General features: G+C 29.2%; 3 protein-coding genes and 1 long non-coding RNA gene across 8 annotated transcripts in view; all 4 read left to right on the top strand.

Annotated features, from left to right (window-relative positions):
- LOC111041267 (cyclic nucleotide-gated cation channel subunit A) overlaps positions 1-24,645 on the top strand; it is a 182,039-nt gene extending 157,394 nt beyond the window's left edge. Inside the window, exons 8-13 of one of the 3 annotated variants that reach the window (XM_022325506.1) lie at positions 7,247-7,402; positions 7,484-7,627; positions 12,072-12,327; positions 14,366-14,530; positions 17,891-18,020; positions 21,258-24,645. In XM_022325506.1, the coding sequence (XP_022181198.1) occupies positions 7,247-7,402; positions 7,484-7,627; positions 12,072-12,327; positions 14,366-14,530; positions 17,891-18,020; positions 21,258-21,420 (1,014 nt within the window). In that variant the 3' untranslated portion in view covers positions 21,421-24,645. Of the gene's footprint in view, positions 1-7,246; positions 7,403-7,483; positions 7,628-12,071; positions 12,328-14,365; positions 14,531-17,890; positions 18,021-21,257 lie in introns of those variants that run through there. The other 2 variants (XM_022325513.1, XM_022325515.1) reach the window with 2 other exon arrangements.
- A 5,358-nt stretch (positions 24,646-30,003) lies between these two features.
- Positions 30,004-34,714, top strand: LOC111042084 (COP9 signalosome complex subunit 1b). The gene is made up of 10 exons (XM_022326574.1): positions 30,004-30,317; positions 30,388-30,501; positions 30,588-30,769; positions 30,838-31,138; positions 31,991-32,068; positions 32,149-32,378; positions 32,942-33,047; positions 33,126-33,214; positions 33,279-33,408; positions 34,458-34,714. Exons 1-10 carry the CDS (start codon positions 30,294-30,296, stop codon positions 34,662-34,664), a joined length of 1,461 nt encoding a protein of 486 aa, XP_022182266.1. The 5' UTR covers positions 30,004-30,293; the 3' UTR covers positions 34,665-34,714.
- Positions 34,715-38,099: 3,385 nt separating this feature from the next.
- Positions 38,100-68,297, top strand: LOC111041988 (UDP-N-acetylglucosamine--peptide N-acetylglucosaminyltransferase 110 kDa subunit). 3 transcript variants are annotated; one of them, XM_022326479.1, is made up of 15 exons: positions 38,100-38,229; positions 39,118-39,204; positions 49,533-49,683; positions 49,754-49,997; positions 50,070-50,138; positions 53,528-53,724; positions 65,306-65,395; positions 65,466-65,571; positions 65,633-66,556; positions 66,646-66,771; positions 66,881-67,255; positions 67,320-67,550; positions 67,619-67,871; positions 67,931-68,054; positions 68,128-68,297. In XM_022326479.1, the coding sequence occupies exons 1-15, from the start codon at positions 38,115-38,117 to the stop codon at positions 68,288-68,290; spliced, it is 3,255 nt and encodes a 1,084-aa protein (XP_022182171.1). In that variant the 5' UTR covers positions 38,100-38,114; the 3' UTR covers positions 68,291-68,297. The 3 variants fall into 3 exon arrangements, with proteins under 3 accessions (XP_022182171.1, XP_022182163.1, XP_022182180.1); XM_022326471.1 differs by having other exon boundaries at positions 38,148-38,229; positions 39,088-39,204; XM_022326488.1 differs by lacking the exons at positions 38,100-38,229; positions 39,118-39,204 and adding an exon at positions 46,690-47,053.
- On the top strand, positions 50,145-53,504 carry LOC111042007. The gene is made up of 2 exons (XR_002605388.1): positions 50,145-51,968; positions 52,513-53,504. It is a non-coding gene; the product is annotated as an uncharacterized LOC111042007 (long non-coding RNA).
- Positions 68,298-72,089: the final 3,792 nt, after the last annotated feature.

Raw genomic sequence — 72,089 nt, 5'->3', positions numbered from 1 at the left:
CACTTCTGTGAACTGCAATTTTTACCTAAATGTCTGAACTTAAGATATGAATATTAAAAATCGTATGAATATTTAACAACAAAACAATTTGTAATAATGTAATGTTTAGCGATTTTTACGAATTTCGTCAAAATTCTAACACCAAACAATCATAACAATTATAGTGAATTCATTCCCAACTTTTTTTTCTTTTTTTAATTCCAGTACTATACACTTATGATTTATGAAGAACCGTGTATTAAATGTTCAACCTTTTTGACCGAGCTTCCTAACACTTTTGATAGATATCATTTTATAGAAAAAAAATTGAAAATTTCCAATGCCAATAAATAGCTCCAAAGTATCAATATACATACTTTAAAAATTATACCATGAATATAAAATACTTGTATAAATATTGGTGAAAAAATCAAGTATTTAAGGTTGTATGTTTTTAAATTTCAGCAACACAACAAAATCAAGTAGGTACCTAGGTAAACATTTTATATGGACTTATACTGTTAAATATAAATAAATATCCACTTTCAAATTTTGAAATACTCGTTGATTTTGTAAAAAAAAATATTTATTAAAAATTGAAATAGTCAAAAAAACAACTAAAAGTAAAAATCAAAATTTAGCATGGAAAAGACACAAAATAAAATGTCGGGTATTTTATTCAACGCTTTTAGTGATTCGAATTTTTAGCTGGCATAGATTCGTTTTCGACAGATGAAAAAAAATCAGTTGTCTGTACAAAACTCGAACTCTATTTAAAATGTTCATACTTCATACATTATATCATTATTAAAAATAGACCATATGCGTTCGGAAATCCATTCCTAGCAGCTGCAGTCGTTAAACTCCGGTGGGGTTTTTCTATTTTCTCTCGCGTTTTTCGGAATTCACCCTCTCTGTGTAGCAGACGCGGATAAACTACATGAACAAAGAAACAGTGTCGAAGTGTCGGCTGTGGACTGCGGTTGCCGCTAATTGTGAGCACTGCCGTTTCGGGCCCGAACGATTTTCTTCTCGGGAAACGCTACATTGGGTTCAACTCGCCTGTCCGTGACCGCTGAGCCTCCGGGTCGTAAGAGTCGTATATCACTCCACGTGGCCATACAGAACTACTACAATAATATGCGCATTATACTTACACGGTGTCCGTATTGTGTGTATGTACCGGTTGGCCCGAAACGAGCCTAGGAAGTTGTATTGTCGTATAAATGGGCCCGGTTAACCCCCCCCCCATCTCCTCCCCTCACTGATATACTGCAACGACGTGTAGGTCCCGTGCCCCTCAAGCCTAACCAACTTCTCCTTGGAAACGGCGTGGTGGTGGTAATTAATGTTACGGTTTTTTTGGACGCCCTCCAAAGTGAATTTTTCCCCGTCCGCGAGTGTTTTGTACTTGGCAGGGGAGACTCCAAAGACGAGAGAATAGTTGGTAAAATACACTCGCGTGGGACCGGAATACCAGGATCCGAACTTCCGCATTTGAATCGCTTATAAACAAAGTAAGAGTATTACAGTTTTCAAAAACAACTAAAAAAAAAATTTATTGAGTACTAACAATAAATCATAAAAGCAAAAAAAAGAACTAGGTTAAAATTATTTTTTTTGAAAAATCCTAAGAAAAAATCAATAATACATACATCTTGCTTAAATTTGTTTTATTTTTTGAGTTTTATATATCACACATGGTCTATAACTATGCAGTAAAATATGCGGGTAAAATATTTTGAATTATATAATGCTTGCATTAGTATTGTAAAAAAAAATATTTATATAGCAATACTATCATAAAATACTTTTTTAATAGGCTGATAGTCCCCTTCATTTAGAATAGTTTTATATAATTTTCAAATCAAATTGAATGCATCAAATATAGTGAGTAGTGACCACTCTCACCTTTTTTTTTATACTCAAAAAAAATCTTTAAGTAGAAATACTTAATGCTAGTTGATTACAACGAGTACCTACTAACACTAGCATTTGAAAATTTAATACAAGTTTCCTTCTAAAGTTTTCTACCTTGAACAAAAAAAAGTTTACCAGAAAATTTGATAAGTCAAGATTTTCAGAAAAAATATCTACCAAATAATTTACAGTAGAATAGGAGAGTCTTCATTTAAAAAAACAGAAGTTTGTATCTCCACAAAACACTTCACACTTACAAATATTTCGAGAATTTCAAAATAATGGTAATTATTAGTATATATATTTTGTAATTCCTAAAATTAGATTTTGAATAATTGCATTATTGACGAAAAATGGGAGTGGACATACTTGGTGATGTACCATGAGTCATGACAATACGTACGTATATTGTATATTATAGCAGATCTTCGAACCATAAATCCACGATAGTTATGTTTAGAACCTCTCCGTTTGATATGCTTTTCGGGAATAGCAGAAAAAACCCCAATTAAAAAGGCTAGAAAAAAATCTTTTTTTCCTTGGGCTTTTTTCCCTTGGACATTTTTCTGCTTACCACTTTTTAGTGCAACATACTATAATTATTCTCAAATGTGGCAACGACACTCTTCCTCATGTCTGTGTAGTACACAGCGATTTTCAGGCTAACAGCTTCGCGTCATCAGCTATTCGGAACGTAAATCTGTGCGGGTGGACGTTTTTTTCTGGGTACATATTTTAGTGTTTTTCCAAATAATATTCGTTTTAATTTTTCCATTGGTGTGGCAGCCAAGCCCAAAGCGTTAGTAATATTCACCGACACGTATTAATGTATTATACTGTGGGTGACATAATTGTGGTATTGTTTTCCATGCGGAGTACCAAATCACTAACTCCTCAGTCCGTTGTAGATGTAGTCTGATTTGACTACGAAAGTGTGTGAAAAAAAAATTCTGTATTGCCCTGCAGTTTTGGTATTATTAGCAGTAAATTATTCCTCAGTCCTACCTCTTTCCTCCATTCACACTCACTCAAGCCACAAATATTATGTATTTATTACCTCACCTAAATATTATCCGCAGCTGTTCCAGAGAATTCCAAAAAAAAAGCCTAAAAAGATAGTGGTGTCATAATAAAAAATCTAATAAAGATGTAAATTACTATTAGCCATACATCGAATATAACAATTGTCTATTACAACTATGGTTATTGTTTTCATTATTATTATTATTATAACTATAATATATCATAACTCATAACTCATAACTCATAAGTCACTATCTATGAACATACATTGCGAGGCACTCTTTTATTTTCTTGTCATTATTTATTATTATTGAATTGTTTCAATTAAGCCTAGATATTATTGTTCAGCTATGTGACATATAACCCGATAAAAAAAATTACAAATTCCGTTAATAAAAGATTAAAAATTCTTAATAAAATTATAAATGTTTTGTGATTACAGATCTATGGCCCAATTTCGCTTTTGATATCATTAGGTAGTTTGTATGACAGTGCTGTTGTTCTAATCGAATCTGACATTATAGTGTTGCAGCAACTGCTGAAAAATAAGCTAATATTGCGATTCATATCAGTAGTTTCGCTCAAAGTCCCATCACTATATTGACTTCATACACAATTCGGTACAACATCGATTTGGTGATCGTTTAGTAATTTCATTCAAAACTATGTATAATAATCATCTGTAAAATAATACACACGGTTCAGAGGCGGCGTGATTTATACCCCGCCGAGAGGGGTTCGTTATTTTAATACTACTATATGTAAATACATGATTTCGATGAAATATTTATTTAAATAAGTCGACATAGATTTGTTTAACGTATTGAATTTTCAACGTTTTGTCGCATTACAGCAGATTTACATGGCATCAACTCTTCGCGTCGGCCGGCGAGTGCAATCATTAATTTAAGTCATTAAACGTATTTTTGCGTACAATATGAGTTGTACTCTGCAAATAAGCCGCCGCGACGATGCATAATCATTTGCATAATAAATTATAGCGCTCTGCCTCCGGATGATTATTGTATAAAAATCACGTCAAACGCAGCATACACGAGCAGAGTGTGATGAATTATATATTATATACGTTCTTAATTAACATCTATAGAATCAGAGTTGTTATAAACGAATCGTTTTGTTCTCGCCGTAACACCTACATAAAGGCACGCGTGACATATTGCAGGACTTCGCCATGATTTATTATTTTTAACAATATTTCAAATTTCGGCTGTAAAGCTTAAAAATTGTCACCATAGCTGCAGCTATGTGCCAGCGCACGTTGGCATTAATTTTATTAATTTCGTATTTTTTGTTTTTGGGCACACTACGTTATATTATTCACTGTAAATAAGTCTTAGTGGTGCCGATCGCTTTATAACAAAGTAAATTATCGTAAGTTTCTGTAAGAATCACGTCGCAGTCGGTGTAATAAAACATTTAAAAGCCTACATTCAAGTTTAATAATACTTTCTTAAATAATATTTGCAAAACCCCCTTTTTACAAGAATTCGTTGAGTGTATCACCGTAGTGGATAACATATAATACATTATTATAATTTATAATGTGTTTTTTGTATTTTTTGCATCGAATGAATAATTTTGTTTTCTGATATTTCACATAATATATACAGGTACCCACCACACTATTGTTAACACATGCAAGATAATATATCAATAATACATTTATAATACAACCCTAACCATTATGATTGTAATATATTTACACTGCCATTATATAGAAACGTATATAATAATAATAACAGTAATAACAATAATGTATACAGGCATAATATCTCCTTTTCAAAATTGAATAACACATTTGGCAGTTATACCGTGTTAATAAATCACCCCATGTCCATTCTTACATTCTAAACTATTTATGCGTTAACTAGCTATACACATAGATACCTGCAATAGGTGACTGTGTTTGAATCTTAATGTATAAGAGTACTAAAGAGTACCAAATTGGAAAAAAAATAATTGTCCATGATGCTGAATAGAAACGAATACAATATGTTTAAATTTCCAGAATAATAATGTAATAAATAATGACATTGACAGATTATACGTCATTATACCGTCATATCACTAAGGAACTATACCAAATAACAAGATATCTATACATCAAATAAATATTGATATTCCAGGGTATAGGATAAAACTTTGCAGGTATTTTAATTTACACCACTGACCACCACTATGGTGATATATTTAGTATTCCATCACATATTCGTATTGCCTGTGGTTTTCAATTTATGCTTTAATATATAAAATATTATTATTACGTATTGTATAATGTCTGAAAAGTTTTGTATTGGTCCCCTAAAAAAAAAAAAGAAATAATAAAAGAAGTGATCGAAAAACTTTTGAAAATAACACTGGTGTTATAATACAGATCCGAGAAAAAACTAAAAAGGTTTAAAATAAAAATGTAATAAAAATATATTACACCATGGTGAATAATAATTTACGACCGTTGTTTTTATATAATAACAATAATTAAAATATTGATTTTTGAAATTATTAAGAACCGATTGAAAACTAAAATTGCCATTAAAATATTCGTAATGAACAAACAAAAGGCTGTTTATAATTCAGAATGCTCAGATTGGAAGTTGAGAACTCGTATCACTTCAATCATCTCGGTGTAGTAGAAAATAAAGTGTTTTATTACATGGTTTACATTTTAAACCAATAATAGATCATCGCATTCAAAATTCCATTCTTCTCGGATATCTGTTTAGACCTCGTGTATATTCAATGTATTTCACCAGTTGTCGATAATTTTTCCTTGCGCACTCAACAACTATTGAATAAAAATGGACATCTTCAAAGCCCTGATTACAATTGATTTCCAATCAACAAATAACACTATACTTGGAACTTTTGTAGCACTTATTTTAGCTTCTACAGTGGTTGAAAAAAAAAATAGTTTCACTCAGAATCTAAAATTTCAGATACTGCAGTAGGCGTTAGAAAAATAAATAAAGATGAACGTACCGACTCTGTTGAAAAGCGATAAAGAGAAAATTCAATTTTAGTTTGTGAAATATCTCAAACGGCGTAAATCAATTTTTTGCTTATAGCTAAGGGCTAAGATATAGCAGTTATAGAATTTGCATATGTTTTAATCCGATATTTAGATAACCAAGATACAAATTCGAATCATTCTCTTGCGAATTTAAACACGATCTCCTATTTGCATGTTTCGATTATTCTCCACCTTTCAGTAAAAGTGTATAAATTGAGATATAGGTATTATGTATTTTCTGAGCACATTTTTGCAGTTGAGAAAATCATATTTTGTGTAATATTATTTTCCTTACAGGACCACCTACATGGGATTAAAATTAAATTTCCGTATAATATTATACTCTGTTAGGTATAAAAAATAAATATATTTCACAATATCAATCAATTAAATTATTTATTATACATTTTAAAGTAAACGAACATTTATTTTTTGTTTTTATTTTTGGAATAATTAATTACCCAACTTGAATGTTTATATCAAATACAATTTGATCATTATAAATAGCTTTAAAGTTCTTTTGCGTTCATGTTTTAAATTTGAAGTGGGAAATATTTTGAGTAATGCCACTGATATTGACCGATGTTTAAAGTTTAGACAGCGTGACAGAGTACAATGGACAGAACGCAGAGGTAAAAAATAATATGTTGTATCATACAACGGCTGCGGCTAAATATAAATTACAAAAACTTTTACAGATAACGTCTGGGTCTTTCCCAACTGATTATTTTATGTATATTATACAACATATAAATACGTCATATTATGTATAAATAAATAATATTTTTCTTTTAAAAATTAATTAAACAAAAAATATTAGGTAATAGGTATACATAATAGCTTTGAGAATTTATAGTGCACGAACAATTTTAAAAACTCTAATTTTAAAATTATACTATACTTGTATAAATACTAATCTAACAGCTAATTTATGTAATATTAAGCTATGAAATATAACTAATTTGATACATGAATAAGCTAACGACAAACGTGTTTATATAGTGTTAGATAATTTAACACGTTTTAATTTGGGTATAATGAACTATAAATGATTTCAAATAAAATCACATAAAACTTCCAATATTTATCTTTTTGTGAAACCTGAATTCAAATAAATAATGAATTCTGATGTGAGACAGTTTTTAAAAAACTAATAACTTAATTTCTTTACATATCAATAGTCAATTTTTATAAACACGGTATGCATTTTTAAATTATATCATGTTTGTACCATTATTTTATATTCTAATTTTACAATAACACAAGTAATAACATCACACTTTATAATATTAGGCTCTTGATGAAGAACGTGTGTTGGCAGCTTTACCAGATAAACTAAAAGCTGAGATAGCTATACACGTACATCTCGACACATTAAAGAAGGTCGAGATATTTCAGGACTGCGAACCTGGCCTATTAGAAGAACTCGTGCTCAAGCTCAGACTCCAAGTGCGTACCACCAGTACCATACAACCTGTACATTTTTTTTTTTATAATTTCTATCGTTTTTTATTTTCCTATAATAATTAGGTGTTCAGCCCTGGAGACTACATATGTCGTAAAGGAGATGTGGGCAAAGAGATGTATATAGTAAAGCGAGGCATTCTCAGTGTCGTTGCTGACGACCAAAAAACCGAAATCGCCACTTTAAGCGCTGGAAGCGTTTTTGGAGAGGTCAGTAATAAAACAAACGAGTTTTTTTATGTACCCATAGGTTCTATACAGTACAACTATTTAATCCATATTGATTTTTCTTATATTATAGTACTTCAATTTTGATCTTCGACAATTTATTACTCATAAAGTCATAAAAAATCTATGGTTTCAACATCTAGATTTCATTTTTAATTAAGACTTAAATACTTGTTAAACTATAGAATGTCGCACTTAAAATTATAATTAGTTGTCACTGCCTCATATACAAGCTATAAATTCTAGATCTTAATTCATATTTTAAATATGGTGTATTGGTGTGTCACTGGTATAAGTTTGCATGCATAATCATTAATTTTAAAACATTGATAAAATTATATTAGATTCGGTATTATTTTTGATAACTTATTTTTAAATAAATTATGTAAAATCACTAAAATGTTATAATCATTTAATAAAAACAAAAGTAATTAACATACAATTTAATTGATTTAAATATCTCGCTAAAAATCGTGGTCATTACAATCCTCATTAGTCATTACATTTAATTGTAACCACATGTCAGTCAGACAATTTAAAAAAAATCAATATTTTAATATTTCATTATTGTGAGATAAAGGCAATCGAAATTTACCATAGGTATTTGTGAATACATCACAGTACCTATCCTAAAATAAGCGAGTAATTAAAATATAACAAACATTTATTATATAGTATTTGGTACAACATTTTAAAAATATGTTTGTGACAATATGTAATAATAATAATTTTCCTTAGCAGTGGCACTCTCATTAAATCTGTTTGAAATTAAAGTTTCATATACATTTAATTAGTTTGTTTAATTTGATTTTCATAATACAAACTGTTTATACCTAAACACATATTACATACCATTAAAGTTGCCATTTTCTTTAATTATCATGTAAAATATTACATTTTGTTGGAAATTGTGAGCCTTCAATCAGATTTTTTGGGCGAGATACTTTAAAACTTTTTGTTTATGTTATATTAGCAATACAAAATCCTGCTAAAAACTTGATACTTGCTTCAATATTATTTAAAAAGAAAAATATATTATAGTATCGAACTTTATAATTAATTTACTGTTCACTTAAATTTAATTATACAACTATACCCAACATTAACTAGGTTCCAAAACTGCAATATGTTTAGTAAATTCGGTATCTACCTATGTGATTTATCAAGTACAACTTTATATTATGCAAAATTTGAAACACTTGTACATGGTGTATTTCTTGGAAAATATACAAGAGGAAAGATTTATATATTATATGCATATACCTATATACATGTATTATGTATACGCTTTTGTATTTGGATATGTATTTATGTATATATGTGCGTGTATATGGCTGTAATTAGGAGAAACACAAATGGCACCAATTAAACATACTCCCTTTTCGAATGTCAGTACCGTTTCATTTCGGGGTACATTTTAAATATGCACAATAACAAATTAAGTTAGCAAAAAAACAGAGGATCTTTTTTATGTTATTTTTGGTGATTTGGTATGTTTTAAAATAAAATCACTGCTTTTTACCGTTAACATTGCCATTAAAGTGCCATGCCGATGCCACTATGGTATTTATTACAATTATCGTTCGATGTGTTATATGTATGACCACCACAAAATACAATCATTCAACGCATGCATTGTTATAGGTACATGTTTTAAACCCACAAGAGCTCAACAATATTTTGTTATGACCAAGTGCAAGTGTAAATTAATAATTAATAATTCGGGCATTCGGTTATTATCGCTTAATAAACTATTCGAATAGGTGCTTATAATACAATATTAATTATTAACACTTTTTAATCTTATTTTGGAATGAAATACATGATAATCTAAAAAGAAACAAATACCAAGAAATAAAATATTATATGCAACTATGATTTTCTGGTACTTAGAAAAAAAGTAATAATATTCAGTACCTAACAATAACTTATAACATATCCGAAATTATGGTTACCAACAACATAGATCTGATTCGTTATGTCAAAATAAAATCGGTATCGTTACAAGGTTTTTAACGGATGGCCACCGGTCATGAAATGTTACACCATGGATTTTTCCTTCTTCATTTTTCCATACAACTATAATCATACCCAGGGGTTTTTCTTTAACTGTATATAACACAGTTTTATTGACTGTAAAATACTAACTTATTGCTGTTTTAAACAAAAAAATAAAAATGTATTTTTATAATTTCCATACCTCTTCTACGCAGAAGTAAAAAAATTCCAATTTCTACAATAAATTCATTATAACCTTAAATATAACAACTTAAAATGCTTATGCGTACCTAAATAATAAAAATCAAATACTTAGTAATGTTTTAAGCTGAAGTTTAATCTGAGTAATAGTCCTACTGATACTATCATGAAAGAGACTAAATGGAGACTCCACTCAACTTTCCTTAATTTCAAATTTTGTGTTATAAATACTTGAAGTATTATATTTTTTTTAAATATAAAAACATTCCAATAAATAGTCGAATGCCTTTAATATATTATGTAAATAAGCACATCAACTAGTCCTTAATTTTTTAACTTAAAAAAATCGCACAGAACATTCATTCACTATGCATATATTTTTAAAATTATAAGACTACAGTTCAATCTCTTCTTAAGCCTTAATAGTTTAATATACTCGTAAACGTACCAATTAATGTGAGTGATTGTCATGAACTAATAGATAATATAGACTATGGACTGGAAACGATATTCGGAATATTCCGTAAAAGTAGAAATTAGGAGGCTTCTTTTATCTATGGTCCTATATTATGTACATGTTTATAGATTTATGTAAATTCCTATACCAAAATTATTACCAGGTTTGGTTCCTCTTTCACACAAAATCAGTATTTAAACAAGAACGGGCCCCCACACCCTCCAACCACGTCGTTTCCAGTCAACATTATCTTAGTTGATAGTGATTGCATAGTGCTATAGTCTATAGACTGTGAGTATGAAAAAAAATTAATGATTATGACTGAAGTGATATTATATAGAGTAAATATGGCTGTTAATTATTTATTTAGAAATGTTATCTAAATATTATAAACATACAAATATGTATATTATGTATATATATATATTGGGTCAATCAATATAAATGTATGAACTAATATATTTTTATAATATATAGTAGATTAATTGTAAGAAATATAGCACAGTATAGCTTAATACGATTTTATGGTAAACATAACAAGGTAATTGTTATTTGTTATTATTGAAAAAACATTTTATAAGTTTATAATCTATAACATTATCAAGGTTCTTACTATATTATTCTTTTTTGTAGTATTAGTTTTGATTTCAAACTATTTTTTTATAACATTTTATTGTATTTATTGCGTTTAAAAGTTTTATTTAAAATTTTCTCGGACTTCAAAATCCTTTAAAATTAGATTAATATTTAGTATAGAATGTAGAAACTAACAAACTTGTAGTGTAACTATATAATAGTACACCAATAGTTAAGTATTTAGTAACTCTAAGAGGAATAAATAATGGCTTCTAATATAAGAAGATTATCAGAGCTTACAAGTATTATACAATAAGATTAAAACACCAATGTGTATTTAATAATGAATTATACTAAGTAAAACCCTAAATATGTTTGATAATATTAACGTATTTTATTATTTTATTCCAATTTAAATCTTAATATATAATTTCTATTGCTTTTACTACAACTAAAGTTCTTAAATAATAATATTATTTACTAACTAATCCCGCGCACTTCGCTCCCGTTAAAAATGCCAACTTTATATGAGACTCTCTTGTGATAATGGGAGCAGTACATCGGGTAGGCAATCCACCGCAGTTATATTGCGGACTCCGCTTGATGTGTACTCTATGTAAATAATATGTTTTATTTTTATTTTGATTTTGATTACGAAAACGCTGATGGGCGGCTATAAGACCAACTTTGGTAGACAATGTGTGAAAATTAAATTTAGTGCATGCTCATACTCGATCTGCTTAATTGACCACTGACAACCAATAAACAAAAAATACCAATTTCTTCTAAATATATTTATATTTCTCCTATAACCAACAGCTCGCAACCATTTATAAACAAAAATTTCCCCCGTAAATCTCAAAAGGTTAGGTTAAAAAGTTGTGGATGAGGGTAAGAGGGTAAAAAATACTTTATGACCCGTTCTCATGCCTACCAAATATACAAAAAAAAAAAATTCGTTCAAATCGGGAGAGCCGACCTCAAACGCTGTGACGCGAGATTTTTCTATATTAGATGAAGTATATAACAATACCATTAAGTATTAAATCAAAATTGCATGGGATCAAATCGAGTCGATGTTTAATACTAAAACGTTTAGTTTACGCATTAAACACCACGTGTAAGCCATATTTTTGGTTTCAAGTCAAAAATCAATAAAACCAATTGATTACATTTGTTTTCATTGTTCCCTAGGTAAGCGTACTAGAAATAGCTGGAAACAAAACAGGCAATCGTCGTACAGCCAACGTCCGGAGTTTAGGGTACTCTGATCTATTTTGTCTGTCCAAAAGAGATCTCTGGGAAACACTAAGGGATTATCCCGAAGCTAGACACAGCCTAATGCAACGTGGTTGTCAGCTACTGCGAAAAGATAGGCTATTAGACGAGGACGCGTTCCTGCAAGCTCAAACGCAGAATGAAACCATTAACGAAGCAGTGTCTAGATTAGGTATGTATATAACATTTTTATTCAATTACAAATAGGTACATTTTCACCGCCGTATTACCAATACGTTTTCATTATAAATTACTATGTTTGACATTTTACGCCCAACAAAGTGAAAATTCTGATAAGTTTTTAAAATTATTAATTTTAACATTTTTTTTTTTTTTTGACGCACTTCCATAAAGCTTTATTTTAATGACTAAAGTTTGTTTTTCACAAATTATTCTTCACAAAACAATGCAATTTTGTCATAAAAAGTTATTGCTTTAAAAACAGAAAATAAATATTTGTCATCATTAATATGGGACTAATAATTTATTTAATAATGTACGAATCGTACAGTAATTCGTTTTCTTTTGGTAATAACGTGTTTAAGCTATATTGCCTTCAACAATAATAACAATTTAATAAAGTGTCATAGCAGACATAACACTGAAATGTTAAATGTCATGAACACTTTATATTATTTTATATTTTTGTAATATTAGTCGTAACATACATTGGTATCAAGAAAATATGGTTTAATATAAAGAATACATTCTTCGTAATAGTTTTCTTAAATTCAATACTAGATATTTATTTGATTTCATTCGAAAATGTTTAAAAAAATGACTCGATTTTCTTTTGAATATTTCCAAAGTTTAAATTTAATATTTGAATGACATTAATAGCTAATTTAATCGATCATATTGCTGTAATGATATTAATATATAACTTTTGTCGTTAGAGAATAAATATAAGTTGAATTATTTGATGTTGAAATACTGCAAATTGTATTAATAATAAATATGTTATAAGTAATAACAATATGCCATATATATGTTTTAAATGCCATGGACATGAGAATTTAAACTGTAAGCGAATACATATTACGTATATATATAAATAGCAAATATTATCTATGGTAACTCTTGAAAATCGTGTAATTATTTTATTATAGTTCTAGAAAAACTGAACTAGATGAAAAATAAATAATGGTGTTGTAAGATTAAATTCCCATCAAATGCCATCACATATGGTTGCATCTGATAAATGATGACAGTTCGTAAGATGAACAATAATGTAAGATTCTACACAAAAATGATTTATGGCAGATATTCAATACTGATAATTTAATATAATTACAGTATCTCGAGCACTAATTTGTAGTAAATAATAACCAAGCAAACTTAAATGTATTGTAAAAGTGTCCATTTAGTTGAAAATGTTTAAAGCTTTTAATTTTTAATTTTATCTGACTATATTAAATTTAAAATATTATCAAATGTGAAAATGCACTAAAAATTATTATTATAGATACCCTACGTTATACGAAAGTCAAATGGATAATGTAAAAAGATAAACTACTAAAGTAACAAGCACAACAGGCTCCTCTGGTAGTTATTTTCCTAATCAATAAATATTGTGTGTAGATATACACAATAAATTATGTAATACAATTTTAGACCTAAGATAATAATATTGTAATAAATATCATATAAATGTTGATATCCTAAAATGCATTATCTGTGGTCGTTTTGGAGGTAAAATAACCCTATTTTATCACCATCCAAATTCGTTTGATTATCAATTCATATAGTTAATGTTTTACATACTAATAAACACTTTTAATAGATAGGTACTTCAATGGAGACTAAAAAGGGTGTAGACCGAAGGACCCCTCATTAAATGATGCAATATTATGTGTAAAGCTCAGTATAATTAATTTTTCCATATTATGAATAAATAATAATGAATATATTATATTATATTACAATATTTTAAAATATGTTTGGATTTGTTATGAACTTATTTTTTTATTACTTTTTGTGATAGTTAATTTCAATATCCTTAAGTTAGTTGTGTAATTACTGGTGTTCATTTTTTTTTTCACACTATTTTCAACTTTATTGCATCTACAAACTATATTAGTATAATAATTGTGTCTATTTATTCGCCTTAACCTTACTATACCGATCTGTCGCAAACACGTGTTTTGTTCTTTACATCTACGCACTACTTATAAAGTTATATATTATAATAATATGTATATAAAATATAGACTGTAACCACCCGAACCGAGGCGTGGAAGGATACATTAGATCCATTAGCAGGGACGACTTCGGACAGCCGACTCTGCGGCAGTCCAATCGCAAGCAGTCGAAGCACAAGTCAAAATTCTCGACAGTCGTTATCAAACCAAACCGGAAGCAATTTGCTCAAGTTTGTACGTCGCCAAAGCGGACGGGTGACGGACACTTGCTATTGCGCGCCCGCTACGAAGACGTTGTACCCGCATGTGTTGTTACTAATTATTGTCCTTGTCTTATATTATGCGTACGCACAACATTGCAGGACTTTCGTTCAGAACATCCATTTAACTCTATTATTTTCACATTTAAATGTGAGAATATCATCTGGGACCACAGGTCTTTTATATTTTGAACCAGGTTATTAGCATTCTATAATTTGTCGGTTTTTTTGTAAAATGTATAATGCTCATAACCAAATTGAAATATCAATAACTCTATACGTGTGGTCCTGCGTAATATTCTTATATTATTTAATAATTTTTACTGTAGAGCAATACATTCATTCTAATATCATACATAAACAACAGAATTAAATGTATTGTTCTGAGTGCGAAATGGGTGTGTTATGCGTTTTTAAGACGAAGACATATATTATGTACGGGTATAACGCCATCTTAATAGTACGGTGAGATTACGTCCCGCGAAGATTTACTGACTACAACCAGTCACCAGAACTCGATCAATTGATCTTCCACTTTTTGCCATGACCATAGTGGTCAATCCTCGCGGGACACACCCTGTATATCGTAACGATAAATCTGGGTGAAGGTTACTGCAGATGTTTTTGTTGTTGTTGTTGTTGTTGTTGTGGCGGTATTGTATTGCATTTGTACGATTTAATGGCCCTTTCAATTGTGTACAAAACATTATGATATACATTATTCTATATAGTATAATTTCTATATAAATAATATTATATGTCAGGTTTGCCAATAATGCTCACCTCTGTATTCTCCTTTACTCCTGGTAAATGATTTTTGGAATTGTTAAGTATACTTGAAAATCTTGTTTTGAATTATTTACATAGATTTGTTGCCATAAGTTGCGTTCAAAAGAGAAGTCACGCAACAGTGTCCTATTGAAGTAAAAACATAATTTACTAAATGAGTCATCCTTTTTTACTGTAAATTGTTAAGCAGAGGCATATTGGAGAGGACATCCAAGTTGTCCTATTGCTGGTAAACGGTCACTTACTACGGTCGTTGCTTAAAATGCACAACGTGAACTCTTTGTACGGTCAGGTAAAAATTTAGATTGCAGAACGAGGTGGTCACTATTTTTATTTTTACTATTATATACATATAAAAATATAAAATAATATGATATATGCAATCATATAAGTATATAATATATAATGTTAAAAAGTTCGATGAGATTTAAACATTTTTTTCATAATAATTATAAAAAGTTTTATTAAAAAGTCAATGAAAAATGTTATAAAGTAAATTAAAATATTTATAATACAAGCAAATCATAATAATTTTTTTTTTTTTAAATAAAGGTTTAAAATACCGTCTATTGTAAGCTTGTAACTAAATACAAACTTAAATAGGTATACTAAATGATAATTAGACTAAATAATACTTTTAATATAATTTTTTATGACTTCAGATTTGTTTGTGTTACAATATAATACTTACCTATAATTGTCATTACTTATATTAAAGCTAGGTAATACAAAGTGTAATTTTACCCTACCGTACAAACTACAAAGTGCCCGCGTTCAGCACTTTTGTTATGCAATCGCCCTAACCCCCTAAAAAATGATTGAAAAAATAAATTTAATATTTTAAATTTACGAATTTATTGTTTCTCAAAAATGGTGGTAAGTAGGTAAATCCATAAAACATATTATAATATGACTGAATATTTAAATTTTTAAACAAATATTTTCACTAAAAAATATTTCGAATTTTCCATGAACAATTTGTGTGAATCACGACCACTCGCTAATGCATAATCTAAAAATAAAATAGAAAATCAATATCACCAATAGCCATGAGGTTGACGATAGAACTACTAATCTATTATCGGAATGATTGAATTTTCGGGTACAGTATAGAAATTCGTTAATCTTAAGCACAAATACCTTATATAGGTATTTACATTCCATATTTTATGAATTTTTAAGTACAAAGTAATTATTAATTGTTCATGATTTTCAATACCTATTCAAAAAAATAAAAATAATTTTGAAATATTATTTATTATAAAATTGTAATAATGTTACTTCAAGAGAAGCGTTATAATACAATCTTTACTATTATAGTGGTGTTAATAACACGTCTTATTAACTATATATGTATAAACTATTCGTTCGAGTATACATTTAGAAACATCAACATCTTCAAAAAAATCAATTGATTTAACAATTTCCAGTAAAAAGAGGCGGTTTTCATCTTCAAAAAAAAAAAAATAATAATTTCTAAACCTTGAGATGATATTGACAAAATGGAGGTGAGCGAGTTTGGTGAATCACCCTTGTACATGCATATATATATTACACGCCGGGCAATTTGTGCGTTCTGAATTCACCCGTTAACTCATTCCTCCATTGCAGCCGCGGGTATATCGTATATATTACAGTCTCATCTCGAACTAAGGCGTAATACATAGAACAGCATATATGGTTGAGGCGGCGGGGGCGGCGGTGGTGGTGGTGACGGCAACGTATATATTATTATATATTATATATATATTATTATTATTATATATATATACTTTATAATATGGAGAGAGTTGACGCCCAGCTACTCAGACCACTCCGTATTTCGTTTCTGTAATGGATCCAAAAACAAACAAAGAACAAAAAAAAAAATAAAAAACAAAGTATTCGAAAGAATACTTAAATTCACCCGTAATGACAACAGCAATAATAATAATAATAATAATGCACACACCAAAGTTCTGACGCTTCCTGTTCGCGCGCTATGACATCTCTGCAGCATGCTGTATCCGCTGCAAAGTCGGTATACCTTATATAACTACAACAATATAGTATTGTATTATTGTATTATATTACATTATTGTATACATATAATGTGGTTTGACAAATAAACACAACATAATTAAAATGTCTATAACACTGCAGCCGTTATTTGATAATTTAATGGTTATTCGCATAATACTATAACACTATATAGTAATATCTATAATCTATATAACAAGTGTAACTACCTAATTGTATTTAACAAAATATATAGCAATATAATATACTAATAATTAATAAACGCATTCGACTAATATGGACAAATTTAATAAGTCTACTACTAATATATGCCTATTTAATATTATATTATGTACCTATACTAATTTATGCCTATTTAATATTATATTATGAACCTATACCAATAATATATTATTAACATAATATTTTTGTACCTCTACTAATCGTATTCGTATTTATATGGCATATAATATCATTATATGTTTATCATATATTTCGTACGAGATGATAAATTTTGATTGTTGCGATATCCTTTTATTTTTTTCAGATACCACCATGAAAGATGTGACTTCTCGGTTGTCAAATCTCGTGACCGAATATTACAATCAAAATGTCAAGCTCAATGAAAAAATTACCGAATTGGAAGAACAAATACGAGTTGTCAAATATCATTCAATGTAAATATTAAAAAAAATTAATTAAAATATATGTCCGCCTAAAAATAATTGTTATATTTATCACAATTAACTAAATAATACGAGAAACAAAATAATTTTAGTGTGAAACTTCAAACATACATTTTCAAAGCATCCGGTCCACAAAATTTAATAGGAATATTGATGATTGAAAAACTTTGTGTTAAAGTATATTGAAAAACGTAACTTTTAAAGGAATAAAGTGATTATATTCCTCTCAAAATATTTTCCAGGAAATTTTAAAATTATTACATAGAAGCATTAAAAGAGCGTTTCAGCTAGACATCTACCTTCCGATAGCCTTTATATATAGCTTCGTATATATCTACTCGTACATTGAGTTTGCATAGAGTCTTGTGATCGTTTTTGTTTTTAAGGATATTACAATAATATGTTAATTTTACTAGAACGTGAATGCCTATAAAATTAGAAAGGTTTAAAGTAAATTTTTATTTATTTATTATTTTCTACTCTATATGGAAAAACTAAAAATCTCTTATTTTCTGGTATAGTTAATGTATTATATTATAAGAATACGTATTTGGTTTTGTTTCGGGATACCTTGGAGCAATTTCCTGAGGTTTTGTTTTCGTTTCTCTGGGCAAGCAATTTAATTTAATAGGAGTGTTAATAAAAATACGTTTTGATCGATAAAATGTCGATCGATGTACAATACTTAATCTTTTCAGCAACGCACAACAATTGCCTTCACGAAAATTCTCATAATGATAATTTATACAACTCCGTCGTATATTCGTATTCGGAAATTTGTTCAGAAATGAATAGCATTCTGCAATACGCCATTATCTATTGTAATATTTGTCCATTTTAGCGCCTCCTTTTGTCTAAATTATATTAGATAAACAATATATTATACGCTTAACGTCTCTGTCTCGCCCTACGAACATCAAATAAATAATGAGAAATGGTACAGTGGGCTGGTCGATGTCAAAGGAGAAAAAACGTATAATATAACGGGATTGCGGGGTTATTTACGTTCTTCCGTCGTGCAAAAACTTTTATTAGCATTTTTGTATTTATGCATTTAAAGTACTCATTTTTAAAAAAATCTACCAAATGTCATTATTGTAAGTGAATGTTATTAAGCGGTAGACAGATTACTCTGCAGATCGGGGCGTTTGTTTGCAGTTGCTCGGATGTTTTTAGTGGCAGAGGTGGAGAGATATAATTGCGGTATTACAGTTAAATATGATTTCGAGTCAAAATATTTGCATTCAATTTCATAAATTATTAATGGGTGTACTGTAATATTAATACAATTTTATGCACGAATTGGGTGGGGGAATTCAAGTTTCAAGGCAATGATAAATCGTTACTGAGCTTCATTTGCCAAAAACTTGTTAAGATTTGGATTCCTTATATTCTTTCTCTGGATTTTGTTTTTTTTTTTTTTCAAAAACTTCTGACGCATTTAAAATTTTGTATGAAACCAAACGCTGCCATATAATATTATAAAATACATAATGTTAGATTTATCACATTTGAACATGATTAACATTAATTTTTAGTTGTTGTTTTCAGATATCTTAGAACTTATTGTGAATACATATTATTTGTTTTATAATATATAATGATTTCAAATTTACTTTTCTTCTGGGTAGTAGAAATACCTTAAAAGTTAAAAGTTAAAAATTACATATGACTTTTCGATCAGGAACTTAGCACTAGTAGTAGGTACTTTGTTAGGTTTGTTACTTGTTACATTGAAAAAACTCCTATAACTCTTTTTAGTATCCTTTTTTTTCAAAAATACTGTAAATTCTATTAAATTTACTGCAATTTAATATAAAGTCGCAAAGTGCATGTGTTATGTATTTTCAAACACTATTTTAATGATGCCGTAATAATGATTAATAATTAGTAATTTTTACCATAGAAAACGTTATAAGTTGAACATTACACTTTTATTTTTAATGAATATAAAAATTAGAAATATTGTACTTGTCTTTGAGTATTAGAATATGATAATTTTATACTTGTAATATTGCATAGACAATAATAAATTATACACAAAATGATTTTTATTAATAAAAATGTAACATTGGTATCTTAATAAAATCTCTATCGGTCAAAATAATAAATAATGCTATACAATTATGTTAAATTCATTATTTACTGGTATTTCAGAGCATAATAAAATAAAACTCTACTACTTGACGGGTTATAATAAATATGTATCTATATAATGACATACTATCAAGTATTAATATTAAAATTATTTATTCTATTCAGTTTAAAAAAAATAATGTGTCAATCTATTAAGAATCTTTTAGAAAACATATAAACAATTGCTTTAAAATCTAACATGTCTGACACAATGTCTGACGATATTTAATCTTCTTAGACTGCATTCTATACACAACGTGCAAATAATGTTCTTTTCAATAAATGAAAAAAATATTATTTGAATTAATCAATAAAATACATATAACGGAAATATTATTATGTAAAAATATTACTTAAAAGCTCTTATATAAAAATACATTGGTATAAAATCGATAGATTTCTGAGTTTATTAAATATGATAAATAACTACACACATCGCACATTTTAAGTACTGAAAAATAAAATGACCATCTTTAGTTTAGATATAGTGGATACTGTAACGAATTTTATTCAGATTCTTTACATTTTTTTAATTAATGTTTCCAATTTTCTGTGATGATAACCGGAAAAATTAATTTTTGGATTTTTCAAAACAATTTTAAATAATTTAAATGCTCTTTTTATTTCACTAAATTTTAAATTTACTTAAATAAAATACATATTTTAATAATATAAAACAATTTAAATCAAATAAGTGTATAAGATACATTTTTTTCATTTTTGGGGGGCAGCCAAGGATTCGTCGCAAAGAACCTGGATGGTCACCCATCCGGGAACTTGCGGCGCCGGAATAGTGCTTGAATGCAGCACACGTAAGTGACTATGGCCAACCACCACTCCACTCCAGGCCATATTTTTAACAATTATTAATTGTGTATGTTCAGAACTTAAGTAGGTATAAAATTAAACTAAATTAAAAACAAATTCACAAAAGTTGATCAGAATAGTATTGTACACTACGCAATAAATATTAAAAATCATTATTTTTTTACTACTGAATAGGTACATCATACATATTACATATTATAGTACACGTAATAATAAAATATACTAAATACTAATCGATATTGTTGTTTTGTTTTTACTTTTTAGAACTGATTCAAAATACGAGGATCAACAGGGTTCGAATGTTGAAAATGACTCAACTTCGTCATCTAGCCAATCAACGGTATTCGGGACTTATGCCACAAGGAGATCGTTTAACGTTCCCAAGAATTCTTGGGCACGAAGGCGTCGTAAACTTAAGTCTACCTGATGTTTAACTGACGGGCTATCTCATTTACAGGATCCATATGCCTCGGCATAATATAAACCACTATGTATATTGTCGATATTGGATAGTTAAAAAAAGTCAACAGCCAATATTTAAGTGCATTGTATACACATGGTTTATACTACATAACGGATCTATGTAGCCAAATAATTGTGGGGTAGTCTTTTGAAATGTACATACAAAAATATACATAATATACATATAACACAAGTGTACACCACGACAGTCGACTTTCTACTATGGTTTACGTATACATGACTTATTTGTTTAAAGGAATCGAAATATTTTACAACTAGTATCATGGTATTTTCATTATCTAAGCTATATCTTAATGTTGATATCAAAAATACTGTAAAATATTCCTACAGAAAATGTTTCCTTGTCTACATTGTTTGGTTTTTTAAATAATTTAACTTATTTCATAGTATAATTTCAAGTAAAAAAAATAATTCAGTTAAAATATTCCCATGATGTACCAAATATACATTTTTAAAATACCAAAATAACCATGAAGTATGTGCGTCACGTTCTTGTGTTCATTTGGTTTGTAAAAATTAATGTAGTAAAATTAATATTTTAATTTTTATAACACCCAATATACGTTTAAAAATTAAATTTAACTAAAATGTAATGTTTAGGTATAGTATTTTGTTACATGAGAATCTTATGATATTAAATTCTAATTTATAAAGATTTATTTTTGTTGATTATTCAATATCCTAAACTTGAGTGCAATTGCTAAACACAATTAGTTTCATGTTTAAGTAAATATTGTCTACTACAGATTGTAATAGAATATGAACCAAATTTAATTTATCTTTTAACAAAATATATTCTCACCAACATTTTATTATACATAGTACATACCAATAAAAAAATAGTAAATGTTATTTGAATTGAATGACGTATTACAGTTGGGTCCATTGAACTTAAATTTACACCTAATTGAGTCCAAAAAATATCATAATTGAATCCAAAAATACATTTTCCTTCCGATTTAAAGACTTAGGACTGTCAAAACATAAATGTCAAACAAATTCTAAAACAAATTGGACTAAATTAAGCGTATTATTGGACGGAATTCAGCCATAAATATAATTCAAGATCTGGAATTGAACTCTGTACAACTCCCGAATTGAGTGCCATTCTAAGGAGATTCTGTGTATATGTCGACAGTAGGTTTCGTTTTATATTAAAATATTTTACCTGGCAATCAATAAAAAACAGGGAGAGGGTGATAAAAAAGCTATCAAGATTGAAAATTTTCAGAGAACTATTAACAAACAAAATGGTTAAATTAAGTATTAAATACTGTCACATATTTTTTTTTTTTTTTGATGGCAGTTGAACCAAATATCTGTTAAACGATAAACGATTCAGCATTCAGTTGCAGTTTTACGAAACATACACAACAATTTATGGCACAAAATAACCACGATTAGTTATTTAGGAAATTCAAAAACTTAAATTAATTAATAATATTGTATAGCAAGATCTTTTTTCTTCTCTTTAGTTTTAGATTTATTCATATTTCATTCATTGTATGTTTACTTTTACTCGTCAGTCATCAGTCATCCATAAAATTCGTTAGATAAATTAATCTAAAGCATAAAATTGTAATAGTTATTACTAACCTTAACTTTGTTAGTACACAATTGTCTAATTAAATAATATGCAACATCTTATCCATAATTAATCAAATATTAATATATTATATTAAACAAAACTGTTGACCAACAATTTTTTTTTACTCTTTCTTACAATTGTACAGTATAGGTATCACCTACATGGATTGTGGTAGAGTAAATTTTAAGACTTATCTTATCATTTCAATAATTCTTAAAGCATTTATTCTAATACTAATTTATAATATTATTGGCCATTTCTATTTTGATTTTGCATAGTATATACAATAAACGTGCATTAATATTTCCCCCAATCATAGCTATTGAATCATTTTATGGAAATGCGTTTATAAATAAACATAATAATTGTCATGATGTTTTGGGTAGGTAATATATTCTACACATTCGAAATAACGTACATTTAGGTTAACTAATTATAGTGAAATACTCGTATGGTGTAATATAATATGATAATGTGATATTAATCCACCTCAACGCACCGCAATAATAATATCAACAACAAAATAATTATTTCTAACATCACAACGAGTATCCGAGGTATACGAACATAATATTTATAACCGTGTGCGTTTTGAATTAGGTTTGTCATTCAGTGTCCTATAGGTGGGCATTCAATAATTTGAGATCATTTTCTTTCAGTATAGCATACTATATTATTTATAAAATCGATGAATTAAGTTAAAATGTCCATCTATAAATGGCTCATTCGTGTAAATTACAACATGCAGTGACGTGCGATGAGGGTTAGGGTACAACTGTCATCCTCCGAAATTTTAGGCTCTCTATATTCATTTTAGTTGAAATACAAATCAACTTACGGGGTTTATTCGATCAGTCTTTAGAAAGATAAAAGTTTAACTCCCTCGAAGATAAACAAAAAAATAATTTTAAAAAAGTCCTGCATACGGCGATACTTCTGAATACAACTACAAAAAAATATGCAAAGCTCAAATAACAAAAAAACAATCTAGTTAAAACTAGTTTGTAAAACATACGTTCATTGTTGATTTGTCAAATCTGTATATCTATATGTTATAAGTACCTATTATTTTTTTATGCTACACTGAACACGTGTAGTTTGTGTTAACAATATTATCTTATTGTTATGTAGTAATTTGTAATTTGTATAACTATATAAGCGAATCCACTTAAATTTATATAAGTACAGTTATAAATGTTATAAATAATATTATATAGTTTTAAAAGAGTACATACTGTTATTAAAGTTATTGATATTATTAACGTGTAGATACGAAATGGCAAAGAGTACGACAAAAATATACATAATATATATATATTTTCTTTTGTACATACATTGTTTGACGTTCGTTATACACTTATATATATATAGCATAATATTGTGCTATGTATTTTACATCGAATGAAACTACGAAATTATGTTTAAGTTTTTTACGATACAAAGTTAGCTTTAGGAAAGATTGTATGATAAAAGTTAAAAACCCGTGCAGACAATATTGTATATTACACTTACATGGATTTAATAGGAAACACGTTTTAAGTTGTATTATTATCATAATATAATATATGTATTTTAAATAAACTTTATAATGCATTTTGTGATTTTGTACATGTGCACCGTAATTAATTTGTATACAGTATTTATATATAAATTACATGTATACGAGTAGGTAGTTATGTACATAATATTGTGTTTAAACGATGTTCTCGGCGACAACTGCACGGTAAAATGAACTTAATTTATATGATATATAATATAACAGTGTACAAATATATCAATTCACGTCTATAATTCATTTAGTAGGTATTATATTGTCTGTAAGTTATGGGTATTAGTGTAATCTTATACAAATAGCGTGTGTACAATATACAACTTTAACTATAAGGTTGTAGCATTCTTATAATATGGTATATGAATATAATAATTTTTTATTCTGGAAAATATGGAATAAACCACGTTTTGAACATTCCTAAATGTCGGTATATTGAGGATGATATTTTTATAGCAGTCAAGGAAAACTCTGAGACAGCGTCTCCCCAATAATTATACAATGCAAAAAAAAATTTTAATTCTTTAAAAAATCCACCTGTAAATTTACTTTTGTCAGCCCCTAACCAAATACAACATACGTTCTGAGCTATTTTCATAATTAGCAATAACGGCTAGGTGGTAACGGCTAGTAACGGTAGTAAAATAAATGAACCGGTCGATCTACAGTCTCTATTCTAATATTATAGATGGTAGATAAAAGATCGGAGGAGGTGGAGACACAACAATAATGGTTTTTATGGAGTTTGTGAGACTAGTCATCTCCTAAATTTTATTCAGTCGTTACTGCATTATAGTCACATACTTAATAAAATTAAAATACAACTTGTCGAAGTGACTGTGCCAACAACTTTTTCTTGCTCTATAATGTATGTAATATATTTAGTATGTATATATATAAATCAAAAATATAGACGTCAGTCAAACATCGTCCCCGCTCAGAGTCTATTTTTTTTAACGCAATGATTTTTCATTAAATTCCAAGTAACATGATTCACACAATTTTCCACTGAGGTGACAATTGAGAATAAAATCATGACCGGTAATTACGGGTTTATTTGAGTTTGAGTTAAACTATCATTATATTTTTTATTTTGATTATACAGATCATAGTATACTTAAACGGTTAAACGTCCTTCATCAATCAAATTGAATTCTTGTTTGATTTAGTTTTGTCCATGTACAGACGATATTCCTTGATTTTATCCAACTTCGTCAATGATTGCATAACACCTACAGTAAATATATTTGGGTTAAAATTATGTTAGAACCCAACTTCTTTTTAAATATTTTGATAGTAGTATATTACTCAAATTCCAGTTACAAGACCAATACATTAAAAGTTTTTAAAGTTTGAAAAAAACAAAAAAATATCAGATTTTTAAAAATATTTCAACTTTTTTCTTATTAACGACATCAAACAAATATAATCACTATGACGTAAAAAGTTCTATCTTCTATATTGTGTACACCTTTGGTGTATCTACTAGGAATACTACAAACTGAGTGGGTATTCTATTTCGCACAAAACATTTTTTGTTATGGTGTAAAATGTACAGTTGTAGGAGTGTAAGACAAAGATAACACATACGGGTCCTCTTAAATATTGTGTTATAATAGTATTTAAAAATATCGTATTTAACTATACACTTAAAAATTCAAAATCAGAATTTGAATATAAGATGCATCGTTTTTAACATAAAAATTGGGCAAGTATCATGATTAAATGATTTAAATAATTTTGTATTTTTAAAGTAAATAACTTTTTTTAGGAAAGGTAGCGTAAGTTGGATCCATGGACTTAGCCGCGTCGAGACCAAAAAGCGTCAAGGTCGTGGCTTACTCAACAATCATATAATCGGATTTTGGCGGCCGGTCGCCGGTTTCCTACTAGCACAGTAAATGCGCTGGAGGAGCCGGCTAATTGGGGAACTAACCAGTCGACGAAAAACGTCACTGTTGACCACAATCTAAATTCTAATAACTTAATATACCAAAAACTGAAAAAACCCAGACGGCAAACTAACGCCCACCAAATCCGACCACCTGTTTGGACCCTGAGGTTTCTATATAGTAATAAATAAAACTCACTTATCGGATCTTTGTATAGTAAAAATAAATAAATTACGACTGAAAATTTTATTTTAGATTCTGAGCGGAGCGATGAATGTATTGATTTTACAATGATGTGTGTTTTTTTATTTTATTTTATTTTTTTATATGTCATCACGGTTTGAGGCAGTAAAAAAACTTCCATTTTCTTCAATACCAACTTTTTTAAAAGGAAAGTGAATCTAGTTAGTGCATTCTTGAAATTCCCAATGTTTTTCAAAAGCGACAGGAAAAACCAACAAAAAATTAAGGAAAAGCGGGAATCCCGACTTAAAGCGAGTTTTCGAAAAAATCGATTTTAGTTTTTAGTGTAACTCTAAAAAAAAAAGACCATATGGTGCATGCAATTTTCACTTAATGTTTGTGTTAGCATTTTCTATACAATTTTGACTCATGTTGAACTATTTATAGGCATATGAAATTTTCAACTATTATTTTTTTTTTTATAACTTTTGTCGAAAAATTGTTTGCTAAATTTAGAATTTTGACAAAATTCATAAAAATCACGAAAGTTATCAAATTATTTTGAATTGGAAATACATAAAGATTTTTCTTTTTATATCTAAGATTTAAAAATTTAATACAAGATTCCTTATACGTTTGTCTACCTTAATCAAATAAAAAAATATCTACCGGAAAACCAAATTAAATTATTATGAGAGTTTAAAATTGAAAATATTACATTGGATATTGGATATTCACTAGATTTCTCATGTAGCGATTTTCTTATTTTATTGTAATTCTAAAACAAATAACTGTAGACACTTGAAATTTACATTATATATTTATTTCATCAATTCATATACTTGATCAATTTTTCAAAATATTTTGACTTGTTTTAATAAGTTGGTGGCGGATATTTTCAATTTTCATTTTCTTGTTTGTTTTTTATAAAAAAGAATGAAAATTTAATACAAGCCTCTTGATAGATATATTGTAACAATAGTAGTTGAAAATTATTGAAAATACATGGTCTCGATTTTTTTTTATAAACATTTAAAATTCAAATTTTGACAACCATTTATCAAATTGAAAATTGAAAAATGATTTTGTAGTCAAAAATTTAAGACAAGGTTCCATTTACGCAGTTTTTTTCATAACTACAAAATATAAAAAATATATGAATACAGTTATTTTTTACAGACATTTTAAGTTCAAATTTGGACGAAATGACATACGAACACAAAAAATAACAATTTTTGTCATTTTGTTGTAATTCGGATCCAAAACAGCATAATTGTACATAAGTATACATAATATTATTCCAGCATCACTGATAGCTAATATTGATTAGTATAACAAGTAATAACAATATAAAATTTCATAGACTGACATATAGTCTCCGCTCAGAATCGTTTTTCATATACAGTGATATAATTTCATTGAATTCAAATTTAATACCATCCGTTACAGCGACTTTCTAGACACCTAACGTAGAGCAGAGCGACATCCACTAGAGCTATATTAACGAAAAATGAAAATTGGAAGTGGAGCATGGGCGCCCGAAGGAAAATGCATTTCAAGGTGCAAAATAAAAAAAAAATTAAAAATCTGTATACGAAAAAATCAACTAATTAAAACAATGAAAAAGAAAATGAGGAGGGGTACACGGGCGCCTACAGGCAAATGCATTTTAAGTAGCAAGAAAAAATGTATAGAAAATTATACAGTTGTTACATATACTAAAGACTGCATGTCTTTAATATTAAAATTCTTAAACCAAAAAAACTATACACAATAATTAGTTTGTAGTAGAATCAATACTTAGAAGGCATCAGATAATCAAAGTTTAAAAAATCTGTATAAAATACTAGCTGATCCGATGCCCTTGGTTGCCCGTTAAAAATGCCAATTCTATATGAGACTCGATGGTGATAATGCGAGCAGTATATTATGCCTACCTGTTGTGGATTGCGGACCCCGCTTGATGAGTACTTTATATAAATAATATGTTTTATTTTGATTTTGATTAAGGACACGCCGATGAGAGGCTATAAGTGAAACTCGGCCACCTTGGTTGGCAGTGTGCGAAAATTCAATTGTAAGCATACTTATACCTGATCTGCCCAATGAACTATTGCAGGCAACCAATAAACAAAAAAAAATACCAATTCCTACTAAATATGTTTATATTTGTCCTATAACCAATAACAACCGTATATAAACAAATATTTCCTTCGTAAATCTTAAAATCCCTATTTGAGCAACTCCCAGGGTCGAACCTATCGGGTCAAATTGTGAATCTAAATATGCAGAACCATCCAGGGCGTCCCCCAAACGCATACGAAAAAATTCATGCAAATCGGTCTAGCCGTTTATGAGGAGTTCAGTGACATAGGTACACACGTACAGCAGAATTATATACCTATATAAATATTAACTAGAAATAATATAAAATAATGAATACAACAATTACTAATTAGAAGAGAAACATGGCTGGCGCCCGCAGGCAAATGGATTTTAAGAAGTAAAAAAAAATTGGATACTTTAGTCTTTAATCGTGTCTTTAATATTCTATCTGGAATCGGTATTAATGTCTGTGAGAAAACAGATATTACATCTTTTAAAAAAACTGAAATTCGGTTTAATATAGAGTAATAAAGGTTTCTTGAAGGTAGGTATATGTATGACAATTTTTTGTCTCTCTCCTAAAGCAAATTCCAATCCACGTCACTCGTTTCAGTTATCCGTAACATTATAAAAAGCTATGCCAGAGTTAAAATATCTGATAACTGCTACAAATCCATTGCCAAAACCTTAGATCATATACACTGGATAGAGCTATGGTTTAAAATCTTGAAGCATAGCTGTTTGTGCCCGAAGTCATCATTGCGCATGAGCAAAGTACATGATCTAAGCATTCAGTACCTAATCGTCCTTATCACTATAACACATTATTGTTCCTTCCCCATCCCGCGCGATCTATTTCATTTCTCACGCATGCGCAATAAGTACTTCGGGCATGAACAGGTCTGCTTCAAACACGGACTACGCGTGATATACGCTATGGCTCTATCCAGACAGTCCGGTGTATATGATCTAAGGCCAAAACCTTAATAATTTATTTATTTAAGCGACTTTTGTCAATATAAATAGTTATTTAACCGTGGTTAACAATACGTAGGTTATCTTAAGTCGTGGTATAAACTATGGTCTAAAATTCGGTCGTGACCGCAGTTATTCATTTACCGTGGTTACGGTAACCATACAAAAACAGTCCTTATCTCGATTTCATTATTATCACCTCAATTTACACCAATACGGCAATACCGCATTACTGTCAGTCCAATCAAATCAGTATTCAGTAATCACGATTTTCACAATTTACTTTTTCACTGGACTACTGGAGTGTATCTAGACCGGTGGAAATTGAAATAATAAAATTATTGTTTTACCTTCGAAAGTCAAAGTACTTGAGTGTTCTCAAATCTTAACAACTTCGACGCGATTACATTGTTGTTGTAATTCACAAAGACAAACAACTATTCGTTACCAGACAGTGGTAGGTACCAGAACGGCATCCCGTATCCGTTAACATATACATTACAACGAATTATATTGTACAGAAAATGGCATCATTAAGATCTCTGAACGTAAGTACATTTTTCATTCTACAACAAACACTGTGTTATAATCAAACATTGATTTATCGTTATATTTCAGCGCACCTTACGGAATGCCCAAGCTGGGGCCATAGATCCAATGCAAGTAGATGCACCTCCTGAAGAAAATGACAACAACGAAGAAGAATTGTATGAAGTGGACATTGATTCATTCGTAAGGACTAATGTGCTTTTTTACTAATGGCCGCCATTATTAAGCTCTACTATTAATATTATTATTATTATTATTATGGACTTTAGGATCTTGACACATATGCCAATAGTTATGTTGGATTAGCTCGCATTTACAGACTGATGTATATAGCTGACCATTGTCCAAGGTTGCGATCTGATGCATTACGTCTGGCCATTTCGCATGTTATTACTACAATGAATGCTAATCTGTATCAAGTGCTACATCATAGACTTCAACAGTGTCATGGGTATTATTATTATTAAAAACTACATTTGTTTAAAAATTAATTTTTTTTATTAAATTTGTGCGCAATAGAAACATACTACCAGATGTTACTGGTGCTAATCCTGTAGATACAGGACTCCCAGTGTTCAATAATGTTTGGGTAGAAAATACAACTCAAAAATCAGCTATGAAACTTGAAAAGCTGGATGGAGATCTTAAGAATTATAAAAGTAATTCGATTAAAGAAAGCATTCGTCGTGGTCATAATGAAATTGGTGACCATTATGTCAATTGTGGAGACCTCATTGAAGCAACTAAAAGTTATTCTAAGGCTCGAGATTATTGTACTAGTTCCTCCCATGTCATATCAATGTGTCTTAACATAATAAAAGTATGTACCTATCAATTATGAAATTATATAATCCTACTGTTCCCTTTAGCCATTATACCAACAATATTTTTTAACCCTACATTACAAGCATTAAAAATATTCACGAGAATACACACACACTCGATGTTTATGACCACATATTAAAATAATTCCATTAAAACTCGATAAACTGTTTTAACAATTATTAATACGATTGATATAGTTTTACTGACAAGCAATTATTAGGAAAAACAATTTAAAAATTACTCATAATTGAGTTTTCAAACAATTAGATTATTTATAAATGTCAGTCCACCACACGCACATGGTCTTTTAGATGGTATTTTTTATAAGTAATGAACATTGAACACTACTATATTACTGACATCAGATCGTATACTGTGCGTAGACATATATAATGTTAGTTTATCACCTAATTAGAAATTACTTTAGTTAGATTACGTAAATATTTCAAATTCTTGATACAATGAACAAAGTTGCAAAAGCCTGGTGTGTAAACCATGAAACGTGTATTCTAGAGTTAGCTAACATTTTGTACATTCAATTATGTTTGCTGCTCATTGCATTGTGTACATTTTCTACTTGAAATTGCGACATTTAGGTTCACATACAAAGAATTTAATGTTGCTCTTCCCGGCAAGTGCCTCGTTGTGTCAAAATTAAAATAATGTTATTGCTCATATAATTGTTGTTAGTACCTTCTGTAGTTTTTAGTTATTGGAAATTATAATGACTTATTTTGTACACAGTTTATTTATTTTCTTATGAAATAAATTTTAGTAATTAATTCATACCTTATTAGATTAAATATTCATTTTTGATAAAAAATATATATATTCTGTTAATTACCAGGTTGGGATTTACCTGCAAAATTGGTCACATGTTATCAATTACATAATTAAAGCTGAATCCACTCCGGACTATATGGAAGTAATAATCGTTTAAATTATTATTATATGATAATATATTTATGTTCAAAAGTGTTAATAATTTGTATTTGATTTTTTTAGAATACTGAACTCCAGACCACATACAGTTCTACTCTTAAGTGCATGACAGGTTTAGCTGAACTTGCTGGTCGTAAATACAAATTAGCTGCTCAAAATTTCTTGAAAACAAATCTTGATTATTGGGATTCTTGTGATGTAATGACACCTAATGATATTGCTATTTATGGAGGACTTTGCGCATTAGCAACTTTTAATCGTTTAGAACTTCAAAATAGTGTAATTTGCAACAAGTAAGTTATTCAAAATGTGTTAATATTATAGGTTTGATAATACTATTATATATATCCACTAAAATCAATACTTAATTTAATTCACATATACTTAATAAAAAACCATTTAATATCACATAAAATTAGCTATGTTTTCTCTCTCACTCTTGGCTACTTCTTTTCTGATATCCATCTCATCCTTGATTTCTTATTAAGAATATACTCGTGTTTTACTTTATTCCACTTGTGTTACTTTATAGTTTATATTGTGTGTTTAATCTATGTTACTACACTTATTTGTACTAAAAAACAAACACACTCAACTACTATAACTGTATTAATAAATAAACTATCAAAGCAATCAAATACATTATTTAATTACATATCATGTGCTAATAGCTAGCATTATTATAAGTATAACCAATATTTACTGTATACTATGTGTGTATCAACAATAATATTTATAATTTTGTTTTGACATAATATCATATTCTACCCCGACGGCTAAACTTATTTAGGTATTTTAGTTACAGTATTATTATTTTCTTTTAACAATAATCACCACGTATGTAACTTTTTTGTAGCTCATTCAAATTATTCCTTGAACTAGAACCTGAAGTACGTGATGCGATTTTCAAGTTTTATGAATCCAAATATGAAGTCTGTTTAACAATTTTGAACAAAATAAAAGTACTTAACGTTTATTTGTATATTCCTGTCATATTGTTTTTTATAAATTACTTTATTAACTAAAAGACTTCATTTTAGCCAACTTTACTACTTGATATGTACATCGGATCTCACATAAACCAGCTCTACTCCAATATAAGAAGCAAAGCAATGATTCAATACTTCTGGTAAGCAAAATATTTAACAACATATTTTTAATAATAATTCAAATTCAAATTTGTAATTGTTTAGTCCATACGACTCTGCTGACTTAAGAAAAATGGCATTATGTTTCAATACTCCTCTGCCTGATTTAGAGAATGAACTTATGCAACTAATTTTGGATGGTCACATCAAGGCTCGCATTGACTCCATTAATAAAGTAAGTTTCATTGTACTTGTCTTTCAAATTTTGATGGTAAAAAGAAGAACTGGTTTATATTTAAGAGAGAACCCTAAATTAATAGTTAAAATTGCCATTAAATTTGATGTACACTCAAAATGTAGTATATAGCTAAACGACTTTCGAGGTTTTAATTAAGAGGATGCTACCCATGCATTTACTGTCTCCATCTTACAAATGCGCGACCTAGAAAATTTTTGTTCACTTGTTTCGATTTTGTGTAGTAAATTTTGACTTATCATCAAACTTTTTGATAAAAACATTATCTATACTTAAGCATCGACAATTTTTTTAATATTTTTAATTTTCAAACAAGATATGGGTATTTTTAATATCACAAATTACATATTCTCATATTTCCTTAGAAATTAAAATCTAACGCTTATTGCCAGATAATCCCTCTAAAAGTTTAATAATAGGTCAATTCACAGTTTCACACTAATATCCAGACCAGTAAACAAAAATTTGGTATGGCGCACATTTCTGTGATGGAGACAATAAAAAAAAATATAGGTAGCATGATTAATCTAACTTCTTGATTATAGCCTTAGAATTTGTTCTACTGTATACAAAATTTTTAGCGTACATCAAATTTAACACACACAAAAAAACGAGTGTAGATAGTGTATTAGACTCCTCATTTTCACAGAATGTTATAATGAAAAATCGTGTATTATATTTTAAAGCTTTTTTGACAACTATAGCATTTTTTATCAATATATTTTTTTTTTAAATCTTTAATTCTAAAAAATACAAACCGGTTCAAAAAAGCTAATATATACATTTTGTTTTAAATTATATAATCTATAAAAAAATGTTTTTACAAACATTTGGTGAAAATTTCATATAGGAGTGCATAAAACATCCGAAAGTGTGATTACCTTTTGGATAATATATATTTCGGCGATATTATTCTCTAACAAATTATTTTTGGATAAAATGATTTCGGTAGAAATATCTGATATTTAGGTATTATTTTATAAGTATAGGCCATTATTATTTTACTCATAATAATTTTGTTATTTTAGATCCTATACGCTAAGCATCCAAATCAAAGAGTAGAAACATTTGAAAAAGCTATGTCAATGGCTCAACAATACAGTAGGTATATGCACATTTTAGTACTGAAAAGTCAAATGATCAAACACCAGTTGAATTCAAAACTCGGTAAAGTCGAACGTCTTAACAATATTTCAAAAACTATAAATGTTGATTTTGTTAAAATATCTGGATAAAAAATGATTTACAAGCTATCATATATGAAATATTTAGATTGTATAATAATTTTGTCATCAAACCCAACAAACTTCAAACAAAAATTTTTTTTATCAATAATTTAATTTTTGTAAATTATTAATAATTTCAGAAAGCAATATTACTTATTGATATAAAATGTATATACTTTTTTTTATTACAATTTTTAGTTATTATTTAAAATATTAATTTGTATAACATATTTAATAAAAGCCAATCTGAAGATTGAATGTGAATAACTGATAAAAATAATGATACAAGATTAATGACCAGATAATATTACCATTGGTTAGAACTATTTTTAACTGTTTTAACATTTAATTTTACAATTAACGGCAACTTTCTAGTTTATTTTAAAATAAATAATTTTTCAATTACAATGGTTATGTTATAAAGCCAATCAAAATTAACTGCACCAAAATCTAAATGGACCAATTCAATCGAAAAATGAGTGCTTGTGTAATAAGTTACTTAATCAATTACCTAAAACATGTGAAGATAGTTCTAAAACAATCAACAATTACACATATAAACTATATGTTTAATCAATTTATTTCCATAATAATTATCTGTTAGTATTATTAAAATTGTTTTAATTGTTCTTAGAAAATATGTGTACTATTTAATTATTAAAACAATAATATGAGGTTTTTATGGTGAGATAGGAATATTCAATAAAATGTTTTTTGAATATTAAAAAAGAACAATATCTTGGCTCTCTGTGGTGATAACTTGGGGCAGTTAAAGGTATTAAAGATGGGGTGGGGAATGTGACTGATTGAGTAAGTTATACTAAAAATATTTTTTTTCAAAACAAGTTATTTTTATATTTAATTACTATTTATTTTTGACATAAAACTATTTTAATGTATTTTATAATAATTTATTATTAAAGTCATAGAATATTGTCATTGTCGAATTCGTGTATCAAATATCAATGCATTTGCTGTAACTAGGAAATTGTTTAATCATTGTAAATATCTCCCCTACCCCCCGTAACCTTTTTTCAATGTTTAGTACCTGTTAACCATAAATTATATTTTTAATAATTAAAATATGCATGTAAAAAATCATTTAATTTACTTCAAAAAAGTCTTAATTAAAAAACCTATCAGTGTCTTTATTCTCATTGGATTGTTGACTATATAGAACTATCATTTTATATTTATGATATCATAGTTAATTACTATTAAACTATAATGTATTCAAACTTAAAGTAATTACTTAATGATGTGTAGGTACATAAATTATAAAGTGATAATTCCATCCTTTCATATTATAGTCAATGGTATGAACCTAGAAAACAATGATACAAATGAAAATTGGTTTTTCAAATTTGAAGACTTCTGTAATAAATTTTCACTGTATGATGATGCAATATTTTTGTTTCCGATGGTTATGCTAGCACCTAATAATTATTGTACTTGTACAACTCTAGCCAAAAGTTTGTGAGCGGGTTATCAAAAACTTATACGATACCTTCTACGGGTAATTCAATGTTGTACCCCCTTGGTAGACCACAATGACACATTCCCATTTAGTACCTACTATTGTGCCGTACATTATTTTTCATACATATCAAATTGGAGATGCTATACTTAATATAGTCCTTTTTTAAATTTTTTTATTTGACTTATACAATCTACACAATATTTAGTATAATAAGCATAATAGATGGTTTGATAATAAAGTTCTAATAGAACAATGTATCTAAGTGTTATTTTTTATATCAGCTCTATATATATTCTGGACACTTATAATATAGATACCTCGTACCTATATATAATATTATATATTTATGAATTACCTAGTTCATAGGAAGATTTTACTACATTTTTTAATGTATAATGAACACTCAATTGCTTATAGGGACTTATAGCACTTATAATCATGAAAATAAGCGCTGGAAAAAGAATTTAAATACTTCATTATAAGCGCTTACAAACATTAAAAAAAGCACGGCGATAATTACTAACACAATTTTTTGTATATTATGGTTATTATGGTTTAATTTTTATACATAGAAACATACAAAAAATGCATCGTTAAAAAATTTAAAACTAGCCTTTTAAAACATCTTAACTTCTTTATTAAACTGATATATTGCATGAATAATTTTCTAACAACCGAAAAAGATTGATTAATTTGGTCGATTAGTGGATAAGCGAACAGATACTAATTCCGGTGTTTATTAGGTACTAAGAAATATAATATAAAGGAGAAAAATTATTCTTGGTTTACCGTGACCAAAAAAAAAAAAAAAAAATAGAAATTAACTAAAATGTTTACGTTTTTTCAGTGGCACCTATCTATGCCTGGGCTAGAACGTATAATATGTCATCAAAGATACGCATAAAAGCAAAAGTAATCAGAAAACCTATAAATATGCATTTTTTTTAAAAATCGTTGAAAAAAGCAAAAAAAAACACTCAAATTTCATAATTGAATGTGTTGTGACATGATATAGAACTCCGCTAGATTTTATGTCAAACCATAAAAATAAGCAAATGCCTGTAAATTCCGTGCCCTGGTTATGAATATAGCATATTTTTTTAAATTTATAATTTGTTACGAAAAATAAACATAAATCAAAATAGGGGAAAGTAATAGGACCCGATTATTTTGAAAAATGCTAGGTGTTTTAAATTTTAACCTCTCAAAAGTACGAATTAAATCCAATTTACTATCTGAAACCAACCTTTAAAGTTAAAGAATCTTCTAGAAGAATGTTTTATACTCATGAGTGTAGAAAAAGATATTTTAACTTCTATTAGTACAGATAGTGTAATTGATAAGGTTGCATTAAATAGTGAGTGTTTAAAAAAATTATTAATGTACTAACTTAAAAAAATGTACCTAGATATAAAAAATATTATAATATTATACTCATACATGATTTAAAACAATACAATTATAAAAAATAAACAAATTTGTACTAAGAGTACCTATATTACTTATTATATACCTAGTTTTGGATTGTACTGTTATATCAAAATAATATGTCACTCGGCTCTGAATCTAAAAAAAGATTGAGTTTGAGTCAACTTAATTAGAGGGGTGCAACTATAGTCTACAAGTCAATAAAGTATAAATATATGTTTGGTATATAATGTAACTAATGTAAGTATGCCTATCCAGCCATCCAGGTTATCGGCAATCTGGGTGTTTTATTTGATTTGTGTTTTTGTGTATACAACTGCAGCGAAAAACTGTCATATTATTTATCATTCAAACACCGCATTAATATAAAAACGACCAGAATAAATAAATACCAAAAGTCAACGTAATGGGTTTTTGATTTTATACACATAATTTCTAACTTATTCAAAACTAAAAATTGCCTTTATTGTGTTTTATTCGTGGTGTAAGTATCGTATAAATACCAACTTACATTAAATTGTAGAAGGCACATATTTTTTAAAATAATAGAAATGAACCGTTTAGTGGTTCATTTTTTTTTTAATCTTCAATGTCTCACAATGTCAGTAAATTCATATAAGTGCGGTGATGTGTATCAACTGAGTGTATCTTATAATACAAATAAGCGTAAGTATTATGAGTCGTAGAATGAATTTATAAATTCCAGGTTTCTAAATATCTATTTATAAAATAAACGGAATTATACACCTATAATAAGACGTAATAAGTAATAGGTATCACAATAACTCTACATTTTATTAAGTGTTCAATTAAACTTGTTAAGTTATAAATTATAATAGGTTATACAATTATTGAATTATTTATCCCAATTGCCATTGATTATTATTACTACAATTTACCTATAACAAAATCAATATTATTATACTAAGCCGATCATAAAACAGAATGAAATTAAAAGTATTATAGCACTGTCTATAGACTATAACATAATATACTGTCTATACCTTAGTATAGTATGATATAAGTTATAAAAAAAATAACAATTTCTTAAAAAAATGTATAATATTATGTGTACCTACAATGTACTATATAAAAGTCAATTTTATTGAAATAAAATGTCATTATCATAGGCGCAATTTGGGGGGGGGGGGGGTTTACCCCCCCAATATTTTTCATATTTATTTTCATTTTAATAGTCATTACTCATTATGCAGGCATCCACAACCATAAGATAATATGAAAAAAAATAAAGAGGCTTCAGCACCCCGACCTTTTTTATTGAAATTGCGCCCCTGGTCATTATTATTTAATTATCTGCAAATTTTATTTGAAACTAAATAAAGACGTCTATCAAAAATGCATAAGAACATCTGTCAATATGAATAATATGATACGAAAATCAAGATGATTTTTCAACTGATTATGACTGAAGTACCTTTGACTTTCGTTTTAAATCTTATATACATTAAATAGTTCAAATATTTATGTATATGTTTTGAATGTTAGTACTTTTTTGTTTATCAGCCAGAGTTAAATCACTTTTTACGCATTCAGGTGGCTTGGACTATGAAGGTACAGGCGAGTATTGTGATGATTCTCAAAAGTTAATAAACTCTACGATACCAGATGATAACATGGAAAGTAAGAAAATATTATTTCTTTTTTATTATTTTTTTAAATGTGTGTAAAAGAGTTATTATGCAGTGACTTAGTGTAATATTACCGTTTATCGAAGTCTAGGCCCTGGATGCTGGGTGTACTTAAATTATATAAATGGAATAATTTGTATGTTATGTTTATACATTAGTATTACCTATACTAAACTCGTCGGTGTGACGAGGGGGTGGGTTGAGCCACGAATAGACTAGCCTAACCTTACCCATGTTGGAGCATATACGAGGGTGCCAGGGGGTGCTTAGCACGCCCAAGTCATTAATTAGCACCCCCAAACTATTTTGAGTTAAAATTATTGTTAAAAGTGTAAATTTGAGCTTATAAGAATGAGTTTATTTCAGTTTGTATTGGCAATGCACTAATGTTTTCTGTTAAAATATGTTTGATATATATTTAAATTGAATAAAACAAATTAGGAAACAAAAATTATGAAAGTAGTGAAAATGTGGATGACCCTGGTTGCATCTCTTTTTCATCAGAGAGTGGAATAGTTGTTATAATAATTGGTTATAATAAATAGGTAAAAAAAAGATTCTTAATTGAAAATCAGGAACACTATACTTTGATTTTTTTCAATGTAGTAATTTATAATTTTATTTGAAATTAAATTAATTTATGCCTAGTGTGTATAACCATATAGCCGTAAAAGGGCCGAGAGGGCAAAGCCCCCTCACTGTTCACTTCGAGGCAACAAATTTTAGTACTCCCAAGACCCAAGTTTAAGACTGAATGTGTGCCTATGCGGCTATGGCGAATTACAAAATGAAGTATGATTGATTATTTGGTTCTGTTTGCCTTGAATTTTTGGCTACTGGAAAAATTAAAACGTACACAATGTCGACCATGTCACAAAATATATTCAGTGATCTAGTTATACTAAAAGTATAGACACATAATTAAGATTAGGAATTATGATTACCTACCTAACAATATTTTTTTTGCATTGACAGAATAAAGTTGCTTTTAAATACAACCGTATAGTGCACATACCTATATACGGCTATACTGTACACAATGATACAATTATACTATGTTAAATCTGCTTACCTATACTGTATAGAATAAAAAATATCTATATTTAATATATTGTTTAATATTTTTACGTAACATTATTAGTTACACCCGTCGCCCATGTAAATTAAAATAAATTATAAACAATATAAACGCATAAAACTATGCAAGTATGTAACCATAGGATTTGAGGATTGGAGACCCAGTAAAAGTGTAAAACATTTGGTGACCTATTTATGGTAGCAATCAGATTCGTAGATGGGGTCCCTATACATCCCCATTGGTCTTAGCTCTTATACTTTTTTACAAATTTTTTTGTTTTGTTAACAAATCTGACCTAGTGTATTACTTTACCATACCTAAATGACATATTTTAAGGAACTAGAACATTACTCTTTTTAAACTAAGTACTGTATATCTTTAAATAGTTCGATTATGGTGCAGTTTGTTTTAAAAGTAATTACGAATTCTAATGTGTGTGTTCCATGTGTTTAGTAAATTGTTTGTATTTTCAACATTTTCAAAGAGGTTGATAAGTGTTAAAATTTGACGACTCTAGAGTTTAGTCTAATATTTTTGGAGTAATAGTGTTATACTACTAAATTATTAAAAAACATTTCATAATTTTGTATACATACCGATCTTGGAAATTTAATTTTTAATTTTTTTGTTGATAATATACAAATATTATATTTGATTTTTGATTACCCAACCAATAATTAGTATTATAACTATTAACTATTAACTTTTAATCTGTAATTTAAATGTTGCGTATCTATAATCATGTTCACATAATTCTTTTGATATGGACAATACATGTCTTAAAAAAAAATGGGCGGTACGGCTAAAAACCGTAGTGCCAAAAAAATAATAAATTATTTAACTAATAAATCATGCTAACAAAGACAGAGATGATGGAATTCATGACCTTTATTCAATTTCAAAAATTTTAAATCAACTTTCAAATGCTTTTCAAGAAACTCTTAAAATTATAAATATTCTTATGACTATGCCTGTTACTACTGTCTACTGCATCCAATGAATGCTTTTTTCTTCTCTAAAATTAGTTAAACGCCCCATCTAGGCTAACAATGGGAAATGAACGGCTGAGTGATTTACTGGTCATTGCAGTAGAAACTGATGTATCGGGTAAAATTAACTTAGATGATATGTATCGTGTATGGTCGATTTATTTTCAAAAATGAAAATAAAGAAGATAAAGAAGATAATATTCTTTAATAAATTAATAATATTTTTCTTAATTAATAAAAATTGTTAAAATTGTTTGTAGAGTTTTAATTAGTATAGGAATATACAATTGTATATTTGTTACCATATATTATAATTTGCTTAAAGGATGTTATTACCCAGTCAATAAAAAGGTGCGTAACAATTGGAATAAAACATATAAAAATTATGAAATGAGTAAAGTGAGAATGGTAATTTGATATAAACGTAAGTAGATATGTGCTTGAGCCAGCGGTTTTTTTTTTATCCATTCGGGCCGGTCAAATCCTTTGCCCCCCTCTATTGAAAACTGAAATGACGCCACTGTATAAGACTTCGGTACCTACATCATGAAATTATAACAGAGAAGTAGGTACTGCTATTATGATACAGCAAGTATAGGTTGTAACTTGGTAAGTACACAAATGCCATTTCCGCAGAAGTATAATTTATTATAGTAATTGTAGTATTAAGTACTAACTACTATTATAGTATAAATAGGTAGCCAGGTAGGTGGTAAGTGTACAATAACCATAATTTATCATAATATTAATATCATTAGTCTTTACCTTTCGGCTTTCACCGATTATATTTTAATAATATTTTTCTATAAACTATAAATTATAGTATTATTACTATTTAATATGAAAACACTATTACTTACTCTGTACTATATTATTTTAAAATCTTTAACTATGGTATTATTACGAATCACGGTGTATGACTTAATAAATTTAAGCCATTTAACTATAGAATAGCCTGAATAACTTAACCATGCCCATAATATTGTGTCAACACGACGACATGTTTATTTTCAAAGATATTATAATATATCAAATATCACTGATGTTCATGGTACCAAAATAGTATACATATAATAATAATAATAATAACAATATACGCGTATTACACTATTATTTAGTATTATAAGGGGACGCCATAGCATATAGCAGGGGTCGGCAACTGGCGGACCCCGGAAGGCAAAACAAGGCTGTCAACATGTATATTATTATTTCTTCTTATTATTCGTTCTATATGTTGAGTACGACAAGCAACATTGGAACATTGGTCATTGACAGTGAAAATAGGAAGTTTATGAACGAGTGGACAGAACTATATTGTTTTGTATTGCCTGAAAGGGTTGGAGCCATTCCAGTATGTTTAATTTACAATTAAACTGTCGCTATTATTCAAAGTGGAAATTTAAAACAGCACTATTATTTTTATACTGGTATTTTTAAAATATAAAGATTTGAAAAAGATTTTTTTCACTGGACCACTAATTTATTATTTTAATCTTTAGGACTCCAATAGAAATTACTTGCCGACCTCTGGTATATAGTATTATGAAATAGTAAGTGTTATATAATATAATATTATTATTCTATGTGCCATACCCTCATGACGTGTTGTCTCCGTTTTACAAACGTACAACGTAGCAAAAACTGTATATAAAAACAGAACCACTCAAGCTGTAGTTCAAGCTAAGCAACCAAATGTTCACAATTTAAACAAGAGAATATTTACTGTGCAATATCGTTTTTATTTTCTCGATATCACAAATACTAGAAAAGTTCTTATTGTTTAAAAATGCGTTTTTTCAAACTTGAATAACTTTTTTTGTTTTTGTCATATCGAAAAATAAGTACGTTATAAATATAAGCTGCACAGAAAATGTTCTCATCTTATTAATAGTAAGCATGAAAAATTGGTTGCATAGCTTGGGCTACAGCTTGAGTGGTTCTATTTCACTCAAAACAGTTTTTGCTATGTTGTACGTTTGTAAAACAGTAGAACGGAGATAAAACATGTGGATTTGACCACAGAATAAATTCTGTGGTGGTGTGAGTGGTGTGACATCCTCTCAATAGTATGGGATTGCGGTTCATCGCTTATCCGGATACCTACATATTTACGTATAGTAGAGGTATCATAAGACATAAACTAAGATATTATATCCAAAGTCTAAGTTTGTGGTGAGTGTACGACATAATATGAATCCCGATAATAGGCAGCTTATTTGTTGTAAATTTATAATGTACCTATGTACCACGAACGCGGAAATTACGGCGTATTTTAATTTATGACACATTACATATTATCATAACATGGTATATTTAAAGAAAGAATTGTCTGTGCACTGAGCTGCGTCGTTTTAAATTTCTAACCCGATTTCAATATTTTGTTGAACAAAATGTTTAACATTGTCTATCAGTAGGTAGTAATTTCCTAGTCATAGCTGTAATACCCAAAATATTTGATTTTTACAACTTTGTCTATAATGTCTGTTATTTGTTAATTACTTACTCATTGATGATATCGTCAACTAAATACGTTGTTCATCAATGATATTGGACAGGCATTTACGTTATTACCTCAACCAGTAATCACTTCATTAAAGGTAATACATAATATAGAAACAGGCTAGTACCTGTAAAAAGTTAATACCTACGCTCAGCGGCTATTAACTCTGCCGCTCAGACCTCCAGAGTCTGGTTATGAATTCTGAATATAAGTTAAATATAACTTTATAGGTAGGTACACCATATCAATATAAATTGCAACAACAAGTTGACAAAAGTCAATAAAACATTAATAATGAAAGTCATAGGTATACCTCCCGTAGTCCAGTATGATTGTGACGTATTTCTGACAATGTATTATCATCTGTACATGCTGTCGCTTGTCAGCGGCGACTGATGAGTTAACAACGTTAACTTTTTTATCGATGAGGCAAAACCTATATTTAAACAATACTATTTATCAATACCACATATTTGTACATCACTAAAAAGTTATTTATATATATTATTAAAATATTTTGAGTGGAGTAAAAATATAATTTATACTTTGTACAAATCATGTGTTGAAAAATTTAAAATTCGAGTGACAGTCTAATAGCAGAAGTATTGATTGATCCGATTTAGAAAGTACGAACTTTTCTCGTGAGCCGTGGCTGCAGACAGGTGATAACTGTTATAGGTACAGTTATATACCAATAGTCGTACAATGAACAGTTTATTTGTACATAGTGATTTATGATGTTCATTCAAATATACGTGAAAACACTTAAATAAAATTAATGAATACTTACTAAACCTACGTCATAGAAATACAATTATAAATGTTATAAAATAATTACGTAATATGAATAATAGTACCTACATATATACAGGGTGATTTTTAAGCATGTTTACCCCCATTACTCCCTTTAATAGTACATTTTATTAAAATTCTGATTTTTAGAATTTTTAAGTAGACCTAAAGACTATATTTTCCAATTTCTGATATTTCTTGTACTACTTAAGGAGTATCCTGTGGGGATACAAACTTTTATTTTTCAAATGAGAATCCCCTTTATTACTGAAAATTATTTAGCGGATGAATTTTTGAAAATGTTGATGTATCTAAATTAAAATTCTAATGAGTAGTTTCTGAGTTGTTTAAATGATTTTACTGAGGATAATAATCCTTAAAAAATGTTGTATAAAAATAAAAACTATATGTAATGTTAGATGTAGTATTTAATATTTATTATACTTGGATTATTTTTACAAATTATTTATATTGATAAATCAATAGTATAGTTGCTAACTTTTTCAAATCGCCTAAGCCTACCAACTTAACCCATTACCATAGACATATAATATCCTTAAGTTACATAAATCAAAAACTACTAGATTGAATTTTGATTTAGATACATTTATTATAAAATTAAATAGAGAGGTTCCTATTTGAAAAACTTAAGTTTATATTGCCACAAGATCATCTTTAAGTGGTAGAACAAATTTAAATGATTCGAAAAAAGGTCTTCAAGTATATTTCAAAATTGCAAAAACCTGAATTTAAATATATGCAAAACTTAAACATAAAAATAGGATGTGCATGCTTATAAAAAAATCATCCTGTACCTATATTGAGTACTTTAAAACCGTGATAAACGCAGACACCACATTCTATCGTATTATATACCTTCAAAAGATTAACCGTCGAGGGTTTATCATAGGTAAAGTAACAACACGGATCACGATTACATTATGAAAGTCAAAAACTTCAGGTTAGGCACTGGAATATTTTGATGCTACAACATTGTGAAACTATATCCTAGTTGTTCCTAAAATTTAAAATCAAATCGATTTATCCGAAATGCTTAAGTTTTATGACGAAAACTGCTTAAAGCGGGATTTTTAATTTGCCTCATGCGATTCCCTCTTAGACAGTTTTCAATTTTCATCGCTGCATTAAATTTTTATTTATAAAAATATGAAGATTAACTTTTTGATACCTAATCTATTTCTGTAGTTAAAATGAAAGAATTTTTTTGGGTGCTTCAAGAGTTCAATTATTATTTTTGTATAAAATTGGAAACAAAGGGATTTTTCTACAATTGTTTTCTTTACTTTAAAGTTGCATTAACTACGTGGATATATTTAATTATTACTGATTGATTTATTTAGGTAAAATACCTGCCAATATTACTATGAGGGAGAGGGTGGCATCTTTATACATTTGCTCCCAAATACATTAAGTAATTTAACTCAAATGAGGCCACCGCCCACCGGTCACCAGCAAAAGGTGCCTGCCTCAAAGCAGGTATACCATATTATATAAAAATCTCCGAAAAAACGGTTCGAGCGCGCGCGCCCACTCTGTATCGATTGAGTTTCACATGCCAATTTCACGTCTGTGGTCGGGCGACACTGCGCGTGCAGCGGTGTGGTGGCAGTAGTGACGGTTTCGGGCTCGCGATGGACTGCAGACGAACAGCAGGCTGCTACTGCTGCAGCGCAGGCGATAGCCCTATAGCTATACAATATCGCCTATTGTACTGTATAATTGTAGCAGCTTGCTCTGCGCGTAATAATATTATTATATATATTATCGACTCCGCGCCCCGCCCTTCCCACTGAACCTTGGTACGGGCTGGTGGGCCAACGCCGCTCGCCAACCTCCTGCCTACCACACGCACAAACCTTCCAGACCGGCGCGCGCACGTCATTACCCCGACGCTATTACCGATGTCTGTTCGTTTTCTGCGCCCTCCGCCAAAGACGGCCACCGCCGCGGCGCCCCCTCGCCCAACAACGAAAACCGATCGGCTCCCACCTCACCTTTGTTTCTACGTTCACGGCCGGATCGGCGCGCGCAATGCCAGTTACCACCACCGCCGGTACAACCACAGTGGTACCGATTTCCCAGTGCGATCGTCACTGCGTGCTTACCGTGTGTCCGCATGTGTTTAATGTATGAGTGTTGAGCCGTGTTCGTCTCATTTGTGTGTGTGTGTGTGTGTGTGTGTGTGTTACTGCCGTAAATTGTCATTACGTACGAACGTATTCAACGTATCGCGCGTTACGCTTGATCGGAGCGGCGACGACTGCGATTCCTAGCCGTCATTTTTACAATATCGAACGGCCGTAGTCATCACTCATCGGTCGAGAATTGAAATTTTCGTCCTGACCCTGTTCTGACGACGACCACCACAGGACACAGACACACTACGCGATGCAGTCACAGACTCATCATCAGCTCCCCGGAGCCACGGTCATTCTGAAACTCGAAGAAAACGCGTCGGCTGGTAAGTGTCTAGATGCTACAATAGCGCTTATCGCCGTCATATTTTTTCCATTAGTTCTCCAGACAGATAATATCGTACGGGTAACAATACTTTCGATTGCGTCCGCTTCGTTATTATCTTCCTAAGCGTGTTGGCGTGTAAAACGCTGACCGACGGACCCGTTGCTGTTCTGGGGGGGGGGGTGGTAGTTGAGGTGTCGGGCCGTCCTTTGCATGGCGACGGCCGACGGAAATAGACTTGACCGATGATAATAAAATAATGTGACGATAACAGTATTGTGTTGTATCGGAGAACCATAGAGGTACCTATTTCCAGCCACGCGACATTCGATCACAATGTGTTGTACCGAATACTGATAACTGATGCTTTTTTTGGCTGTTGGCTGTGTCAAATCAGTCGTCGTCGACGATCGATTTGTTTTTTTAATCGCAATATGCCGCTGCAGTTGTAGGTGTTATTTTTGTTTTTCGTTTGACGGATCGTGGTTCGTCCGATTCGGTCGCTAATTAAAATTACGAAAAACTCTCAGACCTTTGTATGTTCGGCGCACGTGACATTTCGTAGTCATCCACACCGAATACCGATGGTATCCTTGTCGGTTCAATATTACCTATATAGCTGAAAAGTTGTCGTGTACTACCTAAGCGAATCTATTTTTAACGCGTTCGACAACCCGTATTAAAAAGAATGTCTTTGATGCCCTCCATTTGTCCGATCGATAAAAATCCGATGGTGATTCACATCAATTACGGTCAGTACTTGTGTAAACGAATGCAACAGATGTTATGGACAGACCTTGTGGGTTGGTGTTTTCCATAATCTCTGAATGTATTTCCACACTTGTTACCTAACTGAGGGTACAAGGGATCTAAAATTACTTATCTCGGAGAGCTATGCTCTGTTGAATATAAATCAAATATCAATAATATATTGTTGCATCGACACAGTTCATTTTTAAGTATTCAATACTGAGAACTGTCATACTAAGTTCCAGAACCTAATGTTCGAAAAATGCACAAGATTTATACCTAGTCTATGTATGCTTATTCCAAATTTACATTTATCATTTATATAAGTGTTCAAACTAAAATAATATTTAATGTTTAGACTATTATTTTTCTATCGCTATTTGCTTTGACAGAATTTTCATTGTATTACATTTTTTCTCTTTTATTGTACCTAGTCTTAGTTAATGTCAAATTACAGTCAACAACTTTTTCAATAGAAGATACTAATACTATTTACCTTAACATTAACTTATTGTGTATAGTTATTGATTGTGGCTTATAATAATTAATATTAGGTTGTTATTGCAACAATTTTGTCGAAAGTCATTAACATGTTTATAACTTAGGCTACTTATTTCAATGTTATTTGATTTATATATATATATATATACATGGATATATATTATTTAGTTGATGTATCTACCTACATTCACACTGGTATGCAGAATACCCATGTTAATTTATCTACATTTTGAAGGGTTTTTAAAAATCTGTATTTAGTTAGATAAGTTTTAGGTGACGAGTTTTGTGCATAGGACTTAACTCAATAGTGTTAGGAGAAAATTAAACATATTAGAAAAATTAAGTATACCTATTGTGTGTGTCTCATATATATATACCTAATTTTTGTGTTGGACATAATTCTATTTATTACTAATATTGATGATCTTTCATGAAAATATTTCTACTGTACAACAAAAGTTGCAATTTTTACTTAAATACAATACAATTCTAATAGGTTCCTAGGTAATTTTTTTTCAAATCATATTTTACTGTTAAAAGCTCTGGAGTACAGTGTAGATTTATAGTAATTATTTCTTTTTCTTTACCTTTTGCTCCCAATTATATGTAGTCAACCACCCGTGTTCTACAACCCTGTACAGTTCTGTCCCCCACGTATTCTTTACTTCCACCAGATAGTTTTGTGAAATTCTGTCCATCCATCTCTTTGGTTTTCCTCTCCTCTGTCCTTCTAAATTAATTTCCATGTATAGTGGCTACTCTCACTTTCTTTGAGATATCTATCTTTGTAACATGACTAAATATCTCAATCTATTTTCTCTTATTTTGTTTATAATTGGTGCCACAATGTGCCACAAATACACTACTCCTCATGAATTAATTTATCATTCTATCTTCTCTAGTCATTTCACACAATACACATTGACCTTAGAATTCTCATCTGTAACACTAACCCTTAATTCTGTTGTCCGATTTCCAACATTCTGATTTATAAAACATGACAGGCATTAAAGTGGCTTTATAGAATTTATTTTTTAATCTCAACAACATCCTTATGTCTCACAAAATATCTGACACTTTTCTCAACTTCATCATAGACTTCATCCATCTGTGCATAATTCAATTTTTTAATGTCCTCCTCAAAATCATTGATCCTAAGTTTACCATGTAATGTACAACCATACATTACGTTGTCTAAAGTAATTAATACTTCAATATCATTTTTACAGGATTATTAGAATTGGCACATAGAGAATACCAATCTGGAGATTATGATAGTTCCGAAAGACACTGTATGCAGCTCTGGCGTCAAGAACCTAATAATACTGGTGTACTATTGCTTTTATCATCCATTCATTTTCAATGCAGACGTTTAGATAAGTTAGTTCACTGTTTATTTAAATATTATATGCTTTGTTTTTTAATGATTTAATTTTTAATTTTTCTTTAGATCTGCCCAGTTTTCATCAATGGCTATTAAACATAATCCATTACTAGCTGAAGCATATAGTAATCTAGGAAATGTTTTTAAAGAACGTGGACAACTTCAAGATGCACTTGATAATTACCGTCATGCTGTACGTTTGAAGCCAGATTTCATTGATGGTTACATAAATCTAGCTGCTGCTCTAGTAGCTGCAGGTGATATGGAACAAGCTGTTCAAGCATATGTCACAGCGTTGCAGTATAACCCTGTAAGTCTTAATTTTTATTCAAACAATGATTTCTTGAATAAAATAAATGATTGAAAAATTCAATTTATTTAGGAATTGTATTGTGTTCGAAGCGATCTTGGAAATTTGTTGAAAGCACTAGGCAGATTGGACGAGGCTAAGGTAAAAACAAATATAAATTGTATTACTTAATTAATTTTTCAGGTGTTCTGTTGTAGATTGGTCACTGATAAAAAATAGTATACATTTTACTGAATTATAGTTTTTTTTTATTTTAACATCTCAAGACCGCAATTGGATCTCATCTATTGCGCGAATTATGACTGAATTTTTTGAAACAAATGATTGAATGAATTTTGTTAGCTGTGGCTTTATTATTCTGAATTGATTGGTTCAAAATGTTCAGTATTATCAAAATAATTTTATTCCGTGAACAATAATGTATTTTTTTTGGTTGTTTGCGGAATTTCAGTTTTTCATCATTATGTATGTTTTTTTTCTTTCTATTAATATAATAAACATGTAAAATCATAATATTTATATGAATAATTACTTTCATTATTTTTGTTAGTTGTAATTTAAAAAAAGATGAGTTTTGAAAACATACATAATGATTCAACTGACGTGCGCGGCGCTTGCATATTTTAATTTTCGCGCGGAAAGAAATTAAATGTTTAGTTTAAAAAAATTAAGACTAATGGAAATTTCAAACAAATTTTAATTTGTAACTTAAGTTTATTACTTACTTGGTTTATAACTCACTAATTTTTTTAACATGAGCATTTGATTTTTTTCATTGTATTCTATGAATATAGATAAAGCACTAGTTTACAATATTTAATCTGTATTTGTTTCGTTTATAATTTATACCCGATCATTTAATTTTGTATCATGCCCGGTATATGATGTTATTACTTATGGTTAAATAATGAACTTTGAAATTTCTTACAATGTAGATAAATAACAGATTAAGTATTGAAACCTATGTGTTTTTTGGTGATGAATATCCAATAGCTGTCTTTTAATTTTTATAGAGTAAGTTTTACTCAGCATTAAACAACTAAGTACATTTTTATTTAAATTAGATCTATTGTAAAGCAATTAAAACTATTCCTACCATCAAATATTTTAATTTAATTAATGATGAAAATTTAATTTGTTTCTATTTATTTTAAACTTCTTATGGTAAAATTATATTTGAAAAATATTTATTAAAAATTATCATATACATCTACAGTAGTCTTAGTAATCTGACCTTTTATAAATTCAATATTCCCAGTAGGTTATTCTAATATTCTGTTTGTTTTTTTTAAAATTATTTTTCATTCAACTGATTAAGTTATATCATTTCAGTAAAACGACCTAATCTATTACTGTATTTTAATTGATTGTCACATGTATATTAAATATTGTGTTCAATTTCATAATGGTTATTAAATGTGCAACACTAAATAAAAACATTAGATTAAATATAATTATTAAATTATTAAAATAATTTGATAACATAAAATATTAGTGTTGTGTTACATTATTGCTGTTGTTACTTAAGACATGGTCATATATATTATGATAATCGTTGAAATTTTAAATGTATAATATTTTTATTACTAATTTAAGTATTCATAAAATTCCGTGTGCTATTTCAGCACTACATCTGACTATATGCATATTATTACTGAGATTACTGCAGTTATTTTTGTTTAAGAAAAATGTATCTTAACTTCTTATATTACAATTTCTATATTCTAAAAATATTTATTATAGTCTTTAGTCTTTACAATAGATACACATATCAATAACTTTGATTCATCTAGCTGATGAGATTTCATTTAAAGTTTTCAATGCGCCGATCTACAACAAAAAGTTACCAATGTACCTTTCGTTTTTTTTATCTTTTATCTACTTTCCTGCAATTTCTTCTCTTTTTTTTATCCAAATGGTTTTCCTGGTTTCGAAAAGTGATGGACAACCCTGCCTTCCTTATTATTGATGGTAAGTAATTAAAACAAATCTTTGCCACTTTCTCGATCTGTGAATTTATCATCTAATAATTATGTTAACGCGTTAATTTCTTTTTTGTGGGAAAAAAAGTCTTTACATTTTATTTTAATCTGTAGATTCAATTAATTTTCAATAAAATTTGAGTATGGGTTTTTGATCGAGAAAGTATTCTTTCAAGGCTGTATTTAGGACTCAATCTAGGGCTAATTTAAAATTTTATTAAAATCCTTATACTACTGTTAAACTTAAAACTTAATAATTATAATGCTGCTTTTGTAGTTCAATTTTAAATCTTATGTTTATAATTCATTTTACAATAAAAGGCAACTAGACAAATTTTACATCCAAATGAATACAGTCTTGAATGTAATATTTAAATTTAACTTAATCTCAACAGTTTCAACTAAACTAAATTTTTTCTAAATTCGAAAATTCTGATAATTATTTTTCGTGAAAGGAACTAGTTTTTCATATAAATATATTTTAAGAACAAGCAGTGCATACTAATATCATTCGGATTTTTTTTTAATTTCAGGTACCATCCGTCAATTTATCTAGGTCCATGATACGAAAATGTTGTGTATTTAGTTGATGAGGATGTACGGCGAGTGTGTTCTTATTTCCTGAATAGCTACCACCTCATACATTAATAGGTACAAAGTAATTCACACCTCTTAAAATCAAATTTTGTAAACGGGAAATTACACCAAAAGAACTAAATTTATTGGTAACCACTCGCCTCACACTCTCGTAACAATGGTCTTCTCAACGGTGTCAATGCCGGTTTCACAAAAAGGGCCAAAAATTTATTTTATTTTTGTTCTAATATCATAATTCTCCAAAACTTCTTTGAGAAAATTATGATATTTAAAAGTATAGCGATGATTACTCTAAAGTATAGATACTAAATTTTAAGTTGTCAACAATCATAATTTTCTCTAATTGAAGTAGGCAAATACTAGATGTTAGGATTTTTTTTTCTTAACAAGTGCATTTTTTGTTTTTGTTTATAGGAATGTGTCAAGGAATGCGAAGTTAATGACGAAGCATGCGCGCTAGTGTACATTTTCCCTCCTAACACTACTATTGTGTTAAAATATAAAATATAAAGTATGGCTTACGCGCGTTTAGGTCCCTTTATAAACATAGTACGATTTCAAAAATATCAGAATATTTTTTTGTCGTATTATGTAGCAGCGTAGTTGCGCGTTTTGTCTGCTGGCTGTTAAAATTATAATAAATGCCTTTCCTCCCTTAACTAAAGAAAACTAAAAATGTTTTAACAAGTTTCCCATGTAAAATTATTTTAGCAGCCTTAACAGACAAATTTTAGTCTTGGTTTAGACTGGCATATTACCTGTCTTCTTCTGCGCTTTCCCAACTTTTTAAAAACTTTTTGGAGAGGAATTTGTACATAACACTTTTTTCAATCTGTTTTTCCGTTTACACTTAAACTATAAGACACAGCTATTGCTTTTTATTAATTGTTTTTTCTTTTTTTTCCTTTCCTTAAATTTCCTCTGGGATCCTTCTTTATTTTATATTTACAGTCATGCTATTTGAAAGCAATTGAAACCAGACCTGACTTTGCTGTTGCCTGGAGCAATCTAGGATGTGTATTCAACTCTCTAAATGAAATATGGTTAGCTATTCATCATTTTGAGAAGGCTGTTGCATTGGATCCAAACTTTTTGGATGCATACATAAATCTTGGGAATGTACTTAAAGAATCTAGAATATTTGATAGGTAAGTGCTAATTACTTAATTTAAATAATAAATATATTCATATTTACCATAAATATTTGATAACTGTTGGCTCGAATTTAAATTTAAAAAAAATGTCTTTGTTCTTATTTATTTTCTTGGTCATGAATTGAAAGTTGAGTGAAGTCTGATGTCTAGAAGTTTAATCAACTCTGATATTAATTGATTTTATTTGTTAGTATAGATTGTACCCCTCATTTTAACTTTTAAATGGGTGTACAAATGTGCTATAGTAATATTGTTATTACTAGTACTCTAAATATACTCTTAAACCGAACAAAGTTTAATACACATTAGGCATTACACATCATCGTCGAAACCTACCATATTATATTATAATATACATATAGTATTCTATAATCTACATTCTATACTCCATTTCTATAAGATAGGTTGATGGTTAATAACATACTATTTTACATATTTTTGAAACAAATCGTTTTAACATTTTTTGTACCCCGGGCTGAGATTTCGCCCACATAATTACACAAAACTAGAAGACATTTTTAAAAACCCGACAAAATACATTTAGACTTCGCCAGGATATTGATAATTGTAAAAGGGACACACGTTTGGAATAAGGACAATCTAAAATTTTAATTTTTAAACAAGCTGTACGTAATGATACATATTAGTTACCTGATTGTAGGATGATTTTCTCCATTCCATTAGTAATGACTAAATGCGAATGTATTATGGTAAGCAAATTGCTTAGAACGGTAAAGGATTATACCAGTATCCTCCGTGTAGTACTTTAAATAAACAGTAATAATAATTTTACAGAACTACGTCTTAAAACTATTTGCTAGGTTATTTTAAATAAAAAAACATTATGTTTATATGTGTAATATATAATTACTATAAATTGTTATTAAATTGCAAGAGAAGCTGTTTTGTTGAATTAGTAGTTATTGCACGTAGATCTATTTTAAATTATATCTGTCGACTTAATGTAAAACAAATCCATAATTATAAATAATAAGACTTATTGGAAAATGTTTCTATTATTTTTACTTAAAAACAAAAAGTTCAGTATTTTTTTTAAAATTAAATATAAACACTAATCAAAATTTTAATTTTATAGTACACATTTTAAATTTTATATTCGTGTATATCTTATATCCAATTCACAGATATGTTAATTGTATACAATTTATTTCTTGAAAATTATTTATTTTGTTATAAATGTTATTTCAGATGATTTATCAAGTAGCGAAAAACTAAATTCCAATTATTTTTGCGTAAATGTATTGTTATTTTAAATGTATGTATTTTGGGAACCCCTATTGAACATTTGGCCGTTACCATAGTAACTACAGGCTCCTACCCATAAATCTACAGTTTTTGATATAATGCTGATGACTAGCAATCTGTCCTATTCTACGGAAATTCTTTATAACATAAATATATATTTTTAATATTCATTAAGCATTATGTGTCTATTTATTCGTATTATATTATCTTTGGAGTTTCTATAATTTATTTTTTAACTTAATTGTATAATGTACATTGATACATATTTATAACTTATAAGTTGTATAAAATAATACTGTTACCTAAATTAAATATTAAAAATGAAAAAATTAATTAATGAAATTACAATTACCACATCATTCCTAAATTAATAGTTATAAAGGTCACCTAAAACAATTGTTGTATACATTAAATACCTATTTTATGTTCCTTTTACTTTGAAAATTAATGAATTGTAGTATATCATTTGCGTACATTATACTTCCATAAACTTATTTTATTACTTTCGTTAATTAATTAACGTAGCAATCAGAAAAGTAGAAAGGTAAGTAATTAGAACAGCCGATTCCGTTGTTTTTGTTTCTTGTTAGAAAATAACAAATTGAGTCAGTTGAATTCAACAAGCAGAAAAAGCTTAACAAAATGTTAGGTTTTCCTTTTTTTAATTAATATTTTTTTGCTGGAGAGTATCTATAAATTAACTTTTGTTATTTTTTAAAATTTTCAAAACATGCTAAAAAATTCTTAATTTAATAGTTACAATAGAAAATGTAATATTCAGAGCCGATAATAATAAATAATTGTATTTAATTTTTTATCATTTTGTTTCAAATACTTTCATAATAAAGGAGTGGTACTGAGTTAGTGTACTATTTTTTTTCCCGCAGTTAGTTTTTAATCATATGATTATTTTTAAAACTTTGGTGTATTATTATCAACTTATTGTAACTACTCGTTTTAATTTTAATTTAGATACATCGCCATTTTCAAAAAACTCATCTGCGTAACAATTAATAGTAAAAATGATTGGTCTTCGTTCTCATTTAATTAAAACAAGTTTTTGTTGCCCCCCTAAGGACTGCTTGGTATGTTACAAAAATCTAAATGTTTGATATTATGGCCCTTAATTATACTTAAAAACTCAAAATCAGAATTTGAATAATATCATTTTAAAATGAAAAGTAGGGGCGAGCAATGAGCATGCTTGGTGAATCATCTTGTAGGTACATCGGGATTATTTTCTTCATAAGTATGATGATTATTTAGTTATACGTAATTCTGGGTTAATGAAGTTTCTATTATTTATCTTTAAAACAGCTGCGATCATCGGATCGTCTTATACGATGTAGTATGTATTACACTAGCTTAAGTGTCGGTAGAATAAGTACGGATTACTATCACAATCAATAGTCTTATTGTTAATAATTTCTAGTTTAATTTCAGTCCAATGGTGGGTTTTTGTACAAGATTAAGATTATTTAAGTAAATGCATCTGCTAAAATATTAAGAAAGTCTTAATTATCTACGAAGTGTTCTTACAAAAAAAATAAAATACTGTACATAATTCCATAAGTAGTGTCACGCTGTATTTTAAGCATAATATATTATTGTTTAAGTACAATTATAATTTTAATACGTCCAATGTTGACTTCATATAAATTGTTCTCATCTATTTACCATTTATCATAGTCAGTAAACCCCCCCCCCCCCCAAAAAAAAAAAGTTGTCATATTATTATAATAAAATTAAAAAATATTAGGTATTAGTGATGGTACTTACACTAGATTTAACAAGAACAAAAGACATACATTGTAGGTGTTCATTGTCCTTGTATATTTTTTCTGTAGTTACTTCAATTCATCCCAGATTTTTATGTTTATATTAATATTTCAAAATTGAATCTTGATGACATGACAATATATCATTGTAAAATTTAGTTTTATTGATTAATACAATTAAATAGAGAATGATTGATGCATGATATGTACCTACTATTGAAGTAACGCATATTTTTACTTAAATGGGTCGAACAAATTCATTCAGACGATTGTGTGTATATATTATTATATTACACATGTAAATACAACACGAACTTAGTGAAGACAATGGTAGGTAATTATTTATATTTTGAATTGCGCTTGCGTTGTCGGTAACTTGTCAGTGTTAAATTGCGTTCGAGATGAACAAGGTTACCATTTTACGTCGTTATCTTGGGCGTTTATCCACCCCTAATCTCGAATCCCCGAATAGTAATCTAAAAAATCTATTATAAGGAACGGGTGCATTTTATTTATTTATCGCTGGTGTAATCTGACTGCAATAATAACATTCGCGTATCTACACGTAGTTTATAGGACATTTTAATATTATTTATCAACTGCGTGAAATGTGTGTCTATGTAGGCTTCCCTATAGCAACAGCGATGGCGGGATTCATCATGAATAATGAAGCAATTTTTTTATGTATACTTGTGCTGTGATTACGATACTAGTTTCAGTATTAGTACGTCGGAGGTTTATACTATAGGTTAGTGAGGGTTTTGCTTATTCTATAGTATTTCTCAATGATATAATCCATCGAGACGACGAGGGTCGGCGACGAAGGCTGCGGCAACGATAGTATATATTTTACTATCACATATTATATTATATACCTATCGAACCGAGGGGGTTGATGGGTGGGTGAGTGAGTGAGTGCAGAAAAAAAATCACAACTAGAGATCGAACTGTTCCGTCCACTACCTCGAGCACCGTGTCAAACCCTCCTCGCGAGATGAACGTGCAGCTTCGCGTCCTCGATGCGTATATTATAATATAGGTATTTTGCGACATCTCCATGGCGACTGCGGTGGCTGAGCACGGCGCGCCACCGTCGCGGCCGCCTGTTGCTCGGCGTCGCTCGCGCGCTGGCGCTCATGCCTTGTCGTACGGGAGCGGGCAGAGCGAGAGGGGAGATACGCCATATTATAACAAAGTCGGCGCCGTCTGTCTGTGCCGCCGCTGCAGTCACGAGTCGCGTTCGCCGCGCGCTTTTCCTACGCTCGCGGCGGCGGCGACCGCGCGCGTATGATAGCCGCCCCGGCCCACGCGTGACTTCGGCAGAGTGGCCGACGGCCAACATCGTCCGCGGCCACTTTTTGCGAGTGTTTTAACGCTATTACATTCCTAGTATAGTTTTGGGACCGCGTGTTCGTCACTCCTCCCCCCCCCCCAAATCGACTACCGTTGCGGTGCATGCCGGTTGCAGTTTTCCTTTGGCAAACCTCATACCGCGGTAGTGCGCAATGGACTACCAGTGCATCGTCGTGTACACCATCATAACGATACTGCCGCCCGATGAGCAGCGCAGGTACGACGAGTCGCGGTTTTCCGCTGCTCTCCGGGACGGCCCGGCTGATGGATGTCTGGGCGTTGTTAAACGGTGGATGAAAAGGTACACGGCGTCATCATAATAAAATAATAATAAACGCATTAATCACCTAGGGGGGGGGCTGCGTGTTCGGGAATGCTAGCAGAAGAAGTTAGCACGCCACCAAAATAAATGAATTGTAAAAAAACTGTATTGTCCATGCACATTTATTTATTCAATATAAATTGTGTTATACTTTCAATCAACAATAACTAAAACACAATTTAGTTCTATCAGATAAAATGTGCTGTTATATCCCGGAGTGAGAAGGTTGGGTATCAACTATTAATATAGACTATAGTTACCGATTGTTGGATATCATTTTGACTCCCATTTTCCGTTTTAGAACTCCGGTCTATATAAAATATTGTCCTCCCGTCGCCATAATATAATATTACTATTGTAGTGAAGTGCAGGATAGTGCCGCCCGAATGTTTGTGATATTGGCTAGTTACTACCTATTATATACTAGAATAAGATGTGAATTAGTTATTCTAAATTAATATAGAAACTTTCCCCTTAACAAAATAATCCGTTTTCCTATTTCCCAGTCACATAAACTCTCTCCTAATTAAAAGATTAGCTACGCCTTGATGGCTTGTAGACGGCAGGGATCAAGGACGGAGGAGGAGACATTAGTTTCGCTAGACATGTACCGCGAAATAATAATATTAAAACCCTCGATGTATATATTATATAGTGTCCGCATTGCGTTTTTCGGTCAAACGTCCAAACGGTTTTAATGGTGGTAGATTTTGTGTATCTGCCTCAGGCTTGGTGAATTGAAGTGAAAACCGAAGAACCCCAAGAAAACATAATTATATTGCGATTTTAATTTCCTCGGCTCGACCTGTCGTTGCTCTTCGAACCGTGGCAAAAATGGAATTGATTTCTCTTTGAAGGGTTTCGCCCAGTCGCTGGTGCAAAGGCAAGGACCTATACACTTGAACACACACACTCACACATATTTACAGTTTATTATACCTTTGGCGTCGTTGGTCTTTTGTCCCTCGGGAAAAGCCCCCCGCTGGAGCAGTAGTAGGGCTACTGTTGTGTAGTAGTTGTTGTTATGTCGGTGACATTAACGATCCCTGCCGCCGCCGCATGTGGTCATCTTTGTCGAACCTTCGTGCGTGCATGCACGTGCGTCCCGTTTTCCGAACAATATTGCTCGTCGCATCGCCTGCCACCGTTTTTATATTATATTATTACATTTTATTTTTACACAACATAATAGGTATATATATTTATATATTATATGTGTGTGTGTGTACGAAAGCAATCAATTTCGATATTAACTTTCCGATCGCAATATTAATGTTTTACTATCTCCAGAGGAGTTTCACGAACCTTGATATACACCCCCGCTTGCATGGATGGTGTGGTGGCTGTAGTATTTCGCGTGTAACTTCCGATTAATAGATTAAAACTTTAAATAGAAAATAGCGGCGGCGTGTTCTTGTTTACTGTTTTATTCATGACTTGTGCAGGATCAAAAGTTTTAAAACCCATGAATTTATAATTACATACGTAAAGTAAGCATAATATTAATTTAGTTGAGTCCCTCTTTCGCCGTAGTAACGTTTTGAATTTCGCCAACTGCCTGGACTCGGGCCAGGATTTTATCTAAATATAAACTTTTTGGAAAACGTTATTCATCTTTTTTAACGATGTATCTACATAATATTATAAGAGTACTGAGTAGTAACGTGTATAAAAGTTGTGCCAAGGTTATGTCGTCGTTTTGCGCGTATGCTGCAGAAGTATTTTTATTCGTGATGTGGCCGTTCTGCGTAGAAGTATAATATAGTATTATCCTTTATATTATATTGCTTAAAAGGATTACATCTACTTCGTATTAACCTCCTATTATAACGCTTGTCCTGCTTCCAAACAACAACTAGGTACAATGACAATTTAAACAGAATTTACATCATGTTATGATTAATGAGCTCCTCCACACAATTGTTTTGCAAATATCAATTCACGTATAATATATAACTGGATAAAGAGTGATCTGGTATACGTATTACGTCGTATTTTCGTTGTTCATTTCCTAAAACACACTCCTAAACGATTTCAACTCATTTCTTTTGGATTTTATTTTTGATTATTTATTCCTATTTTCAACAAACCCGGTTTGTTACCTTCTTCAAGAAATTTGGATTACATTTTGTTTTTTTAATCGAATATATTATTTTTATTATGCACATGAATTATTTAATAGTTCCATTTAGTGCATTCTTCATTGGTAATAATTTATAAACTATAATCCATCAATTATTCCGTATTGTGTCTGTAAATATTGTCTGTCATGTGCAAAATATGACTTGTTTAATGCATCACATTTCTTTCTTTCTATTCACAGTTTAGAAATGAGAATAAAATATGAGTACTATCTGAAGAAACCTTGAGGGAATAAATTAATATATGTATCGTACAACAATTTTTCAAAATGGCAGTCTGAAGGTTACGATTTTGATTATCTTATTTCCACGTGTACGGTGTACAACAAAACATTTTATTGATTTATTGATCATTAATATTTGGATAGATGGATCACAGTAATAATTTGAATTTGTTGCGATTCGTTCGTTGGTATTTTAAATTTAAATGTTAATAATATTAGATTTTACTCAGAATAAAAGTCTATAAAATATATACTTCTACTGCAAGCGTGAATTTTTTTTCATTACGGTATTTTATTTTATTTTTTTAACACCTAATACCGCCTACTATTTTGATGCTCAGTGCTGTTATTGCATATTATTATTTATTAGTACTTATTAAGTATTACTAATTTTCTACCATTTATTATTTGGTATTATTCTAATAATCTAATGACCCGTAAGAAGCGTAAAAAATACAGTTGACTACGAATATAGTCAGTTAAAATAAAATGATCATAATTTCATTATATAATAATATACAAATTTTTAATTTTAAAAATTACACATTTATCTAATATCAGAATTTTACATTCTACAATTCTAGAGCAATAGGGAAAAATCCTTAGAATAATAAATAAGGTCCGTTATCTCTTATATTTATGTATATTTATGTATTATTATTTGAATTTGTATTTTGCAATTGATTCAGTATTAATGCAATCTTATTCTACGTAGTATATGATTAAAAGTTTAAACTATATACGGTTACGAGAATGAAGCTTTTTATTGTTATAAAATATTGATATCAATAAGTCATATCTTATTTCTATTATCATTGTCACTGTTTTATCATACATAAAGTTTTACGTTTTGTTATTAAAGTTCAATTTTTACTAAGTACCTGTGCGACAATAAAATATATTTTATTAGTTGGTACTAATATACCTAACTGAATAACGCGGGCTCATGAATACTGAACAATATTTTTCATCAAATAATGCTGTAAAAAACTGACAGTTTGTATGCTTAGGACTTTTTTTTAAAAATTATTTTCTACCTTTATTTCTATTCTTTGTATAATACATTTACATTGTTGTTCACTGTTTCAACATATGTAATATTCGTTATATCATTTTATATTTTTATTTTTTCCAGTAAATATATTATCCAAAACGTAAATGTGTATACTTTCGTAATCGATATAGGTTTTCTTATTTTCCGTAACGTTGTCATAAAATCGTTCGTGTTTTACTGTTTTTCATTGATTGCATGTTTTTCAAACTAAACAAAAACATTTCAATTATAATACATATATAGTAGGTATAAGTAGATAACTATATAATAATATGCAAGACGCTATTCGTGTTCGTAAATCGATATAATATAGCTTTAAGTTATTCTTTTTATCTGTCGGTGTAGTATAAGAAATATACTTATTGTTTTTATATTTTTTTACTCATTCCCCTGCAGTTGATTGTTGATTTAATAATAATGTATTATTTTAAACTTTTAGGTAGGTATCGTACTTATAATTGGACTTTTTATATTACAGATGTTCTGTGATATTTCTATAAATTTATTTCTTTTTTTAGTTACCAAAACTGTACTCGTATAAATGTATGTTATACATACTTATTTTTCTCTATCTTATTAATTCTCCTTTGATTATTTACGAATGATAGACTGTGTTTGCGAGCGAAAATAATATACCTTCTTTATTTGTGCTGCGTATCGCAGCTGTTAGTTTGTATGCTAGTATGCGAATATAAAGTATTAATGAAATTGTATAAACATGAAGTTTAAAGTATAATCTAAAAATAAATATTTTATAAAACATTGAATACTAGAAAATATATTGAGCAGTGAACTTAAGGGCTAGTGTGATTTGAAAACATATACAATAAATAAAAAGAGTTCTGCATATAGTGTCAATCATAAGCCGAATAACGGTCGATTACTTAGAAATATAAAGTAATTCAAATAACTTTAATGTGGAAATACGTTTGACTTAAATGTTATCTGGAGAAAATTACCAAAAATATTTATAAAATTAAAATTAAGAACTTAATGTTAAAAAGTAGGTAACTTATTTGAATTTACTAACAAAAAACCTCCATAGTCCATACCTATAGTGTAAATGGATATTTATTTATATATATTTACTATTTACTTATCGATTCCAGCTTTCCCAGTGTACCAATGCGTTTGAATAACATTTTATATTTAGTTTACACATTGTTGATCAATACTTTTATTTAGCATGATTGCATTTTATAAAATACAATAAAATTTGATTTCGAGTTAGTAACATTTAACAAATGTGTTTTGCCTAAAACCTAAATTATACATAAATTGTACTAAATGTTTATTATAAATATCATTAATTATGCAAGTCCTACAGTAAATAATTACTCAAACTTTATCTGAAAAGCTATCAAGTATAATAATATTGCGGTGGGCTTATTTTTGATATTGATTTCATATACTTAGGTACTCACGTATCTTGCTTATTTTCTTTTAATTTATGATTTATAACAGACATTGTTTCTATTTTGATTTCATCGAAGTCTTGTAAATTTTTGTCGTGAAATATGCATTGTATGTCGAAATTGTATTGTTTAAAAAAACATCAATACAAATACTAAGTAATGTTAATTTATTGAATACTACCTACTAATAATAAATGTTAGTTACTCTTAGAAATCACACTTCCCCGCAAGCTTTGCTGTGCATTACCTGAATGTATAAATTCTACAAGTTTGCATATTCAATTAATTTCCGCTAAAAGTAATAATAATTTCTATTTAGATTTGGTTAATATAATATTATTCTGTGTAAGTATATGTATAATATGCGCTATATTATACAGTTTATATTAAACATATTATAAGGATAGGTACAGACTGTTTCCATATAATTTTATTCCGAACTACGAACCTTTGCTTTAAACTTAGTACAGTTTATTAAGTCTGTGCTTAAGCATAACAAATTATAGTAAGGAAGATTTCATATAAATTATTTTAAACCCGGAGGTACCTGAAATGAGTTCGATATTTGGAAACGGCGTGACTTAAAAAAATAAAACGGTAAGTAATAACTAAAAGGAGAATGGTTATTATTTTTAGTAGACTGAATTGTTATTTTATTTTTATTTTTTTTACTTGTTTAACGATGTGGCCGTCGATGTGTTTCGTTCACGATATTACGCGTGTTTCACTTTTCGACGCTTCGTCTTTTTTGATGAATTTATCGACGTTATATATCATATGATCGGATGAAATTAAATTCGCGCTGTTTGTTGTCTTCTGTGGGGTGATATCGACCCTTTCGAGAGACTATATATAACCTATATAGACCTATATAACAGCAGCGTGTGCACGACGGCTGGCAATTCTGTTCCTGACAATCGAGACTCGCACGCATAAATGCACAATATACAATATTATTGCACACCGACAACAACATTCCGCCCCCGTCAACTATATTATAATATACGAAATCGTTGCCGTTCAGTTACATTAAGCTCGGCAGCTTCTGTGTGCAGGGGGATAGCCGATGGGGCACCACTATCGTATTTTCAGGCCAGGCAAATTAAACTTTGCGTGTCGTCGTAAAACTAAGGGATTTATGCACCACGTTTATCACCATAATATTCAGTATGCGCACAAGCTCTGTGGTACGTATAATGTATAAACGGAGTGATCCGCTTGAGCAACCGCTCTTTATATTTGATTATGAATACTGAAATGGATCTCTGCGTATGATATGGACCTTACGTATGCAGACAAGGTAAACTGGTGTTTCATTTTTTAAAACCCTCTACGGGTGTAACACAAACGATGCTTAGGTATGGGCCATGATGGGCAGAGATAACGAAACAATGAAGGGAATGGGATCATATTGTAACGTAATAGAGATTGTATTTTAGTATTTTTTTTTTGATTTAAGTAGCACTTGCTCTAAAGTGTCACGTATACGTTTTTAGGTTTTCTTTTCGTTTTAAGATTCATATTTACTTTTTTTTAAATTGTTTCGCCTCAAAATTGATATCTTTTGGTATGAACGATTCATGATTTTCAAAACATAATAAAACTGGTATCGTATACCTATAATGGAGTCAAAGTGTTTTTGTGTGAGTGTAATGTTTGTTATTTGTAGAGGAGTTGATTTAATTTATCACAGCGTCATTATTATATACATACAAGTTTTTTGTGAGTGTGAATTCTCTTTATTGTGTGTTGCGTTTTTACTTAATGGATTCATGAGGTTTTGTATCCCATTTGTACATTTTACAGTATTTTTTTTCTGTACGGTTTATTTATAAATATATGGGTTTTTTATTCTTTAAAGATTTTATTTCGAAAATGAATAAAAGTTATGAGTTGTTCGAATTTTAGATGATTTAATGTTATAACTAGCACTTTGTGTAAATTATATTGAAACATTTGAAACACCTTTTAACTTCTTCATCTACTTAAATGTCGTGAATGTAATTATAAACTTTGTTTCAGGTCTGTATCTGCTTATCTTCGGGCACTGGCGTTGAGTCCAAACAACGCTGTTGTGCATGGGAATTTGGCTTGTGTTTATTATGAACAAGGGTGAGTATAAACTAAAAATTTGTTTATTTCTCAAAAATAACATTTAAAATTTTTTTATATTATTATTCAGACTAATCGATTTAGCTATTGATACATATCGTCGTGCTATAGAGCTACAACCCAACTTCCCTGATGCCTATTGCAATTTGGCTAATGCTTTAAAAGAAAAGGGACAGGTATGTTAAACATTTTTTTCCAAGTTTTACAGTGTCTTGATAATTATGTTATTTACCATAGGTTGTAGATGCTGAAGAATGCTACAATACAGCTTTGAAGTTATGTCCAACACACGCAGATTCTCTAAACAATTTGGCCAATATAAAACGAGAACAAGGTTACATAGAAGAGGCGACTCGGCTGTATTTGAAAGCTCTGGAAGTTTTCCCCGAATTTGCTGCCGCTCATTCCAATTTGGCTTCTGTTCTTCAGCAACAAGGCAAATTAACAGAAGCCTTAAACCACTATCAAGAAGCCATTCGTATTCAGCCTACGTTCGCAGATGCCTACTCAAACATGGGAAACACTCTCAAAGAGATGCAAGATATACAGAATGCTCTACAATGTTATTCAAGAGCTATACAGATTAACCCTGCATTTGCTGATGCTCACAGTAATTTAGCTTCTATTCACAAGGACTCTGGAAATATACCAGAAGCTATTGCCTCCTATAGAACTGCTTTAAGGCTAAAACCAGACTTCCCTGATGCTTATTGCAACCTTGCTCATTGCTTACAAATTGTGTGTGACTGGACTGATTATGATGCTCGCATGAAGAAATTGGTTAGCATTGTTGCTGAACAATTAGAGAAAAACCGTCTACCTTCTGTCCATCCTCATCATTCTATGTTGTACCCATTGTCTCACAACTTCCGTAAGGCAATTGCCGGAAGACATGCTGCACTGTGTTTGGAAAAAATTCAAGTTTTACATAAACCTCCATACAAGTATACCAAAGATTTGGCTCCTGGCAATCGCTTACGTATTGGATATGTGTCATCAGATTTCGGAAATCACCCTACTTCACATTTAATGCAATCCATACCAGGTCTCCACAACAAAGAAAAAGTTGAAATATTTTGTTACGCTTTATCAACAGATGATACTACTACATTCAGATCAAAAATTGCAAGAGAAGCAGAACATTTTATCGATTTATCAAATGTAAGAATCCAATTGAACCACATTTCTATTTTTTGTACTTTCAATAATATTTAATATTCAAACGTACTTAACATATTTTTCTATTATAGATACCTTGTAATGGAAAAGCTGCTGATAAGATAAATAGTGATGGTATTCACATTTTAGTGAATATGAATGGATACACTAAAGGTGCAAGAAATGAAATATTTGCCCTGCGTCCTGCTCCAATTCAAGTAAATTGATTTAATTATAATATATTAGGGTTATTAAATTAAATTATACAGGATAGAACATATTATGTACATTATATGTGACTACTATTATATTTTATTTAATTTTTAGGTCATGTGGCTTGGATATCCAGGCACGAGTGGTGCTCCCTTCATGGACTACTTAATTACTGATATGGTTACATCACCTATTGAACTTGCATCTCAGTACAGTGAGAAACTGGCTTACATGCCGCATACATATTTTGTTGGTGATCACCGACAAATGTTCCCTCACTTGAGTGAGCGAATCATTTTATGTGAAAAGGTGACTTACCAAAAAGACATAGCTGACAATGTGGCCGTCATAAATGCTGCAGATTTATCGCCAATTATTGAAAATACTACTGTAACAGAAATAAAACAAGTAATAACAGATTCAAAACAGACTAGACCCGTTGAAGTTAATTTTAAATTTGCTGAATTGCGAACTACTACACCTATTGAGGTATAAATTTAACAGTAAATTAGTGAAATGTTTTATTTAAACTTAACATCTATTTAATTTCCAGACTATGATTGCTTCTGGACAAGCTCAAACTTCAGTAAATGGAGTTGTATTACAAAATGGATTAGCGGTAGTAGATAATGGCAATAACAAAGCAGCCACAGGAGAAGAAGTGCCCCAAAATATTGTTATTACTTCACGGCAGCAATATTGTTTACCTGAAGATGCTGTGGTCTATTGTAATTTCAATCAGTTGTACAAAATAGATCCAAACACTCTTCTTATGTGGGTTAATGTAAGTAGGATATTTATTCATTTTAACCTATACAAATCATTCAGTATTTAAAAATGTTTTGTGTTTAGATCTTAAAAGCTGTCCCCAATTCTGTATTATGGTTGCTGCGTTTCCCGGCAGTTGGTGAAACCCATATTCAGAGCACAGCCTCTAGTTTGGGAATTGAACCGGGTCGTATACTGTTCAGTAATGTTGCCGCTAAAGAAGAGCATGTACGTAGGGGACAATTAGCTGATGTATGCTTAGACACTCCTCTTTGTAATGGTCATACTACCAGTATGGACGTGCTATGGACAGGCACACCAGTTGTTACCTTGCCAGGTATTATACATGTCATTTATAGTTTTCTTGTTACATTTTTAATAATTTCATATGTATAGGTGAGACATTGGCATCCAGAGTAGCTGCATCACAATTGGCAACGCTTGGATGCCCCGAACTCATTGCACGGACTAGAGAGGAATATCAAGATATTGCTATCAGACTAGGAACTGATAAAGAATAGTAAGTGGCTAATTCATAAATGTTATTTTGATGAATATTATATGATTATTTTATTAATAATTATCTTTTTCAGTCTGAAAACTATGAGAGCAGAAGTCTGGCGAGCAAGGTCTGAAAGTCCATTGTTTAATTGTTCAATATACACAAATGGCCTAGAAAGGCTGTACAGAGCAATGTGGGATAAGAATCACAAGGGGGAAAAACCCGATCATATACTTTCTCTAGAAAATTATTAAATATTTTGTAAGTATAATAAAAAAATTTAATAGTTGTGTTATTACTACAACTGTTAAATCGAATAGGTTGATGATTAATATGTAATAAATCATAATCGATGCGAGAAGTGGACTGAAAAATTAATGATTGGAATGCTATTTTTATGAAATCTATTTGATTAATGGGTGTATTATTATAATTAATTACAACTCTTTTAGTAATTAATAATTTTAAATAATTAGAAATAATATCTAGTAAAAGGCACTCGATAGTTGATTTTGGGAAGTACTTTTTCATAATACTTAAATATTAACCATAATAAAAATATTTTGATGATTATAATACAATACTGATGCGAGAAGTGGATTGATTCCGTGTGATTTAATTGATAACCATATGAGATAAATAAATATTAATTGTACAATTTAATTTAAAATTACTTATACACTGTGTACTGCTATAATATAATATAATGTAGCCAAGTAGGGTAGTAATAATTTAAATAGTTATATTTAATTTTTCAAAATTTACATCAAACTGATTTAATAGCACTTATATGTATAGCTTATTAAAATCTTAACAAAATAATCATAATGATTACTATTATATTATATACTTTTAAAATTTTGATTATAAGTAGTAGTACTTTAAAAACTAACTTAAAGCTAACAACACCAATTGGTTCTGCTGAACTCAAACTTGCTATGTTGTACATTTGTAAGAGAGACTATTAGTGATCTTAAATTTGTTTTTTTTTATAGTATGATGAATTGAATATTTATTCAATATATTAATGATTATTAAAAAAATTATACATTTCGATGCGAGAAGTGGAATGATTAAATGTTGATTAAAACAAATTCATTATGAAATATATTGGATTATAATTCTGGTTTGTACATTTGTACAAACACACTACAGTGTTTATAGTAGGAGAAATAAAGAGTATACTCCTATAAATTTCAGGAAAAAAAATGTCTTACTATTTCTTTTTTTATCTAATAGTTAGTCAAGTATAAACCATGTTAAACTTTGTGTAAAATTACTGATGTTAATATGTCTTATAATACTAAAGTGGCTATACTATTTTGAGTTGAACTATAAATGCTCAATACATTAATGATTATCATAAAAAATATACATTTCGATGCGAGAAGTGGAATGATAAAATTGTTGATTAAAACGATTGTATAATGAAATGCATTGAATAATAATTATTGTACATATAAACCTAAAATAGTTGATGATTAATAACTTATAGCGATGCAAGTAGTGGAATGATAATTTCAATGAATTGTAATTAATATTATGAAATTCGGTAGTAATTATTTCTTTTTAACAAATAAGTATGTTAAATACTTTTGTGTTCAATGAAAAAGGCTAAGAATTAACTCTTAAATATTAGTAGTACAACCCTTTTTGGGGTTTTACTTTAATTAATTACAATGCTCAATCCATTAATGATTATTATAAAAAAAAATACATTTCGATGCGAGAAGTGGAATGATAAAATTGTTGATTAAAACGATTGTATAATGAAATGCATTGAATAATAATTATTGTACATATAAACCTAAAATAGTTGATGATTAATAACTTATAGCGATGCAAGTAGTGGAATGATAATTTCAATGAATTGTAATTAATATTATGAAATTTGGTAGTAATTATTTCTTTTTAACAAAAAAACTTTTTTACATTTAATATGGTGTTCAATATGTTAATGATTATTAAAAACAAATCATTTCGATGCGAGAAGTGGAATGATTCAATTTTGATTAAAACAACTATACAATGAAATATATTGAACTATTATATGTATTTTGAAGTAATAGATTAATTAATATTTCTATATGTAGTTAAGTATAAAAAAGTTATAATACAATAGTTAAGTGATATTTTATCAAAATATGATTGCAATTCAGTTTTGATAATAGGTTTTTTGAGAAGACATACATTTTTAATTTATTACTGAACTGTATATTTGATCCGTAGTTTTAAATAAAATAAAAACGCTCTTTTAAAAATAAATAATTGAGGATTAAATCATACTGATAATTTTTTTATTTTTTATTCATATAAATTTTTTTTAAATTACAATAATAATATTATAATATTTCTTATCGACCTTTACTATTTTCTTACTTGAAAGTTATTTTGTATTAGATTTACTCTACATTTTTCAATTTGTTAATGAATTTATAAATATATATATACTTTGATGTGAGAAGTGGAATGATCTTTTTTATTTTATTTAAGTCAATATGATGAAATAAATTGAACTCCTATAGTATGATCAAGCTAACATTAATAAACTGTTATACTAACATACAAACATTACGATACAAGTAGTAGGATGATAATTTAAAGAATTACATTATGAAATTCATCTTTGGATGTAAATAAAACTAATAAAAGTTTTTTTGTAGTAGCTGATAACTGTTCATAGTATAGTAATTCTAATGACTAATATGAAATTAATAAAAACTGTACTATTTTTGTTTCAGAAAGACAATTGGAAACTCATTCAAAACGCTTGAAATTTCAACCCTCATTAGAAGATTTGTTCCATAGATCATACATTTATCCATCTCTTTCAACTTTCAAGAGTTGTTTTCTTGATCATTTATATACAATCTGTGTATGTATAAAAATAAAAGAAAAATCAAAATATTTTTCTTTTTTTTATTATATTTTTTTTTGCCCGTGTATATAGTAGTACTTAGGTTGTGTTTTATCAAATATAAAGTTAATCTTGATTCTGATCTTTTTTTGTCATAATTGTTTTTAGTCAAGAAGTATACACTAAAATATATTATATACATGTATAATTTTATATTCATAATATTGACTTGCATAGCAATGTTTAATTATAAGTTTGTATAATATTAATATGATGATTGATATCCATAATTATTAATATAATGTGATTTTTGTCACACATGAGTACAATAGTTGTTTTATTTTAGAAAAAATAATTTTATTTTAATTACATTTAATGTAAATAAGAAAATACTTTAAATGGTTTAGTAATAATTATTTAACAATTTTTTTACAATATTTTTAACTTTTGAAAAAAATTCCACATCACATAATTTTTGTAACATATTATACACTTTTTACAGTAGAGAAACTCCATAATAATATTGAACATGTCTGTGTATGATTGGTTTGAATTTTGGTCATTTCTTTTAAAATACCTTAATTTTATTGTCTGCCATAACTTGGCTAGTTAATTATATTAATATAATGCTTTGTAGAATCATAGATGTTGAATAAAATGTGGGCCGTACATAATAAGTATTAAACTATTTGTTATATTTTTTTGAGCGCTATATATCAATGTTTAGAGTTTTTCTGTGTGAAGACAACAATATTTTATATTTTGGCATTAGAACCTAAAATTATTTTCTGCAGTAATATGGGGTGAATATAATACATTTTTAGATGTTGTTGCTACTGTCCATGGCTGTAGCCTGTAAATGGGTAATAGATTGCAAACTTAAAAATGTGGGCAGGTGGGTATCGCTATTAGATTTTGCATAGTTGGCGTCGTGTGGGTTATTGTAATGGATTTGTTAAATTTGAATTCAATGATTCTATTATATATAAAACAATAAAACCGATTCTGAGCAGAAATTACCCGTCAGCCTATATCAAATATATTTCAGATTTATTATATTTTGATATTAATATTAAGAAATTTAATTTCACTATTATTATTATGGTAGGTTGATTTAATTTTTGTCAAAAGTATTGAGTTTATTATATTAATTAATAATTATTAATCATATTTAATTATTATAAAAGTGTGTATTT

The sequence above is a fragment of the Myzus persicae genome, unplaced genomic scaffold, assembly GCF_001856785.1.
Source record: "Myzus persicae strain clone G006 unplaced genomic scaffold, MPER_G0061.0, whole genome shotgun sequence".
Classification (NCBI taxonomy): Eukaryota; Metazoa; Arthropoda; class Insecta; order Hemiptera; family Aphididae; genus Myzus; species Myzus persicae.
Note: the sequence above shows the minus strand (reverse complement) of the source record. Positions and strands in the feature narration are given on the sequence as shown.

Coding starts and splice junctions, on each gene's coding strand:
- LOC111042084 (XM_022326574.1), top strand. CDS start 30,294: ATGGCATCATTAAGATCTCTGAAC. Junction 31,139..31,990: donor TGTGTCTTAACATAATAAAA/GTATGTACCTAT, acceptor GTTAATTACCAG/GTTGGGATTTACCTGCAAAA. Junction 32,069..32,148: donor CCACTCCGGACTATATGGAA/GTAATAATCGTT, acceptor TGATTTTTTTAG/AATACTGAACTCCAGACCAC.
- LOC111041988 (XM_022326479.1), top strand. CDS start 38,115: ATGAACCGTTTAGTGGTTCATTTTTTTTTTAATCTTCAATGTCTCACA. Junction 65,572..65,632: donor CTTTAAAAGAAAAGGGACAG/GTATGTTAAACA, acceptor TATTTACCATAG/GTTGTAGATGCTGAAGAATG. Junction 67,551..67,618: donor CTCTTCTTATGTGGGTTAAT/GTAAGTAGGATA, acceptor TTTTGTGTTTAG/ATCTTAAAAGCTGTCCCCAA.